This window comes from Pseudopodoces humilis, chromosome 2 (genome assembly GCF_049639895.1).
Source record: "Pseudopodoces humilis isolate 2021_Gansu_Grassland_sample_001 chromosome 2, ASM4963989v1, whole genome shotgun sequence".
NCBI classification, from domain to species: domain Eukaryota; kingdom Metazoa; phylum Chordata; class Aves; order Passeriformes; family Paridae; genus Pseudopodoces; species Pseudopodoces humilis.
In genome coordinates, this window is record NC_142201.1 from 67,672,887 (window position 1) to 67,740,942 (window position 68,056).

The 68,056-nt window shown below is 45.8% G+C and overlaps 1 protein-coding gene and 1 long non-coding RNA gene across 2 annotated transcripts; one reads left to right on the top strand and one right to left on the bottom strand.

Annotated features, from left to right (window-relative positions):
• Positions 1-452: 452 nt before the first annotated feature.
• Positions 453-1,527, bottom strand: LOC148184872 (uncharacterized). Its single transcript, XR_015771960.1, has 2 exons — positions 1,462-1,527; positions 453-1,210 (listed from the first exon to the last, which is right to left on the bottom strand). It is a non-coding gene; the product is annotated as an uncharacterized LOC148184872 (long non-coding RNA).
• Positions 1,528-1,770: 243 nt separating this feature from the next.
• HMGB1 (high mobility group box 1) lies at positions 1,771-10,443 on the top strand. Its single transcript, XM_005516297.2, has 5 exons — positions 1,771-1,935; positions 4,759-4,921; positions 5,206-5,351; positions 6,316-6,490; positions 8,476-10,443. The coding sequence occupies exons 2-5, from the start codon at positions 4,772-4,774 to the stop codon at positions 8,650-8,652; spliced, it is 648 nt and encodes a 215-aa protein (XP_005516354.1). The 5' UTR covers positions 1,771-1,935; positions 4,759-4,771; the 3' UTR covers positions 8,653-10,443.
• The last annotated feature ends 57,613 nt before the right edge of the window (positions 10,444-68,056 follow it).

Below are 68,056 nucleotides of genomic sequence, written 5' to 3' on the forward strand. Positions count from 1 at the left end.
TGAACTTCAATGAGGTTTGCAGAAGAAGGCATGGTTGTGAAGTATCAGAAGGGATGTGGCACAGTGTGAACGAGAGAAGAAACATATATTGCTTCCGTAAAAAATGCTACTGTCTGCAACTGATGAGTAAATTCTTTTGTATTTCTGTCATCAAGGACTGCAGAAGAAACCCACTGGAATATGCAAACCTGTACAGGCCTAAGCATCTAACAGAGATGAAGGAAAACCCTTAGCGGGATATGTCTTGTAACCAAATTCTTCTCACTTGCCTTTTACTGAAGGCTCAGCTCTAGACAAGAGCAAGAAATAAAAGCATTACTTTGCTTTCCTTTCAGGTCTGGTTTTCACAGAAGAAACCTTAAAGTTCAGTATGTGCAAAGCTATCAGCTTCTGCACACTACACCACATAAATACTAGTGATTTTTACCGTTTTCTTCTGTTGCATATTAAGGTTTAAACTTTAACTGCAAATCAGAAAAAACCCCACACACAATCTTTCATTGAGACAGAAACACTCATGTACCTTATTATTCATGTATTTTTGTATGATTTCAGGTAGCAGAATCACTGTTTTCATATGTCCACCAGCACTTCTTCACACACGAGGCCGTTTTAGAATTAGGGTCCTTATTTGGAAGGATCATGAAGCACCATGCCTTGCCAAACAATTGTTATCCCTTGTGTCAGACCACAGACCCTTCCAAAACTCCATCGATAGATTTTGAGAGAGCATGATAATTAATCAGTTATCTCAATCAGCCATTTACACTCGAATATTTGTGACCTCTCTTCACTCAAGACTGTGTTACTACAGCAAGTGTGCTGACACTGCCTTTCGGGGCAGAGCAGTGGTTTTGGATTTTTCACGGCAGCGCTCCTCCCAGTGTTGTTTGGGCCAATAAAGCAGTGTGAACAGCGAAGCCGATGTTAAGGGGTATTTCTCCTGTTCGCTAGTCCTGTACAGCAGCCTCGTGCGGTGCAAGTGACGGTAAAAAAAGCAGAGAGAGGAGCAGCAGCGAATGACAGGTGAGGTGTGGCTCAGCGCGCCCCTGCCCCGCGATGCCCGGGACGGCGCCGGGCCATCGCTGCACCACTGCTGACAACTCGGGAGGAGCTGCCTGACCACTGCGGACTATTTCTCGTCACCCAGGAGGTTACGGAGAAAACCGGTATCTTCCGACTGCTGTTCATACAGGTGATTAAACCATTTCTGGAAAAAGAAAGAAAAAAACCCAAAAAACCCCATGAATCAACAAAACAAAACAAACGTCTCCCAGCCTCGGTGAGGGGGCAGAGCCGCGCACGCAGCCGCGGCAGCGGAGGGGAGCCCCGTGCGCCGGCTGGAACGGGGCGAGAGGAGCCGAGACACGCGGGCTCGGTTCGGCTCCCCGCTGAGCTCCGGCTCCCGAGCCCGGGCGGCGCGGCCGCAGGGGCGGAGGGCGGCGGCGCCCTGCTCCTCACCGCGGGGCGGCCGCGGGGGTCCTCCCGGGACAGGGGAGGCGGCGGCGGGGGCGGCGGGGCCCGCGCCCCTCGCGGGCGGCAGCGCAGCCCCGGGCGGGCACCGCCGCTATGCGGGCCCCGGCGCCGCCCGGCTCCCTGCGCTCACTTTTATATTTGCGCGCCCTTTCCCTGCTCGGTGACGTGTCCCGCGGCGCGCCCAACCCGCGGCGCGCTCTGGTCAGGACAATGGGAGCGCCTGGGCCAATCGGCGCGGCGCTCGGCTTGGCGGCGGCCAATGGGCGCGGGGCTGTGCAGAGAGTAATGTTACCAGCGCCGCGAGTGTGAGGAGGCTGCGTATCGATCCCGCGCTCAGCCATTGCGGTGCACCGGGCTGCACAGCGACCCAGCCAGCGCTGGGGCCGGGCGGGCGGCCGCGGGAGCGTCTCTGGGGCTCGGGGCCGAGCGAGGGCTGCGTGCCGACTCTGTCTGACACGGGTGAGTACGCGCCGGGGGCCCCTGGGCCGGCCGGGCGCGCTCGCCCGCTCGCTCGCCCGCCCGCTCGCCCGCTCGCAGCCGGGCGGTGAGCCGGTGGTGGCCGTCGTGCCGCCGCCGCTGCATGACCGCGGAGCGCGGGGCAGCGCCGGCTCGGACGCCCGTACACAAAGGCGAGCGGGGCTGTGCCAGGGAGACCCTTTCCCGGGCGGCGAGCCCCCCGGCCGGGGCGGGGCGGGGGCGGCGGGCGACTTCGGGAGAGCGGGGCGGCGGGAGGCAAGGGAGCGAGGTCGGGAGAGAGAGGCGGACGAAGGGAGCCGGGCGAGCGGCCGGGGGTCGTCCGCCGCGGGGGGCGAGGGCCGCGCCGTGCCCCGCTGTAAGCCGCTTACACGGGACCTCGCCGTAGCCATCGCCGCGGCGGCGGGGCGGGCGATGGGGCGGCGGGGGCTCCGGGCGGGCCGCGCCGGGCCGCCGGGGCGGTGGGGAGCGCGGGGAAGCGGGGCGCGGGCCGGGGCGCCGCTGGCCCCGCGGCCGCCCGGCTGTAACATGGCTGACGGCAGCCGCGAGCGAGAAAACAAGGCGAGCGGCGCGGAGCAGCAGAGGGGGCGCTCGGGCGGGCGGGGGCGCAGTTCGGGGGAACTTTTTTTCTCCAGCAGCCGCCGCTCGCCCGTGCGCGGGGCCGGCAGCCCCGGGGCCGCACAGCTCGGGGGGGCGAGGGAGCGGGCGGGGGGGTCCCCGCCGGGGCTTTTACCGCGCCGCCGGGGCTTGGGCAGCCGCTGAAAGCGCGCTGGTCTCCCCCATCTTCTTCCCCCCCGCTCCCACCCACCTCCCCCCGTCTCCCGCCCGCCCTCCCCCGGCTGCAATGGCTGAGCGTGTGCGCCAGGGTAGCGGCGCGCTCACACAAAGGGAAGGGAAGGGAGGAAGGGGCCATGTTCTCTGCGCGGCGGCGGGAGCGGGGGACGCCACAGCGGCCATTCCGCGCCGCCCGGGTTGCGCTGCCGCCGCCGCCGCCCCCGGGGGCGGGGGTCGCGCCGCCCGGGCCCGCCGCGGCCCCTCTCGGCGGGGGCCCCGCCGCCCGGGCCCGCCGCCCCGCCCGGCCGCGGGGGGTGTGGTGGCGGCGGGGGGGGGGGGGGGGGCCGGCTCTGCCCCTCGGCGCACAAAATGGAAGGAGGCTCGGGGGCGGGTGACCTCCTCCGCCAGGAGCCTGCGCCATGGCGGCCGCTCCCGCCGACACCGCCGCTGCGGCGGCGCGGCCGGCAGGGAGGGAGGGAGCGCAGGCCGGGGCTGCCTCGCCTCATGGCGGCCGGGGCGGGGGAGGCCGGGCAGGGGGGGGGGCCCCCCCGCCGCGGCGGGACGGGGGCGGCGGCGGGAGAACGCTTTGTCCCGCCGGGGCCGGGGGTCGCCGCCTGCGGACAGCCGCACCCCGGTGGGTGTCCTGCTCCTGTGCATGTGCTCGCCGCTGCGAGCCCTCGCCTGAACGCGGAATAAAACTTACACGTTCTCCTTAATAACGGGACTAGTTTTTTCTTTCCTTGCTGGGTTTTTTTTTTTTCCTCCTTTTTTTTTTTTCTTTTCCTTTTTTTCCTTCCCTCCCACCCCCGGCAGCTCTCTTGAGGGACTTGAGAAGTTTCCCTCTGTCTGCCCCCCTCATAGGGGAAGCGTCCAAAATGGCGGGAAGGAGAAGGCTTTTAAAGGCCAGCGCCGGGGTCGCGGTGCACAGCCCTGGCCGCGGCCGCCCCGCGTCCCCAGAGCCGCCGGCCCCCGCGGGCACTGCCCCGGCCCGGCAGAGCCCCGCGCCCGCTGCGCTGGGAGCGTCTCCATGGCAGGCAGGAGCGGCTCCTGCTTCTTCAGCCCTCTTGTTTACTTGATAGAAACTTCGAACCGGACGTGTTTAGTCACAGAGCAGAAATCTGTTTCTGTCTATCCGCCAAACCGATAGGAAATACAGCTTCTGTGGCAATACGGGCAGGCACTGCCTGCCCTTTTTTTTTTCCCTTTCACTCTTTTTTTTTTTTTTTTTTTTTCCCTTCTTTTAATTCGAGCTGAAAAGCAGAGCTTGTCAGGGTGCGAGTGACTTTTTCCAGGGAGCTATGAAGAAATACTCTGAATGTCTGACTGGGGTGTGAAAGTTCCAGGAAGGTATTTTTCAGTCCCTGAAAGTGTCAGATTGTGCTCTTGCTGAGCACAGCTCTACTGGCTGTACATAAATGTTGTGCTTCTCCCTGTGTAGGTTGTAACGTATCTGTCCAAATGAGCTATTTCATTCCTGTGTTTTGAGGTATACTTGCAAAGGGTGGGCTTTTGCAGTACACATAAAGATGGCTGATAACACAAGGCACAGAAAATAATTAAAAAATGTACTTTTAAATAAGCACCGTGGGCCTACAGGGATGAGGTAGAAATCATGGTCTGTAAAAAGAAAATTAGTAATCCAGAAGGCCACTGAGACAGGATACTTGGATCCTTTCCCCATTCTTTCAATAGAGTTTATTCTTCCCAAGCATATGATTAATACACCAGTAGTAATTGGGGTGTACAGGTTGCACTGCAGCCCAGGCCTTCAGATTCCTTGGAAGGATAGTTCTTGTTTGCAGGAGACCATAACTGCACGTTTTAAAGGCCCTTTGAGATTTCAGGTTGCTTGCATCCAGGTCACCTCAGAAAGGGATGACAGAAGTCTTCAGTAAATTTTCCAGAAGGGAATCTTTTTCCCATTGCATTATTTCAGAATACTGCTCTAGCAGGTCTTGTTTGGTTGTGACTTACTTCCTGCCTTGGTTTGTGGAAAGTACAAGTTTTAAAGGTGTCTCATTTGCTTCATTACAGAAAATCAGCAAAAATGGGCAAAGGTGATCCTAAGAAACCGAGGGGTAAAATGTCTTCATACGCCTTCTTTGTGCAAACCTGTCGGGAGGAGCACAAGAAGAAACATCCAGATGCGTCAGTGAACTTCTCAGAGTTCTCAAAAAAATGCTCAGAACGATGGAAGGTAAGAAGAGCTGCTTACAAAAACCCCCACAAAACCTTAAGTGACTGCTTTTTGTGAAATCCCATTCAAGACGGTAAATAGTTTCTTTAGAAGCTCAGGTTTTGGGTAAGTATGAAGTGCAATTGTAAGATGAGTGGTAACTATCCATTGTCCTTGTCTTACATCTGGCTCCCCCAAGTGAAATTTTGGAATGGACTTCTTCGGTATGTTTTTGAATCTTAAAATACTGTTTTGATCCTTACGTGTCCCTTCTGAGGTATTCTGTGATTCTAATTGCCTTCCAGACTATGTCTTCTAAGGAGAAAGGGAAGTTTGAAGATATGGCAAAGGCTGACAAGCTTCGTTATGAAAAAGAAATGAAAAACTATGTACCACCTAAGGGGGAAACAAAAAAGAAGTTCAAGGATCCAAATGCACCGAAGAGGCCTCCGTAAGTAAATTCCTAGCGTTTTAGGTTGTCTTGTTTGGCACCATCACATTGGTGTGTATCTATAAAATGGTAGTTTTATCCAGGAGCTTCAGAAATACAAGATTATATGATCTTCCTCACCAGTGGTGTGAAGATAGGTTGAAATTTTGGTTATGAATGCTAAGCTTTTATTTTCAGGTTGGCTGTCCCACTATCAAAGTTGGAGGAACGGCAGCCTTTAAAAGTAGATGCAAAAATAGACTGTGTGATTTTGACTGATATTTCTAATTTTTGTTAAGAGGGTAATTCCAGTGTAGTATGGCAGTAAAGTACTGCAGGCCCTACTCTCATCACCACCTGTTGGCTTGAGGAGAATTTTTGAATGGCAGTCCGTTTAAAGTTGGAGGCTTTTGCACAGAACAGGTTGGAGGGGTGATCTTCCTCAAAACCAGCTTGGAAAGATTCAAGCTTTAGCCATGGCATAGTGACAACTGGCTTCAAATTCATCTTCTCCTAGACACCAGTACTTTATTGTGTGTGTATTTCTGTGTTTTAAGCTGAGCTAACGCTGAAAGGGGCAGGGAGGTTCCTTGACAAGCTAATATTCCTTTACAGCTGGTGCTGTGGTCTGGAAATCCTACTTTGCCAACAAATATTGCAGCCTCCCACCTCTAACAATTCCGATATAATGTTTGCTGCCCTAGTGTCATTCACTTACTCTTAATTTCTAAAGCTTTTCTCTGTGTTTGGTATATAAAATCTGCCTATCTGGGGATCCTGGCAAAATGGGACCAGATGTGCGGCATTATTTAAGAGACAAGAGTGCGTTGAGTTTGCGAAGTGACTCGTTCAGTTCTGATCCCTTCCATTGTAGTCAATGTCTGTCTCACTTTCAGGTGCTTTTTCCAAAATGCGAAGGTCCCAAAAGTTGCTCCTATAGCAAAGTCTAAAATTTCAGTAATCTTCTCTTATTTTTCCTCTGTAGTTCGGCTTTTTTCTTGTTTTGCTCTGAGTTTCGCCCAAAAATCAAAGGAGAACATCCCGGTCTGTCCATTGGAGATGTCGCAAAGAAACTGGGAGAGATGTGGAACAACACCGCTGCAGATGACAAACAGCCTTACGAAAAGAAGGCTGCTAAGCTGAAGGAGAAGTATGAAAAGGTAACACTGACTTTTAGGGAGATGCTTTGGTTTAGACAGATTTTCCCTTATTGTGTACCCTGATACCTGATGTTGCAAATTATAATATGCTCATGACATAATTCATTAGATTTGTTGAAAAAGGTTGTATACAGAGGCAAATGGTTCATTGGCATAACACTAAATTTGAGTCCTTTACATTTGTCTGTAATTTGAGCTGTCACTGGTGCTTTAATAAATACAGTGGGTTCTGTATCGTTAGTAAATCCATAGGTCACAGCAGAATTTGAGTTGAGTTGGTAGTAGTAAGTAATGCTGGTAAGGAATTAATTGGTTCTCCCTAATTTTGGACATACTGGTGAGCATCCTTGAATGTTAGGATAATTGATACATGTAGATGATTTTTAAAATTTATTCTTGGGAAAATGACAAAACACAAAGGAGATGCTAGTTTTAGGCATGTGTTTTTTTCCTGGACCTACTTTGTGTCCACGTCCTTTCTAGCAATGAATTTGGTTAATTATGCATATGAAGCAGCTTGTCATACAATTTTTTAAATTGGTAACACTAAACCCTGCCATCATAATTGGAGCTGTATGGTTCCGTTGTGCACACAGGATTGTGCAACACATGGTTTTATTTCTAGAGGCAGATTCCCAGCCCAATATGGAGGCCAAGAGAAGAGGAGGGGATGCACGTTGGCATCATCACCTGATGATGCTTCACAAGGGGTCAGCAACCACCTGTAGCTGCCATACAGCACCTGTGTCCATTGGGTGCTGTCACCTTCCTCTGGGTGCTTCAGCTGGCAAACAAATCCCAGTTCAAAATTTTTGCACTGTAGTGTGCAAGATGTAACCTTGCAGCCGTGTTGATGTGGCAGAGAGGAGTCGCAGGTCCAGGAGCTTTTCCACACGGTGCTTTCTGTACAGCTTCATGGTAATTGCTTGTACACACAGCCAGGGCAACTCAGACATTTATAAATTATAGAGTTATTAATCTTTATTCACAGATGTTATTTTAATTTTCAGTAGTAGTGTCTTTATTTCTTACACTTGCATGTGGAATTTAAGGTGTAGTAATCTTAGCTATTTCACTGCCTGGCCTTTGACTTAGTGGGTATCATCTCAAAATTTCCTGCTAAGCTTTAAGGGAGTCCAAGAGAACAGTAAGATTAGTGGTGTAGTGTTTATTAGGTGGGGAATATTGGAAGATTTGGACCATCTGTGTAAACGTGTTGATGTTTCTCTGTAGCTGGTTTGTGTAAGCTGTGTAGATCAATTCTTCTGCCTAATTGTTTGGCTGTTTTGGCACAAAGTTGGGAAGTCTTAACTGCTTTTATGACTGTGCCTTCCAGGTACGGTTTTGACTTCCCCGTAGCAGGAACTGAATTTTGTGCGTTTCAAACGATTAGAATAAATGTATTGCATGCAGAAGGTGGCACTGTCTACCCTTTAATCAAGTTCTTCTTTTACCTTTTATTTTGTAAACTTCTCTTAGGTGGAGTTTAGCCTAACAGCTCTTTGCTGAGGTGTAACACTGCAGCTGTTAGGCTGGGTCATTCTGATGTGTTCTGAGTGGCTAATCCCGGTTTGTGCCTCAAACAAGGGTTTTCCTGTGTGTTTCTTTAGGCCCTGTAGAAGGTGGGGCTAGAAAGGGACTTTAAGAGGTCTCCCTACTTCATTTCCTTGTGGGATAGTGGGCTCAGCTCTGCCTTTGCCATGAGAGGCAGCAGCTTTTCCAGCCTGTTCCCCGAAGCCCAGCAGTGGGGATCCCTTAGCAGCCATAAGCAGTGTGTAGCAGCATGCCAGTGTAATCTCTGTGCTAGAGAGTTCCCGTTTCTTTGGCTTTGGTTCCCCTCGGAGCTGAAGCCGCAGCTCCTGGTCCAATCCCAGTGGGAAGAGCAGGTGCCTGGGTGACTGCTTTCTCAAGTGCTCTATGGAGATTGCTCAGACCTCTTGGCTGGTTAAATCTTTGAGAGATTATTCCTGCTTTTCTTCTCCAAGGATATTGCTGCATACCGGGCCAAAGGGAAGGTTGATGGAGGCAAGAAAGTAGTTGCCAAGGCTGAGAAGAGCAAGAAGAAGAAGGAAGAGGAGGAGGATGAGGACGAAGATGAGGAGGATGAAGATGATGAAGAGGAGGAAGAAGAGGAGGATGAAGATGATGATGATGATGAATAAGTCTCTTTTAGAGCAATTTCTTTCTTGTCTATAAAGCATTTAACCCCCCTGTACACAACTCACTCCTTTTAAAGAAAAAAAAAATTGAAATGTAAGGCTGTGTAAGATTTGTTTTTAAACTGTACAGTGTCTCTTTTTTTGTATAGTTAACACACTACCGAATGTGTCTTTAGATAGCCCTGTCCTTAGTGGTATTTCAATGGCCACTAACCTTGCCTGGTACAGTGTGGGGGTTGTAAATTGGCATGGGAGTTATAAAGCAGGTTCTTGTTGGTGCACAGCACAAATTTAGTTATATTTGGGGATGTAGTTAATTTCTCATCTTCAGTTGTCTCTGATGCATCATAAAAATAATTGTTGTTCTGTTAACTGAATACCACTCTGTAATTGCAAAAAGGAAGAAAAAAAGTTGCAGCTGTTTTGTTGACATTCTGAATGCTTCTAAGTAAATACAATTTTTTTTATTAGTATTGTTGTCCTTTTAATAGGTGCCCTTGAGAATCATACTTTTTTTTTCTCTCTTTTTTTTTTTTTTTTTCTTTTTTTCTTTTGAGGGGAACTCATCTTTTGCTTTATTGAAAGCCCGTATGGGATCATGGGAATATTACAGTTTTCATCTTTCATATAACCAGCTGATAAACAAAGCTTTGATCTGCATACCCTGCATTATCATGATAGGGTAAGAAAAGAAATATATAGGCATATGATGAAAATATTCTTCCATAACTGGAAACAACAAAAAATTCAATCTCAGCAAATGGATACTTGTTCAGATTTTTGTGAAATGTAATATTCTATTGCGTTGCATGAGTTTACCAGTCTTGGAGAGTTGAGAAGTATAAAGTTCAATTTTACAGAAACTAAATACTTTGGGGGGTGGGGAGGGAGGGAATGTTAAATTTTGTCCTAGAAGGACCCATAGGAAGAGTGTATGTCCATCTGGTGTAGAGAAATTTACACGTGTGACTCTGTTACCATGTAATGGAAGTTATATTTGTAAATCTCTGAACACCTGGGAGTGATGAGCGTACCTAAAATGTGTAAAGTTAAAAGCATGAAATGACCATATTATTTTTTGGTGACAGGTCTGGTGATGGCCACGGGCTTTGTACCATGAGACTCCTGGTAGCAAAGGGCCCACAAGAAATGATTTTTCTTTCTAAGATTTCTATAAATGGTACCATTATTATTTGTTAAATCTATGTAAATTCATATTTGTATTCTTGAAATTCTAGTTTTAGCCCTTTAAACAAAGTTGTATATTGTCTCAAATTGAAAATGAGATAAGATGTATTTTTCCTGTTAGGTTTTATACCGCACTCTTGATGTTTGCCCATTTTTAAGTTAAATATAGTTGTATGGAAAAGTACATTTTATTAAATTTTGCATTAAAAAGTTAAATGTTTATGGTTATACCAACAATGTCTAATTTGGTCAAATACAGTTCTCTTCCAAAACCAAAGCTAAGGGGTTTTTTGCATATTTAGTAAAACTTCAAGTGCTGGCAGCTGTAACTATTTTCACATATACCTGCTTACCAGTTTGGGGGACAATTCGGCAATTTTGTGGTTTCAAAATTATGGTTCTCTTAAGTGCCAGTGTTTAAAAACAAACAAACAAAAAAGCATTCTTGTAATTTTACACGCTTTTGTGATGGAGTATTGTTTTGTTATACAATTTTGACTTTCAGATTCTTATTTCAATTTGCATTTATGTATAACTTCAGGAGAAATATTGAACATCTGAAATCCTGGATGATACTAATAAACTAATAATTGCAGAGGTTTTAAATACTTAGTTAAATGGCTCACTTAATACCATAAGGATTTGGGGGTTTTTGTGTGTGTTGGTGTTCTCAGATATGTACATCCCTGCTTTCTGTTTCAAGCAGAAGAATGATGCTTTCTGCAAGGTCTCGATATAGAAAAGGGTAGGACAGACAGATTCTTTTGTCTCCTTAAACTGGATATTACACATTCAGATGCTCGTAACTGATGACAAATAAATTTTCTGTGCTGAAGGGTTTTTTTGTTTCCCCAGGTCATCAGAGGAAAGTAGACCCATTTCTTGTTCTTGGAACAAGCATACTTAATGAGATCCCCATAATCTTGTGCCTTTGTTCTCGGTGCTTGATGTTGACAGAAGTAACCTAGAGGATTCAGCTGAACTTAAAAGATGAGTAGCGAGTGCTTCCCGGCAGCCAGGCATGGCCTTTGCTTTGCCTTTGACTTTAGCACATAGGTAACAAACAGAGTGTGCTTGAGGCTGAAGAGGGTAGGTAATGTAATTATCCATGCTGCTCACTGAGGAAAGGAACCTCCTGTATCTCAGTGCAGGGGCCGGTGCTGGGTGGGAGATGCTCCAAAGCTCCCCCAGCTCTCCAGAGTGGTGGTGGTTTTCTCAGGAGCGCTTGGTACGTTCCTGTAATTCAGCTGAGCTGGCACATGGATATCGAGACCAAAGCCTTCGCTTGCATCTGCTACAGAACTCCTGAAACAGTGGAAGTGTTCTTTGGTGAAGAGGAATGCCATAGGTAGATTAATTGCTCTTTTTAAAGAAGAGCTGCTGAGTGAGGGTTGTTGCTTGGAAAGGACCTCGCTGATCACAGCTGTGCTCCCTTGCAAGTGGTTAATTAATCCGCTTGGTCAAAACTGTCTGAGTCTCTTCACTGATGGATCAGACTTGCCCACCCCAAGATTACTTGATCTGAGGTCAGTTACTGCTGACACTTCAGCTTGAATCTGCCTCCCCTTGATCTTTGAAAGTGGGTGCTTGCTGTAGAAGAGGGCTCATGATCGGTGAAATTGTGACTCTTTAGATAGTGGTTCCCTACAGGGGAACTGACAGCATTGACATCACTATCGAAGAGCATCTCCTAGGGTTTTAACCTTCACAGAAATGCTTGTTGTAAAGAAAAGGCTTTTGCTGTTCTAAACAACAACAAAAAATCGATTGGTCTGGAGAGAACTTGAATGTTAATACATGGGAGTTATGATACCTTGAATGCCAAATGCAGCCAGACTGATTTTTATGGTGGCTTATCTAGAGTTGGTCCTGAAAGGAACTGCAGTTGCAGCCACCTAGATATGCTAGATGCAGTCTGTGGTTTTAAGCTGGTTTAACTGAATGTATGGACAATGTTCGTCCCTTCTGCCGAGCTTTCAGTGGTCACACCAGCTCTAGCAAAACAGCTGAGCTTATTTAACAAAACGTTTCTGTCCAGGCAAACTGGCCCCTGGAAACCTGAACTAAGGAGTGTGAAGTGGCTGATTTCTGGAGCTTAATTAGGGCACTGCTGACACTGAGCCTCTTTTTTCAGCTGCTTTTATCAGTGTAACCAGCCCATCCTGAAGGAGAAAAGGCTGAGTAACAGCTGGGGGTCTGGGTTTGCTTGAAAGTGGGATTTGAGTGACTTGTCCAGAAGAGGAGCCAGGCGGACTGCAGCCACAGCATTTGGTTCTCTGGATGCGGGACAAGCCAAGCCTGGAAAAAACCTCTCCTAATTCTTGCTAGCCTAAGGGTTAGACCTGCTGGTTAGAATAAACAGTCCCATTCTGCCTTCCCAGCTATGCCTGACAGGAGATTAAAGGAATAAAGGCAATGTGCTGTGTTGGGTTATAATGAGTTATTCAATACAGAGTCTGTAACGGAGACATGGCAAAATACAAAGATAGTGTTTAATGCAAGAGACGATTAATTTTCACCATTTCCAGGCGGAGCCAGTGGCAGCTGACCAGCTACAGGTTTTTAGGATTCAAATGTACCAATCATTTTATTAATAACAGTAAAATGCCAAATATTTTTAGGCATTCCTCCATTATATTCTTTAGCTTACGAATCTGTACTTGACTGCAGATCACATCTTTTTGGGGCGCTTTAGCAGAAAATAACTGTGTGACATTTTCGTTTGGCAGGCTGCAGCAGACATTTTAACACCCGAAATACATTCAGGGACGTTTTACAAACGTGCTAAGTCCAATGGAGTGCCTAAATGTGGGTGTGTATCGATAAACTTTTCCCCAGACATAGCTACTGGATTGCACTCTACATTTGAAAACTGCTTTGGTGAGGTGATCTTAATTTAGCCTAGTTTATCCACTTTAAATTAACACCAGCCTTTATTCCAAAACAATGTAGTTGTAGACAAGCTGTCAGACTCTATTCTAATGTTTGAATAAGAAAAAGCAGGAAATTCTGAGTTCTTTATAATTTTGCTGAAGTTGTCTTGTATTTTTATTTTGTATATGTTGTGTGTGCCCTGGCTTTTCTTTTGACAGTACTTCAAGCTGAAAAACAAAGATGGATTTTTTTTTTCCCCCCAGTGAATTTATTATGAAGAATGAAGGTCAGATTCCTCTTACAGCTGCTTTGTGCTGTTGAAAAATACAGTGTGGCTTCTGCTTCGAGAGCACCTAATTTTGAAATCCATCTTGCTGAAGCAATTGCTATTAGAGGTGACCCACAAGAGAGACGAGCCTTCCCTTTTGCCACTCTGTGATGGAATAAAAGACTTGAGCGATAAATTAGCTTAGTCTACCTGTTTGCCACATCAGAAGCTCAAGCCTTCCCTGCAGCAGGAGTGCTCGAGATCAAGCTAAGCAGCAAGAGGCAGAGCAGCACGGAGCAAGGAGGACAGACAGGCAAATGTGGGGGTTTTTTTAACTACACCTTTTAAAATTTTGCTTCTATTGTTAAAAAGCGTTTGACTTAAATGATGGTCATTTGGCACAGAGGAAGTTTATCCACGTGCTTCCAGCAGCCTTTCACCTATTAAGGCAGCAAAAGCTCAATTCATTTATTTCTGACCTCCCAAAAGTTCCTTAGTAAAAACAGGAAAGACCAAGCACGGCAGCTTGAATGCCTGGAAAGGACCCATCTCCCTGCACATCTTACAGCAGCAAGAGGTCAGCATGTAAATGCTTTTTCCCAAGAAGCCATTCAAAAAATCAGGCTTACGGAGGGGAAACCGAGGACGTGTGCTGCTGTGTTTGGCAGGGGCATTTGTTACCAAGGATAAAAACGGTTTGGAAGGAATGTCTGGGAAGACATGCCTGACCCCTCCTGCTCCTTCCCAAACTGGAATGTAAGAAAACAATGAAAATAATACCTTTCTGGGAAAAAGTTTCCCTTGCCAAAATGCTGGGGTTGACTACAGTCTTCTTCATCACATCTCGAGGAAAAATGCACATCCCCTAAACACTGGCCAGCGGCACTACCGATGGGGTGGGGGGCATTGATAGCAACTGGGGGGGGTCAGTCCCAGCAGCCCCCTCCTTGCTGCCAGTTCACTCCTGGTGTTGGGGAGACGCTGAGCTTGAAAACTGCTGGGAAGAGCATCAGGTCATGGAGCATGCCAGGGCTGGGTGCCTCATGCCTGGCTTTGAAACGCAGATTCAGAGGGAGCACGGAGCGGTGAGCTGCAAGCAGGGATAGGAGGAACCAGCCCTCTGAAAACTCAGCCACGCAGTTAGAAGTAAAACCAGGGTGCTCTTTAAAACAACTCAAATTTGTGTGGTGGTGACTCCTAGAAGAGAGAACATTCTTGCAAGACGTGAGCTGGTAAATGATTGAATAACAGTGACTCATGTTTTATTATCAGACTTGACTGTAGCGGCGCTTACGCTCGCTTCAGATTTGTTGACACACATTTCTCCTGACGCCTGCCAATAAGGAAGATGCTGTGAAGCAGCACTGTAATGTAAAACTGGTACTGGAAAATGCAGGTGAGGGCTGATCACAGCCTGAGCCCTTCGGCACAGGAGCAGCTTTTGGGAACAGAGGGGTTGGCTGTGCAATACCAGCCACCGATGGGAAGTGCTGGTGGGTTTCTGCTCCGGGGCGCTGAGGGGCTCAGCACCCACGTGGCTTGTCGGGGCGTTTTGCAGGACTAATCCCTTGGAACCTGCTGAGACCCATGTCTGGTCCCAGAGTCGCACCCTGGAATGTGTAAACGGCTCCCAGTGGGAGGCTGACAGTGAACGAGACCCCTCCTTGCACCAGCCTTGCTGTATCTGAGTCTCCTTCCAACACTGTTTCCTTTGAGGTGGAAGAAGGAAGTGATCTATTTTTGGGGAGCATTCACACCAGATGTTCGGTGCTGGCAACACTCTCCATCGCTGCGTGCTCTGCTGCCGCACAGGAGCGCCTGGGCTCTGCCTTCCTGCCGCTGATGACCCTGCCCCTTCCTCCTGCCCTGCCTGACCTCCACCGCTGGCAGCCCTGCTCCAGGAGGAAGGAGCGAGGTCACCTCCCCACAGCTGCTGGGGGCTGGATCTGCGTCGCCCAGGTAGGACAGGAGGGTTGTCCTACTGCCCCACGACCCCCAGGCAATCGGTGCCAGTCCCGTGGGGCCAGGGATGCCCAGGGACGCCCTCAATACCGGGAGCAGCACTTGGAAGTGCTGCTCTTGGAAGCACTTGGAAGCACTTGTCTTCCACAGACCCGCAGCACAGAGGGATAAACCATAATGCTGCTGCTGTCACGGGGTGCAACATTCTCAGGATTAGCTGATGCCTGGGATCGCTGTCCCTGGTCTTCTGGCCTCGACACTTGTCTTTGAGTCCCCTGTTCCTTCTGATGTGGGTTTTTCTTTTCATCTGAATCATTCAGTATGACTTTGGAGCACAATGGAGCTGTGATTTTTTTCGAAGCCACCAGTCTGCAGGAAACAGAAGGTCTCTGAATAAAAGGGAGGCTCTTGTTACAACTTCCCTCTTATTTACTGTTCCCAGTAGCAGAGAAGTAAAAAGACAATGAATGAAATGGAGGATTAATCACGCGTAGCACTGAAATATAAACAAGGAGACAGCGCGTCCCAGAGCTCTGCTCTGAGCAGTGGCTCGTGTCTGCAGCGTGCAGAAATCTCTCATCACTGAGACCTCCTGGATTTCATGAAAAAGGCCAAAAGGTAGAGGAGGCTCCACAGGTGGTTTTTCAAAGGTAAACTTGCAAACTGAGTAATTTCTATGGAGCTTTCTCTGTTCAATGCTCTCAAAACTTGAGTTCAAGTTGATATCCCCTGTGCTTAATCACTGGTCCATGACTTTTGCAAAGGAAACTCCCTATTTTCCTATTTTTCTGCATTAATTTTAAAATAATAAAAGTTCAGGACAACTCCTTTGTCCCACAGAAGACTTAAAAACGCTTCAGAGAGAACCTACTGTGCTGCTCAGTGTGTAGCTCTGCTCCTAAAAGGGGGGGTGTGGTCATTAGCCTTGCTCCCTTTTTCACTTGCTTTTGGGTTGGTATCCAAACACCGAAGGATTGCTAATCATGTTCCTTATTTATTTTTTTAGTCAGAGATTTACCTCTATTTGATTTCCAGCATTTACACCAGCCTTTGCAAAGGTGTTGAGCTCCTCAAGTTAATTGGTAATAAATTAACCTTGGGAGGTTGTTTGTGTGAGGCAGATTACATGCATTCAGCTTTGTGAAGGTTTTTAGTGAAGCAAAACATAGGAAAGAAAAGTGGAAACAGGGATGCATAACATAATTCAAATTGCCTGAAATGCCTGTAATAAATAGTTGTTTTGTGTATCTGAGTATCTGCATCTGTCAGGTAAAGTACTATTCATTTTTTGGCACTGGAATGATGCATTTAATGTCAGGGTTGAGGCGAAGTGGAGTGCATAATTGTAAAACTGATAGGGAAGCTGCTTCTCATCCTTATTCAAAAGGTCCAACAAACCTCTTAACAGTTCTCTTTAGAAAACATACACGGAAGACCTCGGAAAAGTTTATTTGGGCCACCTGCAGTAATAAAATTAAAGTGACCCAAATCTGAAAATAATACCATGCGTCTCCAAGTGAGTATAAAAAGCCAGAGCATGGGATATATTTAAGCTAAAAACCAAAACCAATCCATGTGTGTTAACACAAGACTTGGAGAATTATGTGAATACAAGTCCAGGTGACCAGAGAGGTGGTGCTGCTTAACTAATCCTTGCTGTAACCTGCCCAGACTTTGCCTGGGCCTGGGAGCCTGGGGCAGGCACTGGGCAGGCAGGAGCCCTGCCAAAGGCTCCTCCTGGCCTTGTCTCCCTGCCCTCCTGGGGGCTTTCCAGCTTGCTCTTTGTTTCACTTTCTGTTTCTGCTCAGCAGGGCTGTGCTGGAAGGGTTGCAACATGTTCTATCAATTATTTACACTATTTGCATGGAAATCATAACAAAATATATATTCTTTTTAATATTAGGATCAATTTTTTTTAAATACTACCAAAGCTCTGCTGTTGCTGCATTAAACTAGTTGGTAATACTCTTTTAAATGCCCTTTCTAAATGCTTTTTAAGAGGAGAATTGCATTAACCTCTTAGCTGCAACTTCCCTGTTTACATACAGCAAAAGGCACTGCCAGCCAGAAAGTGCCTGGTCAGGAGCAGAAGGGTGACCCCTGCAGGTCCCACCACCCTGATCCTCTGGCACCTGCAGCCCCCAGGTTGACTTGATTTGCCAGTGGTTCCCTGGAGAGGAAGAGGAGGTGGGGAAGAGCAGCCTGGGGTCTTTGGTCACGGTATGAATGCTTCCCAGACAGGTGCTTCTTTCTTTGCCTTTGCTTTTATCTATTTTAGAGTAAGTAATAATAGCAAGCTCCCAAACAGCCCAAATTTAGACAGTCTTTGGAAATCCAAATAAAAAATTCTGAGAAGAGTTTGTGCATTTTGTCCTACCCACTACAGTAGAGGTTGGAGGATCTCAAGTCAGGATGGAGATTTGCCACTGTGCCCTGCTTGATCCCCACCTCTGGTTGCAGCCTCTGGGTTTGGCAGATCTACCACTTCCCTGGGAAGCCTGTCCCAATGCTTGACAAAATGCTAATAAAAGTTTTGCTGCATTTTTTTTCTCTTTCCCCATTACTTTCAAGTTTCAGCTCACTACTAGCAGAAACTTGATGAATCTTCATGATAAGAAGATTCCTAAAATTTATAGGGCTTTGCTCGCTTTTGGTTTTGGTTTTGACTACTTCAGCAAGTCACCTGGAATTTTATAAAATTGTCATTCTACAACAGATTGAAAGAAATAGATTTTATATTGTTACAAGGTCTGAGGGTCTGTCCCTTCCAGGGTTCTCGCAGGCTTCAGTCTCTCTACCAAGGCTTCTGGGTGCCGGATGAGTGGCCAGGAGCCTTAAACCTCAACCCTCAGAATTAAAGGGGAATTTCTAAAAGAGAAGGTGTGTGCTCCATGTCTCACCCAGCCAGGGTGAGGAGCACAGGCAGAGGGGTGCAGGTCCTGCCCCCTGGCCCAGAACCCTGTGCCTCGCTCCTTCTGTGTCCCCCTGGGTGCTGCAAGTAATAAGAGCTGCACGAGGTGGTGACAAGTCCCCAGCGTTCTGGGTATTTCATCCAAGGAAATCACCAGTGAGCCAGGAAATGTCAAGATTACATCACATGCATAATCTTTTAAAGCCCTGAAAAGGAGCTTGTTAAAATCTGTGTCTCTGCAGTGTGATCCTAGTTCCTTTTGGTTTTGCTTTGCTCTTCCACTTAATGACAACAGGCAGGCAAATCCTCCTCCCAGATATCATTTTACTTTTCCCTCCTTTTGAATTATGGCACTTTTGTTTGCCATGGCCTTGCCACTCACTGGGGCTGGAGGAGCAAGTCCCCACTTTGCTGGGCCCCCAATGGAAAGATGTTGGGATGCCCAGGGTCTTACAGCCCAGCTTGTCTGCTCTGGGAAAGAAGGGAGAAGGATGTGGGAGTGGAGCTGTTGTCCCTTTCCCCTTGTGTTTGCTTGTATTCCGGGTGGGCGCCCTGGGCAGCCCAACAGCTCTGCAGGGAGGTGCCAAAACTTCATAGAGCAAAACTGCACCTCATTATTCCACTGATTCTGCAAAACTATTAAGGAGCATCCAGCAGAGTATGTGACCCACACATGTTTCATTTCTTTTACAGTTTCTGTTTTGATATATGCTGGATGTGTTTTTATAAAACAAAGATTTATTGGAACCTGGACTTTTATGACTTTAAGGTTTGCTTGAGTCCAGATTGTGAGTTTCTCTTTTTGGAAGAGGAGGAGAAGGTTTAAAAGAGCCCATCTGCCTGTGGCACTTATGAAACCCTAGGCCAAAGATGACACCTTTTCCCTTAGCTTCTACTATAATGTCAAACAAAAATTTACCATCAAATATTATGCCTTCCATATGCAATGCCCTGCTGTAGATATAGATCACAGCAATCGTGTCAGGCTTCTCTTTTTCAAGTTTTTATTTGTACCATAAGGAAGTCAGGACTTGGTGTATGGTCCAAGGAGGAGCAGCAAGGCAGAAAAAACGCAAACCATGCATAATTAATGCCGATGTGCCTTCACTTGTGCTCTTGATTTTTCTTGTAAAAGCACAGTGATGCCCTTGCTGCCTGCAAGGCTGAGGAAAGCAGCGTATTTTTAAAACACAGTGCCAATGTCAGACAGCTCCAAGTGCTCTGGTAGGAAACAAGCAGCATCCGAGGAAGCAGAGCCTGAGCCCAGCTCTCCGGTTACCACGACGTAAGTAAACAAACAAGTTTATCACAAGTAATGAGGGCTTTGTGCCAGTTTCAGTTAAAATAATGAAATAAATAAAAAAGAAATCAACTCCAAACCAACAAATCATTACAGCATGAGGAAAGTCCTGAATGAAATTGATTGTTCGTGCCAACACCAGAAATATATCTTGTCATAAACTCGGGCCTCCACATCTGCTTCAGCACCAGCAGATTCTTTATAAACAGCCTCTTTAATTTTATCTAACAGCCTGTTAGCAGACATGCAGTCCAAAAATACATCTCCTTTTCTTCCTCGCACTATCCTGAGCTTGGCAGGGCACCAAACATGAGGTTCAGCTCGTAGTTCAAAAAAGCCCTTCTTTAAGCATTGACTGAGCTTGATTTAATAAAAACCCTGTCCAGCTTCCTCCGGGCAGCTCTAATGGGATGCAGAGCCCAGCGCTTCTCAGGGGCTGCTCCAGACCTGCTGTGTGTTGGCCAGTGAGATTTTTTTGTGGTGAAACAATATTGCTCTGTGGTGGAGTTGGGGAACCGGCTGGTGTTCTCCAGAATGTCTCCCCTGAGGGGCGCGCAGCTTCCCTTTCAGCTGTGCCACCTTCTGAAAATGGAAGTAAGCAGGCAGCACCATAAAAACAAAACAGAGCCACAGCATGGGATGTCCTGGTGCCCCTGGTAGCCCTGGGGATGCTCCAGTGCCTCTGGTACCCAGCCCCACTCCCACTGGCCCTGCCTTCCCCAGGGGAAGGAGAGAAAAGCATCAAAGCCCCTAAAATGACTTCCAACCCCCAGGTTCTCCTTGGGGGAGATCTATCTGTCATGTCCCCAGAGTGGCACTGCCAAGTGCTTGTAGGTGCTCCTGAAGGAAAGACTGGGCATTCACTGAAATAGAGGGGGTGTTGCACTGGTGCTGATTGCCAGAGGGTAACCCCGACACCAGAGGCAGGACAACCACCTTCACGCTTCCTGCCACTGGTGTTCCCAAGCACAACACTGATTTTCTGGTTGCTGATTGCCTGGGAAAGCTGGAAGGGACATTGGCTGACTTTTAATGCCAGGACAAGAGTGGCTGACGTCACCTTAGAAGATGAAACACATTCCTGCTGTGAGGACTGCACCAAATTACAGGCCCAGATTTCCCGAGAAATTAGTGCGAGAAACACAGCACAACATCACATTCACTGCAATGCAGGAACTCATTAGCTGGATAGTTGAAAATGTTAATAATTATCACATTTGACAAACCAAGGTATGGATTTCAAGCCTCAAAGTTTGCTGTGCTAAAGAAATATTAATGGATTGGCATGTCATAATGTCCAGGGGAAAAGGACGTTTAGTAGTTTCTCCTCATGGCTCAGCTGTTTATTTAAATTACTTGGAAACTAAACCAGGAGCAAACATAACCACTGCTGTTGCGAGGTGTGGTTAACAATAGGTAGGTTTTATTTAGCATTACATCAAAGGATTAAATGGAGTTAAATAAAGTTAAATAAAGGGAAGTTTTTTGAGTGGCCAGTGAGCCAGATCTCAATGCCAAGCATGGAGGAGAATCAACAGAAATCCTGCAGATCCCATCCCATTACTTGGTCGTACTGACAGAGAGAGGCAAATGAGCAACACAGGTGTCAATGAAAGGGAACTACTGCACTTGGCAAAGGATGCTGCTGGTCTGAAGTGATGGAGGGACTCCTTTGACTGGTGTGGGTTTTTTCATCGCCTCCTGGGAGAGATTTTCTGACTGGTCCTTGTGGTTGTGCCAGGGAGGCTTGAGAGCCTTGTCCTGCTCGGCTGCCAGTTCTCAGCAGCACTTGACCCAACAATAGGGAACAGGGATTTGCTGGGGGGCTTGTGGTCCCTCCAGTCAGGTGCCAAATTTCACTTTACAAAGAGCACAAGCATTCATCCAATGGTACCTTACTGATATGAACATGGCTGATGCCTTTCAGCTGAATTTCTGCTGAATATTTAAGAGAAACAAATCAAAGCTAGATGATAGAACAGGAGAAGTGGGTTTAGCTGCCCAGCTGTGAGATGCAGTGCCCTAATCCTTCCCTTTATGTGCTACAAAGGGGTGTAATTCAATCCTAAATTGCTGAAAATCTTGATGTTTTGTAAATCACGTATCAGAAGGTATTTTATTTATATAAGCATCTACTCATTAGCAGTATCAAAATGCTGGCACTACTGCACACTCTCTGCAGGAGTTCCTGTCAGAACTACATTTCACATCTCACTAGCATGGGCTCAGATAACACCAGCTGAGGGGTACACACAGGTTTTCCTGGCATCTCTTTTTTTGTCCAGTCCTGTGATGGGTGAAGAGGCCTAGAGGGATATGGTGGGCAGGAGAGCAGGATGTGGGCAAGCACAGGCACCTCTGCTCAGGTGGTGGCTCTGCCATCTTTGGAGACATCCCAAACATGGCTCGATGCAGCTCTGGAAAACCCAATCCCTCTCCAAAGTCCTTTCAGCCTTGCTTGCTTCCCCTGGAGTTTGCACGCAGTGACAGTCTGACTCCAAGCATTCTGTGCAGGTTGCTCCTAAAAGCTCCTAAAACCTTTCTCCCAGTGAAGGCTGGAGGAGAAAGGTTTCATACTGATGCTGCAGTATGAAGGAGGGTAAGTAGGAGGCTTGAAAAGGTCACACCAAGGCTGCAATTTCCAAATGAGTGTGAAGGAACTGGATGCCTTAACACCCTCCAACTTAAATACTGAGTCTTGGCTGTTAATGGAGTGCACTGTAAAACTGTGTTTTCTTTACCTATTCAAGGAGAATTGGAGGGACAGATCTCTTAATGTTAAGCAGGAGAAAACTTTTTGGCTGTGAAGGCTGTTCTTCCACACAGGAAGGTTGCTGGCAGAAAATGACAGCTTGTGGACAAACCGAATCAGAGTGACTGCAACAACAAAAACATGGAGGAAGGGAAATGCAGCCTCAGATGAAAATGAGACAGTAAATAGAGAAATAACTAGTCTGAGGCATCCATACGTTTCCTGGACTCACATCCCTCCTTTTCCAGCATTTTGCTGAGCATCATAGCAATATTCAAGCCATTATTACATTAAGAAGTCTTTTGGCTTTTCTGCTTGCAAAAATAGTCATCACTTGTAAATTGAAGGCATCACTCTCTTATCTGGTATGCAGCCAGAAGGTCTGGAAGCAATAGAAGAAGTGTGAACTTTCTCCTTCATCTCAGAGAACATTAACTTCAAAGCCAAGCCATAAACTTTCAGATGTAATGACTATTTGTCCAAAAGAGAACCACATCAGCTTGATCAATGAGTGAAAGGTATAAAACACAGAGGTTACATTTGCTAAACACTTGGGAAAAATGTGTGGTTATGCTGGGGTGTGTGTGGAAGGGGGAGTGATTACTTAGTTATTTGGGCAGGCAGGCCCAAGAGGCAGTGTCAGGATTGTTGTGGGTGGTTATAGGCCCAGCACTGAGTGGTTTCTGTCTCAGAGGAGGCTGGGCTGCCATGTCAGAGTGTGCTCCAGCACGCCCATGGCTGCAGACCTTCATCACCGAGTGGGGGCCCTGTGGCTGTGCTGGCAGCCACACTACTCTGATTTTCCAATATACCATGGGAGAAAATATCTCTCCTTTCAGCTGCTCAGACAAAGCAAACAAAGCATTCAGGACCAGCAGCACTTCCTCCTGTCCTTGCTCCAGCTGTGCGAATGCTGACTGGAGAAAACCCCCTGTGGGTGCACTGCCTTGTCCCCTGAGCATCGCTGAGCTCCAAGACACAGGGTCCAGCAGTGCTAACACAGCCAGAGAGGTGTGCTCAGAGATTTCAGACACCTTTGGTAAGACTCCCCACATCCTTCTTCCTGTTTTTTAAACATGCTTTCCATTTTTCTGATGAAAGTTCCATGGAATTATTAGAATAACAGTGTCTTTTTGTTTCCATGGCTTGCATATGAGTAATTTAAAGGGACAAAAATTTATAAGATGTGACTTTTTTGCCAAGGAAAAACTGTTGCCCTTCCTGATAGCTCCCCTTCTCCACTCACCCATTAGGGCTTCCAGGAGGAATCTGGACCCCATCCTCTCGCTGGGCAGTGGGTGTGTGATCCTTGTGCATGACACACGGTGCTCAGAGAGGGCACTTTGTAGTGTTAATCAACTGATTAGTGAAAGTGTTTTTAGAAGGGGTAGTTGGGAAGACTTGCTGCTGGGCACTGGCTTCTGCTTGCCAGGGCTCCAGGGCTGGGGAATGAGGCCCAGACCTGTGTGATTCCTGTCTGACGATGGAGAGGAGGAAGTGACAGAGTATGAAGAGAGATTTTGAAAGGTCTGTAACATCTTCTGCCAACATCTTTTTTGGATCAGCCCTGTATGAACAAGTGAGATCCCGGAAGAGCCGTGTCATCCTTAAGGACAGCTAGGCTTGCTGGGGGGCAGCTCCATTTGGGATGGGAGGCAAAGGGTTGCTGCCACTGCAGGGGGATAAAGAAATATTGGTGGGGTTGCTGGCTCCACAGGCTTTGACAACATCCTGGTTTCCCCCTGTGTCATGCTTGTCTGTCCCCTAATTCCTCTGTGAAGTGCCAAAATGCCTCTATGGGGAACCAGGGAACAAACTTGAGCCCTTCTTGCTCACTACATGTTTTTGTGTCCCCAAATCTCTGCTGGAGTGAATGGAACTGGTGGGGTCTACTCAGGTAGTAGACCTGAGTACACCATACAGATGGTGTTGGGAGGAGATGGTGGCTCAGCTCCTTAAGTTTCTACCTGCCCCTAGATGTGCCCTGGCCTCCAGAAGCTGAATTATCTTCTCCAGGCTGTCCCCTCTACCCTCCTGAATTCCATACTGAGTTCCTCCCAGCATCCTGGGGAACAAGCCGTGGGGACAGCCATGAAATGCTGGAGCTGGGGGTATTTGTGGGGGTTGAGATGACATTCTGGAAATGTAAAGAACAACTGCATGCTGAATCCATCTGGTCACTCTTCTCCTCATGGCATATCATCTGCCCCACTTTTGTCCCAGTGGAGACACCAGGGACAAGGGCAGGTAATAGTGGGCAGAGGTGGGGCGAGAGGAGCAACAGGAGGGCAGTTAAATAATTTATTTCAAAGGGCAGATGGCTTTACCCAGGTAAAACCAGTGCAATGCTTCAAGGCTTCACATTCAGCAGATCCCCAAAGGTATTGGTGAAGCAGTACTCAGCCTCCCCTGCAACACCTCTGCTTGAGGAGGCAGCTGGATGCTGGGCTCCTTTTCCACTGTGGAGCTGTACCTGTGCTTTGTAGGTGTGTTGTGTATTTAGGTCCAGTCCCTTGCAAAGGGATCCACTGTAACAACCCCCTTTTATGTGCCTGGAGTCCCATTTTCTACCTCAGGATCATGTCCTGTGCTTCAAAGCACACGGGGAGCAGTGACCTGTTTTATTGCATGGTCATAAAGCAGTGGCCCTCCTCTGCTCCTGTGTGAATAATAAATAGTAGTTATATTGTTATATTTTTACATGGAGGCCTGCCAGAGGCTCTTTTTGAATATGAGTCTCAAGATTTACTCTGAGAAAAAGGAAGCAGAAAACAAGAATCCTGACAGTTTTCTACCTGGCTGTGCAGCTGTGCTGAGAGAGGTGCCCTGCAGATCAAAGGGAACCCGCTCCTGTTCTCCCCAGGTGCTGTGATGCTTCCCCTATTAGAGCAGGTATTGGTTATCAGGCAGCAGCGCTAAGAACAGCACAAATGTGCACTTTGCTCTCCAGAGGTTATGGCAGCCAGAAGGATGCCAGATTAGATTTAGGAAAGCACATATGGATGTATTGCCTTCTTCAGCCTTGCACTATTTCTTAAAATCCTCTGTTGCTCTGGAGGAAGACAGAAAGCACGGCTGTGGACAATCACAGCTGCAGAAGCATAATTGCAATTGCTGTCTCAGAGCTGCTTAGTGCTTCTGATAATCCTTGAGACCCACAGCGAGTCACTACAGGATGAAGGGAGAGCATTTTGGGGCAGGAATACAGCACAGGAACAGCTCTGCAGAAGAACTGAAAAAAAACCCCACCTCTAGTTTACATTTCACTGACGGCAAAGATGCTCTGAGGCAGCACCAGCACAAGTTCAGACTTAACCCCAGACTTCCTGCTCTGGGATTTCAGGTGTTTGGAAAGTGTCTCCAGCACCAAGTCCTATACCATGTCTTCCCCTGAGATGCCACCATAGCTCATCTCTCAACCCAGTCACTGGACAGAACTACAGCTCCAGTCCACTGACAGCAAATCCCACCAGTTCACTTCATATGTTCACAGCGGTGTTTAGCTTCTGGGGAGGTAAACAGGGAGGTGACAGGAGTGAAGTCTCGTTTCAGTATTGGCATCAACTGTGCTTCAGCAAAACCTCCTTCTAAGCCCCATACACTGCGTAACAGATGGCACATCTGTTTCTATTTCCAGGGTGATCTCACTAATCACTTTTTAAGAATCCAGCATCCAGGGTTAATCAGCACGAGCTGAATTATAGTAAAGGTTCCTACAGCAGTGGAAAAATCCTGTGTAACTTCCTTTCCTCAAGTTATCATCTTGGATAGTGGGGTTTATCCTCTGCCTGAATTCTCCCCAAATCCTCATGATCCCTGCATGATCTCTTTTCAAAGAGCTTCTGCCTTTTAGGGCCTTTGTCTATTTGACAAGACAGATCTTCCAATAGTTGATTTTCTGTTTGGCAGTCAAACTAAAGGCAAAAGAAGCATGATACAGGTCAACCCCAGAACCCTCATGGGAGTGGAAAGGGAGATTCCTACAGAAACTTTGCCCTCAGCCACAAGGCCTATGAAAAGAAGCTATCACCCACTACCATTCACTGCCTACAACACAGCCTCAGAGCACACAGGATGCAAGTTCAAACCCCTTCTGTTTCTCATATGGGAAATATTTTAAAAAAGCTTTCCTGGAAGCAGTATCACACCCAGTGTGCCAGGCAGCACCAGAGGAATGTTGAGGTGGAGCACAGAGAGGCAGGAGACTGGCTGTGCCTACACTGCTCAGCACAAAGACCAGGGTAGAGTGGTACCTCTGGGCTCACAGGCACTGTGCCTTAGAGCTTGCTTCCCAAGGAGAACATTTACCTTGGAAACAGCTGCTTGGAGTGATCCAAACCAGAGCCTCAGAGTTTGAGGAGAGCCCAGCAGACAATGAGCACAAATCCAGGGCTGGAGTCCACCTCTTCTTTGCTGGTGATGCAGCCATGCCTGTCAGATGTGCCTACAATGTCAGAAACAACTCCCCAGCTGACTGGGGAGCTTGACATCCTTGATTGTTCCCATAGTGTTGGTCAACACACACCTATGCTGTCCTCTGCACTGGGAAAAGCAGCTCCCTCTGGCTACCAAGCAGTGCTGCTCTAGGCACGGATACTCCTGGGATAACTTGCAAGAGCTACATCAACAAACTCTGTCTCATTTCCCTTGTGATGTTCCTCCAGCATGGTCTCACAATCCTTTTCATCCTCCAGCTCTCCTGAACACTCTCATGCCTCAGTCCAGGCCTTGCTACACATCTTATGGAATTCCAGCAGTGGTCAGCTACAGCATCATCTTCCTGACCATTTTATGCTGGGATAAAAAAAACCACCAAACTTACAAAAATACTGATGTGCTTTTAGGTCAATAGGCACAACACACAGGACCAAGCTAAGCTGGAGTCAAGTGCCATGGTATGCTGTGAAATCTGGTCTCTTTTTTGTTGGCTGGCCCTGAGCTCTGAAACAACTGGTCTTCTCTACTACCTACCAGATCCCAGGCTCGCTCTTTGGGGCTGGCAGTTTAGTCCTGCAGGTATTCCTGCTCTGTCTGGTCCAATAAACTGTAAATAATTATACCTCGAGCAAGAGCATAAGGAGAGCCCCATTGCAGGCTGTCCTGTGGTTTGGCCACACTCTGAAGATACAGCATATCAGGTAAATCCTTGCTCCAGCTGAGGTTTCCTTTTGAGATCAGCTTAAAAAAAAAAAAAAAAAGTTAAAAAAATCCCCAAACCAACAAAGCAAGCCTTTTTATGTTTCTAATTTTTGGGGCTAATTCTGATGAACAATTTGCACACCAATTGGCAGATAGCTTCAGTCAACCAGAAACTGCTTTTCAGTGAGTAAGCTGTACTTCAGACATCATTAGCTCTACTGTACTCCCTTACCACTGCCACTGGAGAGGGAAGGGATACTGCAGGTACTGCTTCATGTATGATCACTGCTGCCCTGGCTCTAACGTAGCCACCAGGTGGTCTTTCACCCTCTGCCTGCTCTTCTGCTTGCAGACATTAAGCACCTTCAGCAGTTACCATCTCTCACTCTGGGCAGCTTCCTCCTCAGTTGCACCTTTCCTACTGCTGTCAGAATGGCCATGGCAAGTCTGTCAAGACTCGCTCACTTAATTTCCTTATTGAGGATTGTTAGTTACTATTATTGATGATTCTATATGCTCCTTTCAGGACACAAATCTTTATGATCCCATCAGGTTATGCCATCTGCTCTCTGTTAGAATGTAAACACCTTTTTAGGGACAGGTACACACACAACAATGGGCAATGTTTGTTACCAGGACACAGCAGTGGGGCTCCACTGGTGGCATAGCTGAGAATGGTCACAAGTCACAGCATCACAGAATGGCTTGAGTTGGAAGGGACCTTAAAGATAATTTAGTTCCAACCTCCCATTGTGGGCATGGATGCCAGCCACTAGATCAGGCTGCTCATAGACCTGGGGTGTTCTCTGAGGACAAACCACTTGGCCCTGATTTTTTGCCACCTCCAACACCATATGCACCAGCATCTCCCAGAGCCCACTGGAGCCATTACAGGCTGATGAAAGGGTGGCTGGAGCACTGGTAGGGTGAGCACAGCCAGTGGGGGTAACAGCCATATGTTTGTGGGCATGCTTCTTTTAAAGATGATTTATTTTAGCAGGACTTTCACAGTGGGCAGCTGGCAGTGGCAGCCAGCAGACATGGCAGTGTCCAGGCTCTGCTTAGAGACTAACAAAGAAACTCAGGGGCTGGCAACAGGCTCCTGGAACCCTTTAGGGTAACCCTTTGGTTAACCCTGCTTTGGCTGACCTTGCTCAAGTAGAGGACTTGGCCTAGGTGATCTCCAGAGGTGCCTTCCAACCTCAGTCTTTCAGTGAGACTTATTTAAACCTCTGGCATAAAGCACAGATTGGATATTCAGGTGTATATATTCAAGTATTCTATAAATTCTCAACTCAGTACAAGAAATTTGGCTTTCAAGTCCAACAGCACATTGAAGCTTTACCAGGCTGTAAGGCCAGAGTTTCATGAGAGTTTTAACAACCTAACAAACCAGAGAAGTAAAAAACATGCCATGCAAGTCAGATGTTTCTATGCAATGACCATATGATCCCAAGTTTCTCAAACAAAACCATTTGCTGTCAGGACAGAGTGGAGCCAAATCAGTGTGATTCAAGTTTTTAGAGTAAATTTTGTAAAATATCAGGAGTTACTTAGTGCCACCCAGTGTTGGCAGCTAGAAAAAGGAAGGTTAAATATGGTTACAACTGGGTGTAGCCCAGTGAAACCGGTAAAAAATCCAGCTCTTGCTTTCTGTATCAGGGGTAAGTAATGTCACAGAAGCTGGGTAGCACCAGCATTCAGGGGTAGGTGTCCCAGAGCTGAAATGAAATTTAGCCATCTTGTTAAAAAAACCCCAAGCTTCTACTTTTTATATTCACTTTTCAAAGCAGGTAATCAGTTTGAGATGCAGATGGTCTCTGTTGTCACAAGACTCACTCTCCTAGTCTGAGTGAGAAAGTTGTGCTGACTTTTCTGGTCAGATGTTCAGGAATTTAGATGAGACACAACTATATAAACTGTGTCTCTTTCCTAGAATAAATAGAGTACAGTTAAACATGACTCTTTTCCCCCTTCCTGCTTTTGTCTCAGGTGCTGCACATGACTTGCCTTTTCCTTGAAGCCTTTAAAATTACACAGGATCTCGTGTATATCAGGCATGGAAGTACTCTCCCAGTTATGAACTTTGGATTGAATTGCAATGCTGAATCCAATTGAATTTGGATTGCAGTGCTGAAGAATTGCATGTCTGCTTTTGCCCTTCAAAGGACTGTAGAAATCACAGAATGGTTTGGTTTGGGAGGGGCCTTAAAGATCATCCAGTTCCAACTCTCCTGCCATGAGCAGGGACACCTTCAACTAGACCAGACTGCTCAAAGCCCCATTCAACCTGGCCTGGAACACTTCCATATAAAGCTAGTTGAGTGTCATGGTCCCATTTAACAGATGTGGAAAGTGAGATGCCAACAGGCATTCTCATCACAGCCCCATCACCAAGATGGGATGGAGGAGATCTGGAGCCAAGAACTCAAGTGGGAAAGAAAGGAAGGGGAAATCAAGGCCTGAAGATGCCTCAAAACCACCAGTTGTTGGCAGGATGAGGGCATCCCAGGGTTGTGGGGAAGAGAGGTGCCACTCCTCACCTGTAGTGGCAGAGAAACATTCCTTCTACCATTTTGGACTCTTTCACTCTGCCCTGAAGTACTCTCACTGCCCAGAGGAGAAAAAAGACAACAGAGGTTTGAGTGGTTCTCTGCTGGTTCTTTATTTCATCCCTAGAAGATGAGTCTCTCGACTGACACAGGAGTTTATCTCAGATTAATACAACAAAAAAGCAACAGTGAAGTGAAGGGTGGCTGCCCTCTGAAACAACCTCACTTCCATGAGCTGCCGCACTGGTGATCCATGCTTCTGGGTATAAGGACAGGCATTTTTACTTTTTTCTCCTTACTTATGGAGCCATCTATCTCCCAGTCACAGAACCTATCCCTGGGATTTGTGCTTGGTGACAAGTCTCCTTTCTCACTTACCTTTCACTGTTTACTGCACTGGGAAACAGGCCAGGCAGTATGGCCACAGGTCACAAGTCAAAAACTCCTCATCTGGGGCAAAACACATTTGGGGTGGGTTTTTTTCTATTCTCACCAGTCCTGTGAGGTTCCTGGAGGACCTGGGAGCTGGGCTAGCTCTGCTGGCTTCTGTTGGAAGACCTCCACTATCACTAATTGCATCTGCATTTCTCACTAGGGCCCTACATGTCCTAAGTGCTCTCCATGCTCTCCACAGCTATGCGAACCTCAGTCTCTCTCCCACAGAACTCACAGTTTAAAGCACAGGGTGGGAAATCACTAATTCCTGTGATGGCTGCTCAGCCTTTGCCTCAGGAATTAATGAAAAAGAGAATTTTCTCTAAGAGTGCCACAGGACACAGTGTGAACAGCGAAAGTTGGTAGAGGAAGGAGAGCAGACAAATACAGCAATCTTGGAAAAAAAAAAAACAAAACAACAAAAACAACAGTATCTGTGTGTATCCCTTCAGTTAGGAAGGTTTACAAAGTAGCTTCACAATGAGAAACAGTGCCTGCTCCGGAGGTTTTACAGACCCAGCAATCAGAAGCAAATAGCAGGAAGGGGAAAGGCAGAAGCAGGAGATCTATGAGTCCCTGCCTTACACGGAGCAACTGTGCTCAGTTTGCAGGTCCTAGGCATTTTTAAACCTATAAATAAACCGGGGACGTTAATGATGCCATTAATCTCCGCTGGCCGGCGTCCCAGCTATTTTCAGTGGCGGGGTTACCTTGCCTCTCCCAGCAGAAGTAGGTCTCGAGGGGAGGGTCGGGCGAGCAGCGCGGATGGATGCCGTGTGCCCGGGGCCGGGGCCACCGCCCTGGGCGGGAGGACACTGCCGCGGTCCTTGGCAGCCCACCAGGAGGAGGTGTCCCGAGCGCCAGCCCTCCTGGCTCCCAGCCTGCGGGGAAACACGAAAACAGACGTCAGATAATAAACAGCGACAAAAAGCAGAGTGTTGCCGGCTGCGGAGGGAGGCAGGTGACTGCTGCTGCCTGCAGCCCCTACGGCAGAGATGCCATCTTCATCTCCTACAAGGAGATACTCCCGATGGAGACCTTTTGCTCCTCTGGAGCTGCTGGGAGCCTGCTCCCCCACCTCCGTCTTTCCAAGGACAGAAAGTGGCAGAACTCGGAGCTACGGAATAGAGGAAGGGGCAAGCCAGGGCATCCCAGCATGCTGGTCCAGGGCAGGAAAGGGCTGGGTGCAGGTCCCTGCGGGGAACAAGGTCTGCCCTGAGACAGCTTCTTGCCTCTCACACCACTGCAGGCAGAGGGGGAGAAGAGCTCCCTTTCTTTTCCACTCAGGAGGAGAAGGAATGTCATGCACTTGGATGGTAAAGGCTGTTTTTTATCCTTCCTCCTGGAAGGAGAGAAGCTCCAGGACAGCATCTGCTTGGGAAAAGAGCAGCCCAGCATTTGCCCTCAGTACTTACATGGCACCTAGAGCTAGTTTGCCAGTGGGCAGTGTAGCCCTGAGGTTCATCTTACTAAAGCACCTCTTACAGATGCTTGCCTCATCTTACAAAGTATACCATGCTTTTGTTTATTTTACTATTTCTGTTATGATATGCCAGGAAAAAATTTATTCCTGACAGTAAATGAGGTTCACACTCACTGGAAATAGGCACCTTTGAAAACCACATCTACACATTGCTTTCCTTCCACCTGCCCCCTCAGGTATCCAAGATGGTCAGATACCACCACATAGGGTTAGAGAAATTACTGTTCCTGTACCACCAGAAAATAACACTGGCCAACTTTTTATTTTCTATTCTGCAATGAGCTCAAGTTGCTGAGACATTCACCAAATAATATTACAAAAGAATTGTTCACATGGTGGTACCAGGTGACATTTGGCTACTGTAGATATTAGGACTTATTCTTCCAAAGCATTCAGTGGCACAGGACTTTCCCCCCAATCTTCTCAGAAAATACACCCTGTTTTCTGTTCTTTGTGTTGCTTAGTATTGTTTCTTGAATTCTTAATATCTATAGTGGTCTGACTGCCAGTTGCTCATAATGTATCATCTAGAAAGAATTAAGAAAAATTTGGATGCTTTTCTTATCTTCTTACAATGATATTTTGGGGCCAGAGGCAGCAATTTCTCTGTGAAAGATCCACCCACTCTGTGAAAGATCCACTTGACATGGCTTGCATCTCACAAACAATACAACCTGTTTACTCTCAGGAACAGCTGAGAAATGCATTTCATTTACTTGAGTTTTGCTGTTGTGTCTCAACTACATCCAATGGACAATCTGAAAGCACTACTTATGGTACAGCTTCCCTGCTGCAGTTGCTGTCTGGCCTCTTTTAGGGATCATGCAGGATATGACCATTTGAAGGTCTCTGGAAGCCTGGGTTGTTTGTGCACAGAAAAATTTGGTTCTGCCTACAGCCACTTTGACAACCAGAGACACACCTGGATCCTTCCCTGTTCACTGGCTCTGATGTGAAGTGATGTGAAGTGTGGCTATGGCAATCTGAGTGACAATTGACAGGAAGTTTCTTTCCTGCTTTAATGAGTCTACACAGTGTTAAGCCATTTTTTGCAAAGCTGTCACAAAGGCTCCCAACTGATCCCTACTGCCTGTTACTGGTACTCTGAGGAGCCCATCAGCCCCATCACTCTCTTGAGATGCTGCTTTCCCACACCTGCTGATGAAGGGCAGCAAGGAGCAGGCGCTGCAGTGATTCTTTGGCTCCACAGAGTGTCTGCTGGTCACATGCCCAGCAGCTTTGGCAGACTTGGTGCAGTTGTTATTAACTCCTCATCTCTACTTGTGGACTTTTCTGGATAGTTGCTAGGATGAGAATCTTCTTTATCAATGGAATTTCATCAGTTGGGTTTGCTTGCCATACACTAGCTTGTCAAATTCAGAGATACAGCCATCTAAATCATACTGGTATAAACTGCAACAACATCACTCTCAGGAGGAAAGTGGGGGGAAAAATATCCCCTCAGAGGTATTCTGTGTCTGGAGAAACTGCATGTCCAAAAAGAACCAGCTTGCAGTTACAATTTTGCACAAGACACAGGGAGATACTCCAGATAGTCTTAACATTCACCTTGACAAAGTAATCAGCTTGTCAAGCAAAGGAGGTTATTGTGGCCAGAGTGGTAATGGAAGATAACTAATACTATTAATCTGCAGCATCAGTCAAATAGGGATTTAAAATATTACAGGAGAGGAGATCTGAAGTGTTAGAGAAGAAAACATATACACAGGAGTGAAGACAGCAGCATGTGACAGCCAAAAATGGAAAATAAATGCTAGAAATGTTTCATATTGACCCAAATAAATAACAACCTCAAATGAAGTGGTTTAGGCTTGTTTCATATGGTTAAGATATAGGCTAGCCTGGTCTCAGGCTAGTAATTTGCTCTCCCTAGAATGACATAAAAGGCATCCGTTTATCTTGGCCATGAAAATGTCATTGTCAGATGTCAGCTGAGCTCACTATGGACAGGTCACCTATCTCCTCCCAGCTTCAGAGGAGACCCATAAATCACTGTCCCCCAAACATCATACATCTGTACATCCTGAGTGGTTATACCTTCTCCTCCCTGAAGTGCTTGAGTTGTCTCAGAAGGCAAAGACCTTCCCTATTCCTGGAAAATTCTGCTAGAGAAAAATGTCACTGCTAGTAGTAGTGATAATCTCTGCATCCCCCTGAGCCCTCAGAGGGTTACATTCAAAGTGACTTTCATGGCAATTCCAGGTACAAGAATTCCTTCTTGCTGACCCTGCTGCTCACCCACCCCAGAGCATGGCTTCTGCTGGGACAGCTCTTCCTGGCACCAAGAGGGAAGTGCCAAGGTCCAGTGCCCAGAATGAACCAGTCAGAAATAAAATCCAGTGAAAAATTGCTGCTGCTTAGAAATAATCACCAAAGAAAAGAACCAACTCAGAGAATTCCCTGCTTGGCATGCCAATGATGAGGTAATACACTGAAACTCAGAGGTAGGAGGGAGCAGCTAGAGCAGGAGTGAGCACTGCTGCCAAAGATTTGCTTCAAACTAAAGCCAGTGTTTCCACATTTCCACAAAGATGGAGAGAAGGGTGACAGTGTCTCAGATGGGCAATAGCTGGATTGAGGTGGAGCTTAGCCGTGCACCAAGGCTTGAGTGAACCATACATGCAACCTCTGACTGACTACACTGGTGTTTCCAGGGAGGCCTGAGGCCTCACATCAATCTGCAGATTTAGGAGAGCAAGAAAAGTAGTGATTTATCAGATCAGTCACAGAAATGTGAAAATCTGTCTTGGTAATGTTAACAATTAACTCTAATATTTGCCTGAGGAAAAGGGTCCTGAAGCCTTTCTTCTGGGATGCTCAGGTATGTGGCAGTGGAAGCTATTGTTGCCTTTTGTAGGACCAGAACAATGCTGTGCTGGCAGGCAAGAAAATAATGTGGCTCCCCCAGACCTAAGTGAGTGCTGAGCAGGACACAAGAACACTGGAAATCCCCCAGCTACACAAACATGATATTCCATTGCACCGCTGAAGCAGCAGAGCCTCCTCCTGCTGCTGCTCTGAGCAGTCTGTGATCACTGGTTTGGGTTTCTCAGAGACCTGGAGGATATATTAGATGGTTGTGAGATTCAGTCTCTAATTAGGTCCCTGTAGTGGTGAGATTGCTTCCTTTATAATCACTCAGTGGGAACTGGTACTTTATCCTCTGTACTCAAATTTTTATATCTTTCACCCTCATTTTCCCTCCAATGCCCAGAGTCTCCAGTCCACTGGATGACAGCTGCAAAAGCCTCTGACATTCACTTTAAGGACGATTCTTTTCAGCTGCTTCACATTTCCTTTTGACAAGCTCTTCCAGTGATATTTACTGCAACTAATGAATTAACTCACAGCTGGACCACTTGCTAGCCTTTTCAGTCCAGAGCTGTTTTAAATCTTGATTAGCTGTTATGATTTGTAAATCTCATAGAACTGCTAAGACCAAGATTTCCTGTCTCACACTGTGATCAGGAGACTGTTCCCAGTCATGCAGAGCAGTAGTACACAGGCATTAGGCATTCAGGGGTACTCTACCTCTGCAGCAGGTTGCAAAACAGTGTATGATCCACAGGAAGTAGTTCAATTTACAAGGAAAGTTATTTGGATAACTTTGTTTGGATATTTTGGATAACGTAGTGTATTGGTTTTGCATGGCCTGCTTTTTGGTAGCAGGGGGGCCACAGAGGTGGCTTGTCTGAGAAGCTGCTGAAAGCTTCCACCATGTCTGGCAGACATGCTGCTGGCCAAAGCTGGGCCAACTAGAAAGGTTGCTAATGCCTCCATGATAACAGATTTAAGAAGAAAATCAAAACAAAGTGACACGCTCATGCAGTGTTAATTCCAGCCAGAGAAGAAGAGGAGGTGAGAACGTGTGAGGGAAATAACATGGAGACACCAGGGTCAGTGCAGAAGGAGGGGAAGGAGGTGCTCCAGGTGCTGGAGCTGAGATTCCTCTGAGGCTATGGTGAAGACATGGTGAGGCAGCTGTCCCTCTGCAGCCCATGGGGATCCATGGGGGATGCAGAGATTCATCCACAGCCCATGCTGGAGCAGGTGGATGGCTGGAGGAGGCTGTGATCCAGTGGGAGACCCAGTGGAGGCAGGGGGCCCTGCTTCCAGGCTGGAGCTGCCCATCCTTAGAGGACTGCACCCTGTGGAAGAGTGACCCACGCTGCAGCAGTTTTGGGAGAACTGGTGAGATTGGAAACACACTGGAGAAGTTTATGGAGAACTGTCTTCCGTGGGAGGGACCCCCACGGTGCGGCAGGGGAAGGACTCCTCTCCCTGAGCATTGGAAGAAAATCTCAGTGACAAACTGACCAAACCCCCATGCCCTGTCTCCCTGCACTGCCAGTGGGAAGGAGGGAGGGGGTTGGGGGAAGAACAGGTGTTTTAAGGGCTTATTTTACGTCTCATTATCCTCCTCTGACTTTGTTAGTAATAAATTCACTTTGTACTTCCAAGCTGAGTCTGTTTTTCCCTTGTAGTGTTTTCTCCTGGTCCTTATCTCAACTCATGAAGCCTTCATTAAAAATTTCTCTCTATTGCCCAGCTGTGGCAGGGGAGGATGGGTGAGCAGCTTTTGTGGGTGCCTGGTGTTTGGCCACTGTAAAACCACGATAGTTTTTGGTGTAGAATGCAGGCAGTCACAAGGACTTTGAGATAATGATATTAATTGGGAGAAATATTGGGCAAAATAAGTATTAAGCTGTGTTATCAAGCAGAAGGATAGCAGGGAATTTTCATTGTAATTGTAGTGAAGGGTATAGGAATGGATTTTGTGTAGCTTGTCCATTTTTGTTCTGTACTGTGATGATGTTATTTTAGGATCTGGTGTGGGGAATTTTCTTCTTTTTCTTTTCTTTTTCTTTTCTTTTTCTTTTCTTTTTCTTTTCTTTTCTTTTCTTTTCTTTTCTTTTCTTTTCTTTTCTTTTCTTTTCTTTTCTTTTCTTTTCTTTTCTTTTCTTTTCTTTTCTTTTCTTTTCTTTTCTTTTCTTTTCTTTTTTTTTCTTTTCTTTTCTTTTCTTTTCTTTTCTTTTCTTTTCTTTTCTTTTCTTTTCTTTTCTTTTCTTTCTCTTTAATTTAGTTGTTTTTGTTGTTCCAAGTAAAGATTGTATGTTGAATGTGGATGATTTTTTTACTGCAGACTTCCATGGCTGCTGCCAATCCTTATATAAGCTGTCTGATACTGTTAATATTATTAGCCAATACTGTTGTTATTCTATGGAATTCATGGAATTTGTCATCATCCTGGTGCAAGGGAAAAAAACTTTAGATGAGGAGCTATTAAAATCTGCCCTGAGGCACCCAGTTTCTGGGTTTAAGGGTGTGTGGAGGGATTTGGGCAGGTTCCTAGGGTGGTTATCATCTCCCGTTGCCTGGGACTTTACTCCTGAACAGGTAAACAACCCTAACAAACTGGCCCATGGGCTGATAGAAGGGATTCAGCATTATCCATGCTTAAGCCCTGCTCCCCAGAAGTGTCCGAATACAGCATCGCTTGCTGATGGGAAGTAGAGACTGACTTTTCCCTTTGCTTATGCGCACAGAGATTCTCATTTATTTATTTTCTTTCACTGTAATAAAACTGATTTATCTCACCCACTTGTTGTTCTCCTTCTTATTGTCTCCCCTGTCTCAGTGGCAAAGGGAGTGACAGAACAGCTTACTGGGCGCCTGGCACCCAGTCAGGGTCAACCCCCTACAGATAGCTGGAAAAGAAAAGGTCTCACTATTTTGAGCATGTGTGAAAAAATATGCAATGCAACACATACTACATTTCACAAGCATCTTGCTCAAGTGATATTACACAAATGCACCTTTCTCCACATTATTTTGCAGATCCTCTTTTCTGTTTCTAGCTTCTGAGCACATCCCGAGCAATGAACAACAGCCCAACTTTTCAAATTGGGATCCTTTTTTGAGTTCCTAAATTAAATTAGTTTGATTTGTATAGATTCTGCCCTCTCAAGTCCCAAGACACTTACATGGTCAAGTGTAGCTGTCAGGTCGTTTATATTTTGGCAACTAACTGTGCATTTAGGCATCTGAATTTTCAGTGATTTGAATTCCAACTCTAAGATTCTGTCCTGGAGGTAAGCATCAAACTGGAATTTGTAGCCCAGGGGCTGGGAATATGCTAGTCATGTAATTGCCTAAGTTCAGGATGAAAAGTCAATGTGCATGGAGGCTTTTCACTTATCAGAAGATTTACAGCAAAACAGGAAGTTATTAATATCAGAGCCTGAACTGACTTGAGAGTCAGACAATATCAAACAGGAGGTGTCTCCCCTTTTTCCTGTTTATCTCTTGCTAGCTCATAAGACAGGGGAGATGAAGAGGCAGAGTTTCATAATTTGGTGCTACAAGGCAGTGAAATTTAACCAGCAGGCTGTACATCAACACACAAAGTATATGGCATCACTTTCCTCAAGCCTTTAAAGCTTTTGCTGTACTTTTAAACAAACAGGGAAGCTATTTTGAAATGATGGGGTGGAACATGACAAAATAATGCAGTGAAATGGCATGCAGGAGTTCAGACAAAGTGAGCAATAAATGAAACTACAGGGGAGGGTAATAGGCTGCCTTGGTATAATTATCTTAGGAAAACACTGGAACTAAAGAACTTTCTCTTGAGAAAGTGTCATTTGATTTTTAAGTAACACAGGTCATTAGGACTACAGTTTCATGTAGTGTCTCCATGATGGTTTATCAAAGCGAGATCAAATTACTGGCAGGGTCCTGGGAGGAAGCTCCAGGGTAAAGGAAAAGTACTTTAAAAAGCAGCTTACCACCACACAGTGCAGAAATGAGCAAAACTTGCTGGATTCATGGCCCAGCCTCATCACATCAGCACAGTGCACACCAGACTGCATTCAGCTCTCTGTTTTCACTGCTGCCCAACACAGTAAAAAAACTGCCCTTTCTAAAAGGGAACTGGACAGAGTCCCTTCTTGAAAGACAAGATTGAGCAGGAAAACTTGCACTGAGAACAGCTAGCAAGGTCAAAAATGGAGTGCCAACCTGTTGGGATGTGGGGCCATTGGCTGTCTAAGCTCTTCTGTGTTTCATCAGCCACTGTGGAGGTAACAAGGCCTGGGGGCTGCCTCCCTGGTATTTGTGTTTGCAGAGAATTTATTAAAAGACTCATGCTGGGCACAAAAAAACTGGCACTGAGTAGGCAAAAATCAAACTCCAAGAATATTTATTTGTTTTGACTTATGATTGGGCAGGTCATACTTCCTAGTGTAACTTGGCTGTTCTCTGGAAAACAAAACATGAAACACTCTAAGTAGGTGTCAGCTCCCTGGGAAAGGTTTCCTTTCTTTTGGAAACAGGAGATTTCATGTGAGGATTTGTTCACTGGACGCTTTCACTCTTTCAGTTATCTAGAGGCTTGGGCCTCTTTCTTTTTTTCCCATTCTGTCTTGCTGAGCCACTCACAGACACATGAAATAAATTCCTAGAAGGAGATCACTCCCACAGAGCCTTACACTTCTCAATTTACACTTGAAAAACACTGTTTGTATATGCAGAAGATTAAAAAAATAGAGGTACATCTTCTTTTCTGGCCTTGATAAGGTTTCAGCTGCAAACAGAAGGCAAGAGTCACACTTTCTTTCCACTGAGATTGCAGACGTCAAACAAAAACATCACAAATTTCATTGCTGTTTAAAGGAGATCTGCTGTACATGACTTGCAGGGACCGCTACCTATGACAAGATTTGTTAACTACAGTACTGATGTACACAGTGTAACCCTCAGGGGAAGGCCCAGCAGTCAGCTGTCCCCCCAGAATGGCCTCTTTTCTCCACTCAGGCACTTCAGGCATGCTGATAAAGAGGGGTACAGCAAACAGCTTCCAGGCTCCCAGACAGGTGTGATCCCCTGAGCTCATGGATGAGGAGGAAGAGGAAAGGAGGAAGAACTGCATTAGGTAAAATGGAACCATGCAAGACAAAAGAGTAGTTACTAGCATATGAAAAAGAATTCTATAAATAAAGATATGAATAGTTCTCACGTTTAAGCAAGAAATGCAATAGGTATGAAATGAAGCAGAATTAAGAAAAAGAATTTTGTGGAGTGAAGAGAGAGATTTACAGCACAGTATCAATTCCCTGTGCAGCTCAGATCAAACATTGCTTTGCATTTGAAAGTCAGTTACACAGTGTGCTTTAAAGGATCCCCATTCCTGTCCATTGCCTATGGTAAAAAGGTAATGCAGACCAAACCACTTCAAGGCCTGATATGACTGTCTCTCATACTGCAGCTGAATTTCTCACAGGTATTAATCTCACACACCTCAGGGGTATGGAAACACATTCTTCCTTGGAGAATGAGGGGCAAAAGGCAGAAGGATGGGAGCACCTTCCACATGGGAGTCACTGGCAAGGCAGAAACCTGGATGTAGATCACCCAAGTTCCAAGCTAGCATCTGAACTTCCAGACACACCCTCTTCTCCCTCAAAATGTGAGAAAAGAAGAAATAAAACCAAAACCATACCACAGTGGTTTGAGTCATTTGAGAGTCCTGGCTGCAACCTCCCACACAGCAATCACCACACAATCTTGGCTGCTTTCACCATTGCCATCTTACCTTGCCCTCTCAGGCTTTCTGTTGTGTTCTGACATAAACTGGGAGCTGCCTGAGGCAGAAGCTGTTTAAGTTTCCCCATTATTTTGCATGTAGCAAAATAATTCAAAGTATCATGGGGTATCTCCCAGGTTTTGACTCTAAATTGATTTTTTGAGAGAGAGTCAAATTACTTAAAGTCACTTGAGTCTGCCTTCTGAAGCTTTTCCACACCTAGGAGCAGCTGGCAGAAGCAGTGGAAGTGAGCAAGAGCCATCTGTGCACATTGCTCAGGTTTTACTATTTCTGGTCACCCTGAGATTTTTGCTATCCAGAAAATTATTTAGGCTGCAGGAAATAGCTCTTGAGAGCAACAATGATATGGCTAGTGAGTCTGTCCTTAGGCTAGGCAAGCCTAAAAGATATGCATACAGCAGGACTTGCTTTGTAGGAATGAGGCCCTGCAAATTTTTTTTTTTTTATGCATACTGATGTCCGAAGCGTTGCTGTGAAGGATTTATGCAATAGATCTGTGACTATGTGTTCCTGTTCCACTGCTAACTATTCCTGTGTGTCTTCTCTCTCACTGCCCTTCAAGGCTTTGCTCTGAATATAGTGATGCATACTGTTCCTGAGGAGTCTTGGGAGAGAATGCAGAGGGCACAGATTTGCTTCAAAGCAGATCTTCAAACATCTGTTTGTACTTACAGCACGAAAATTCAGTACACTGCAGCACATAGCTGCCTGTAGCCTCAAGGCAAACGCAAATGCTATGAGGTATTAAACACTCATAAACATAAACAAGATAGCCAGGAGCAGCTTATCAGTTAGGTGGTAATGGGTGGGGAAAGGCTCATTATATATTTAAGGACCAGGAATTTTCCCACTGATTTTTGCTATGTTAGCAATGGGCCAGGGAGAGGAAAACTCTCATGTAATTTTGCCGGGAAATACTGCTCAGGTCAGTCAGTCCTGATTCTCTCTTGCTGTGGTTCCTTCTTGCTGCTGCACTGGGGTGTAAGGGCAGTCTCTGGCCAGACGCTCTCTGAATCAGGAGGGGAAAGAGACAACTGCTCATGCCAGCTCCATTCCTGACAGCCAGGCCACCACTATGGCAGGTCATCCCATAGCAGAACAGAGAATTACACCGAAGGATAAGGGACTTACCTGGCAGCAGAGCCTTGCTAGCTGGCCATACAGGAGCATCAGGGGAAGGCTCTGGCCCCAGATTATTGTTCGTGTGGAAAACAAATGAGCAGATGAAAACACTGTCACCCGCTGTTGCTTGACAACACTCTGCAACCACAGGGTAGAGTGGCACTGAGACACAGGGACATTTTTACTACTACCTGAGAGCTAGGTATCATGATTAATCTGATAGAAGTTGGTGTTTCAGTCCCTTCCACACCTTCTGGGTGAATGAGAAGGAAATTTGGCTGGCTTGAAGTCTCTATATAATTTTGTATTAGCATCAGATGACAGTTCTGGTGTAAAGGAGGGGACAGAAATGGGGCAGGATCTGTTAGGACTTGAGGCACAGAAGCAGAGCTGTTCTAGGTGGGCATAAACCATTATTGACAACATCTCAGTATCTCTAGTTCACAGTCTTCTGTTTAATCTAATCCCACCTTCTTGGAGATTGCAACTCAAATGCCATTTGGAGCTGCTCTGCCCTGGCCATATGTTGTCTTCTGCCAGCTCCACTGCAGGGACCATAATCTTTGCTGGGAGAACAGTAAAAGCAGCTGGGTGGGTCACCTCCTCAGTCACCTCACCATCACTTGTTAGAGCTCATTTATCAGAGCTCTAAATCACAACACAAACACTAGATATCAACCCAAAATGGATATGGTTAGACCACAAGACCTGAAAATTCTCTGAAAAGCGTGCAATCTAGTTCAATAAATGCTGCCTTCCCCAGTACAGATATTTTGCCTTCTCCAAGCAAAACAGTGTCAACAAGAAAAACATTTTACAGCAATATTTTTGGCAGTACAGAAACATCCCTGTATATTACACAGTACTTACTACAAGGGCAGAAGATTACAATGTAGATCCACATTCACTTTTGCGCTTCTGAAGGTGAAGAAGGGTTTTTAGTCATGTTGAGCTAATGCAACTGAGCCAACAGGAATTAAAGCTATGCCCTTTCCTGCCTGTTGAGACATGGTGAAAGAAAGCAGCTACCTTAAATCAAAGGGTCCAGATTCAGGGAGGTGCTCCAGCTAGAAATCAGAAGCCAGTTTACTTTGTTATACTTTGATAACTTGAGCTTTTATCATTCCACAGGCCCCCAAGATCAGTTGGTGAGGTCTGGGTAAGTTTCCTCATATGGTATTTGAAGGCAAAGACAATCTACATTTGCTTCCCACAGGCAAGCCCAGGCAGCTACAGCGTGTTATAAAAAGAGGAGATTAAATGCAAGTTTTGTAGCACTACTGTATGGAAAGATACAATCGGTCCTTCCATTAGGAGCTTAAGAGTTAGGATTCTAAATCTGATGTAGGCACCTTTGAAGCACCAGTTTTGTCAAGAATATCCCATGCTTTGTCTTGTCTTGGAAACTGAATTGTTTAGCTATTAAAAGAGATTAATGTAATCTCTGTGTCTATGAAATTGGATTTTGAAACAGTTTGCTTACTGTACTATCTCCAGTGCAGCGAATGAGACCTCTGCTGCTTTTCATGTTGCTATAATTACAGGTCACACCTTGTTTGAGCCCAGCATGTGCTGGCATCGCCAGCAGGACAAAGTGCCTGGCAGACTGCAGGAGGAGGCATGTAGCTGGCAGAGAGAGGGAAGCTTCTGTTCCATAGAGGCCATTGGTGATGTTCTGTGTTGCTTTGGACCCTTCAGTATGAGCAGACCCAGTTAGAGGGGTACTGAGACAGCTGGGGTAGAGTGTATGAGCTAGGAGCAGAGGCTGAGGGAGCTGGGTGGGTTTAGTCCAGAGACAGGGAGATGGAGGTGTGATCCAACAGGACCCTACTGCAAATCACACCTCCCTCAGGGGGAGACTGATGGACCCCAATCCATCCTGCAAGCAACAGATGGACAAATGAGGGGCAATAAACCTAGGCTGAAGCTTGGGAGAAGAGAATGGACATTAGAGGAAAACATGGAGAGAGGGAGATTCTGCATTCTCCATCCGTGGAGACTTTCAAGACTTGGCCAGACAATGCCAAAGCTGACTTGATGTAATGTGATAATCCTGTGCTAAGCAGGAGACTGGATGACCTTGTGTCTTCAAAGGACTCTTCCAACTAACATTTTTGAGTTTCTATTCTTTTCCGAGTGAAGGAAATGAACACTCTTTAGCTCCATGGATATGTGTCCTTTTATGCTAACTAAGGAGCTGGTCCTGCAGTCTCTTTCCAAAAAGCTAGAAGTAATGGTTAAGAAATCCTAGCCCCTCTCCACCCCTCCTTTTCCCACAGGCAGCAGTGTGTTGTGCCTACCTCCAGTCTCCACTTTGCTGCAGAAACATGGCTTGTGGTCCTGTGAGCATGGTCTACCCACGAGTGTTGACACTCCAATTGCTTCACTCAGAACTAAATGGTAGAAGAAAAGATATCCCAGGGCAGGAGGCAACTGCTGCTGGGAATTCTGCTTGTCATCAACTAACCCAGACCATGTCTCCTTGCAGAAGGTTCTGTTCACCTGAGGATCCTGGCATAATTACTTTACTGCTGCTTCCACTCATGCACCCTACAGACACTTCAACTCCTTTACTGCTAACAGAGGGATCATGAAGCATCCCTCTGGCCGCCTGAAGCAACTTCTCTCTCTAGCCAGAGATCTCCAACTCCATGCCCCAATCTTTGCAATGCTTGCTAGCCCTTTACATCCTCTGGATGTCCTCTGTCAAGTTTTCCCTCTCTTGGGAAAAGGGGATCTATTTGCTGAGGTTTTAATTACTCATAGTGGCAGACAAGTTTCTGACAAGCCATTTCTCTGCAGTGCTGCAGCCCTACACTGCTGTCCTGCTTGGGTATGGAGTAAAAATAAAAATACAGATAAATATTAAAATAAATAAATAAAAATCCTTTCCTTTTTGCAGCAGATGAAAATCTAACTTGCTTTCTCTTTACCAGAAGTAATCTTGACTGCAGTGGCTTGAGAAGCACCCTGGCAGTAGCGAGGTTCTTGTTAATGACTGATTGTTCCAGGGCAGGGGATGATTTGGTGCTCTGACACAGGGAGAAGGGCAGAAAGTCAAATGAGCAGGTGCCTGTAGTTGTTATGCTTCTCCAGATGTATCTGGCAGAGACTGCAGAAATGGCTGGGTGACCAATGGATGCATATGTGTAATATGGGGAGCCCCACACCCCAAAACACTACAGGCACAGACTGTGTCATCACCAGCAACAAGCTGTCCAGCACTGGTGGAAGGGACAAAGAACGAGCATGTCTCCTCTGCTCTCAGAGAGAAAAATAATCTTTTGTATTCCTCTTTCTTTTGGACTTTGTAAACAATTTGAGACTGTTTATATACAACTTGTTTTGTCCAGTTGGATACTTCTGGGTTACTTTTTCTGTCTGTTCTCTTCAGTTTTAGGCACCTCCTCAATAAATGCTGTTTCTTTGACCAAGCTTTTGCCCTCTGAATTCCATAATGCACACACATATACAGCCCCAATACCACCCTCAAAGCCTCTCAGGGCTCTGAGATGCCCTCAAGGCCAGATCCAAACCTCAAAGTGAACATATGGTACAAAAGTGCTGCCTCAGGGCTCTTCTCCACCCACAAGTGTTCTGGCAGCCTGTGCTAGCCTTTTCACCCCAAACTGTATTCAGCCCATGATGACTTGCTCCCAGCAGCTCCATCAGTCCTCCTCATCTGGCAGACAGCAGCCCTACAACCTCTGCTCTCTGTGCCAGGTACAGATAGGGCCAGACATTCTGGGGAGCTCTGCACAGCAGTATTGTGGTGGCTATGATGGACCTCACTAAAACTGACTGAACAGAGACAGAAGCAAAGATGGCATCACTGAAAGATGACACAGAGGAGCTACAGTTCCCTCAGAGCTGCACTAGCACCGAACACTGCACCTTGCTGAAATGTGCTGCCAGTAGAAAGTCCATCTGCATGTACCATATTTTCAAGTTTCAGGGAGACTGGCACAAGGTCTGGGGGGAGCTGCTACATGTATGGGACTGTGTGCATGCTCTGGAGCTGGAGGAGTACCCGGTTAGTGCTGGGAACTTTTTATATGACATTTTATATGCACACGCAGCTTTAAATGGTCTTTTTGGTTTCTGAACATTTGCTACTGCTTAAAAGACAGCCCTGTTCTGACCTGCCTACAGAGAGGATCTTGAGTACTGATTTTAAAGGCACGTGGATAGGTTGGAATGCAGTCATCGAATCACAGAATCATTTATGTTGGAATAGAGTTACAACAGCATTAAGTCCAGCTATTAACCCAGCAGTTCCAAGTGTACCACTAAGCCATGTCCCTCAGTGCCACAGCTACATGTCCCTTAAATACCTCCAGGAATGGTGACTCCACCACTTCCCTAGGCAGCCTGTTCTAGTGCTTGACAATCCCTTTGGCAAACAAACTTTTCCAAGTATCTTTTCCAAGTGAAAAGATCCTTTTCTCCCCTCTGAGACATGTGTGCCCCATCTGTCACTAGCAGTCCTGTTGTCATGTAAATTGATCCATGACCAAAATTCCCCAAATTTTGTGGGTGACACCAAGCTTAGAGACAGGTATTGATCTGTTGTCTCTTCCTGTTTCTTTCCTTATCATTCCCTGCAACTGGTATGATAAAGGAGAGCACTATTACCTGTGGTCCAGATCCCTTAACCAACTGTCCCAAAGCCCTGAAGTGTCTCCTGATTGCCCTTAGACTTCCTGGTGCAACTTCACTGCTGTCTACCTGAAAGTTAATAGCAGAGAATAATCTGAGGGCTGTGTGAGGGTAAGAAGCTTTCTCAGCTTTCACATCTTTAACCCATGTCCCAGAGAGGCAGCAGACCTCCCTCAGAAGTGATTCTGTGCAGCATATTGGGCCTTCTCCCTTCAGAAGGGAGTTTTCCATCTAAATGGACTGTCTCTTTTTCTTCACGGACAAAGTTTTGACACAGGTTGACTTAACGCTGGTGACAGCACCATGCAAGATGAGACACTGTCCCCACTGCTCAGTTCTACTAGCAGAGCCTTGTACCTATGCCTGCTCCTGGCCCTACATGATCCTACCTATATCCATCCATTTTTTCTTGCAGTCTACTGCTTTGGAGCATGTATGTCTTGTTCTTTGCGGAGTGTCCAGTGCAGCATGATCCTGGTTATAAGCATTTGCTCTCAGGGATTGTAACATTAACAAAATATCTGGTTATATTATTAATAAAATCCATCCACATGTCTATAGAATTATTAGTTAATGCTGATCTCTTTGGCTAGTGTAGCATAGCTAAGTCATACAGATTTGTATTGATAAGGCTTCCAGACCAAAAAGTTAGACCATATTTGCTATCAGCAAAAAACTCAGTAGTCACAAACCAACAACATTGCCTGAGCACCAGAAAACGTGGAAAAGTTCTTGACTCTGGCCCAGTAGGGCTGCCACTTAGATATTTTTTAAATTTAATTAAGCAAATGTCATCATTCCTAACACAAACCATCTTGCAGTGAGCATGCTTTTGAGTGCTCAAAGCAAAGCAGAAAGGAGCACTGGAACCCTGAGGAGTTAGGAATTATTCCCATATTAGGTACTATTTCCACAATGAAATGCACTTCTAGTTTATCCATTTTCATTATGCCAATTTATTGTATTTATGGACTAGGGATGCATGTTTAGATTAAAACCTCATTTTTGTAGGTGCAACATGAACAAGTGAAGAAACAGTTCCTGTTCCTGCAGACTTCAATGTAGTGCCATGGTCACCTGGAAGCAGAGGATAAAGAACATTGCCAATGGGGAGAACGTGCAAATGCATGTGCCCAGCAAAAAACCCACATTCTTCAGAGCAGGAAAAAATTTGCTTTTCAGGAGAAAACTGTACAGTGTGAAAGTGCATGTGGGCTATGCAGACATCTCATTTTTATTTAAGGGTGGGTACAGTCCTTATGAAATGAGAGAAATAAAAAGCCTGAGAAATTTCAGTTCTCTCCATCTAGAGAACAAATAAATCAGGTTGTTCCACAGTGACCTGCCAAGCCTGAATTTAAAAGGAGCTGGGAAGAAGAGGACAGTTCAGGCTCTGTACCCATTGCAGCTTGCTCTCTGTGTTCCCAGTTCCATCAACAGCAAGATCTTCATCACTGCCACCTCCCCATCCTGGGAAAAAGGGGCTAAGAGAACCACTACTTGCAGACTTCAGATGTGACAATAAATCCACCCACAGTCTGCAGTGATTTATAACAGCAACTTGCATTTTCCAAAGAGATTTTGGCATGGAGTAGCCTGAATTTAATTGTTAATGTGTGGAAGTCTGATGTAAATGAGTCTGTTTTGAAAACAGGGCTCAACCATGTAGCTAGAAAGCCAGGACGGACTTCAGGATATACCTCCCCTGCACCAAGTGAAGGTGGTCTGCAGAGCCCAAGGTGCCCCCAGGACTAGAATCAGCACAGCCTGGTTGGTTAAAGCCTGGCTGAATGAGCTTTGCTGTTTTGCTGCCATGTAACCCAGTGCCAGTGCAGCTATACCACACTCCCTACTCTCATAGCGCCCCTGCATGGCACTGCACAGCAGCACACGGTGGTACCAGCTGGAAACAGCTGCTGAGGCTGTGGTGAGGACACATCTGCAAGTGCTCACATATGCTGGGACCTCGGTCACTCCTCACTTCTCTGAGATGGCCTCAGGATCTGTTTCACAGGAGCTGGTAGGACCCAAGGGGCAGGTGGGACACCCAGAATAGCTTTAAATTCAGTGGGGGGGTGGACAGGCAGCTGAGAGAATGAGCAGCAGTGAGACCAGATGCTGGAATCTGAAGGTATAGGCAGCAGATTATTAATGAAAAGGCTTGTTTAAGTGTCTTGGTAATATGGCAATGAGAAACCTTGTTATTTCTGCTTTCAGCACAGAGTGCATATACAACATGGTATTGTGAAATCTTGAAATCTTTGTACACAAATACAGTTAGGAGAAGAAAAAAAGGAAAACTTGGCCGTATTTCTGAATATACTCTGAAGTATTTCTGAAAATAATATCACAGCCAGAACAGGCCTGCTGTATTCAACTCTCATGGACAAGTCCTCATACCTGGTTTAATAGTCATAATGAACTATGAGGGAAAGGTAAATAGTCTTCATTCCACATGTCTGAGGATAATAGTAAGAAGGAAGAGATTTCAAACATTGGTAATGACTTGTAGAGCAGCGTATTGCTTAAAACATTGACTATGAGCCAAGAAATACCCCTCAAGGCTGCAATCAAAAACAGTTTTTGGCTCTGTGCTATGAACAGAAACTTTATTTGATCAACAGAGTTATTGCAACAGACTTGCTGCTGAGAGTCTGGAAGCTCATCTCTAATGTGGCACCCCTCACTAAAGCTAAAGCTCCTGCATGGGAAAGTTCTGGGATCATGAAATGCAGCCCTGGATCACAACTTCAGGTTAATTATGATGACCACTGAGGACAGTTGATGCTTCTCCCTTGGCTGGCACAGAGGTCTGTGTAACTTTTCATGGGGAAATAAGAGAGATCTGAGACTGGCAAAAATACTCCTCTCTGTTTCTGCAAGTACCTGTTGATGTGGGAAAATGAAATTAGTTGAACTCTTTTTTGTGAAGAGCTTCAGCCTATTGCCCTCAGCAGCAGTACAAGCACAGGGGCAATCCCTGACCTATAGGCCTTGCCAGGCTAAGAAGAAAACAGATGTGGATTATCCCCTCTCCTGGCCAGAAAAAACATCCACCTGCCAGAGAATATTGGCAGGGAGAAAAGGAAGGAACTGAAAATTAGTTTTTAATCGAATTTCTCAGAAAATGGCAGACTTTCTTGACTTTTTTTTTTTTTTTAATGTGAAGTAGACATTTCAGTTGAAATCTGTAAAACTGAAGGTCTATTATTCCTATAAATATCTACCATAAGAAATGTGTTTCCTGCTGGCATCACAAAGGAAATAAAAGAGTTTTGAGAAGAGAGAGGGTTGTTAATATCAGAAAGTAATTTTCAACAAGAAACAACAACCTATATTGATCCGAAAAAACAAAAAATGATACTGACTGCTCCTGAATACCACACACTGAACCTTATCCAACTAATTGCACAGGACCTATAGACAATTGGCATCTCTATGCTGATGGTTTGATGACCTGGCAAAAGAGAACCTTCCACAACTATGGGAATAAAATTTTTAAAAAATTTAGAGGCTCCTGCTCAGCAAAAAGAAATTAACAATACACAGAGACCTCAGCCTGTGTCAGAGACACAAGAGGTCTGATGCAAACCATACATGAGCTGCCTGAGTTCCTTGGGAGAGAAGAAGGAATTTCAGACTAGCGTGCCACAGGAGACAGTCCTAGAGCCTAGAGAAACAACTAGGTCTTCACACAAGCTATGATCAAAAAGACCAGAATACAAAAAACAAACAAACAAACAACTAAACAAGCTAGAAATAAAACATATTTTGGGGATATGATGTATGCTGACGGACATCCAAACACTGGAACAGCTTGCCCACAGAAGTGGATGTTAACTGGAAATGTTAAAAGTCAGGTAGGATGATCCATTCAAAGATGTGCATGCCCACAGCAGTGGGGTGGACCAGATGTTCTTTGAAGGTCTCTTCCAACCCAAACAAAATAATCAATTTAATGATTTCTTACTTTGGCACAGAAAGCCTAAAATTTTCTGGTTCTGACAGTCTGAACTGCCATTAAAAGCAATGTGCCTCTTCCAAACAGAATTTTTTTTTCAAACGGAAGAGCAATAACATTACTGTTTTTTTCCCAAAGAATGGGGCAACTCAATGAGTTTTCAATGAGTTTTAGAGATTGTTATGTTCTTATTCAAATCCAGTCAATATGAAAAGAGGGGATGATAAATTCTTATGTTCAAAACTTTACTACCTTTCCAACAAGAGAGAAGATAGAGTGGCAAAGTACAGAAGAGGGGAAACACTGGGAAAGGGCAAAAGGAAGCATGTGTCCAGTGTTGCCTTCAGGCTTTATGTTTGACAGAAACAAAACAAGACACCCATAGGAAAAGAGAATGTTTTTCTGTATGGGGGAGATTATATGACTGTTACACCTGATTCCTGCTTCAAAAACCATGCAGTGTCTCCATTGCTTGGTGATGGCTGCAGGTAGAAGCATCCACAGCAATTTAACACCTGTGAGCCCTGCAGAAAGTGTAGAGGGGACAGCACAGCTGCAGGAACAACTTTGTGAGCAGTTAAAGCCCATAAGGAAAGTTAGTTCCTACTACTCTGAAGATAAAGCTCATTTGTAATTAAAGGTAAATCCCAAGAAGTCCGTATTGAATCAGTTGGAAGCACACATGGATTTGGGGCAGATCTCTAAGGCTGACATTTGTGTCTTCTGCCTCAATATGCCCAGAGAAGTGTTTAAACACAATCCTGTGCCATGTGCTCTAGGATGGCCCAACGTGGTCCCTTCCAGCCTGACACATCCCTTGATTCTGTGGTACTCAGGTATTACCACTGAGCTAAGACACAGGCATTTCACACCCCCAGTGCTCCCCTGACAGGGTGCTGAGGACCAACAGTGCAGCACTGGCTTCTACTCGTTCCTCTGTGTAACCACGGACTTGTGGCTGGGCTCCAGGTTTGTAAATACAACACCTGAGAGCAGGTGCTGCCCTGGTCTCCGGCCAACTCCGGCAGCAGAGCCCTGTGTAGGTATCTCAGAGGCTTGCTCAAAGGCAGTCACTGATGCAGAGGCTTCCCTCATTATTCCCAGGAGCTACTGAGACCTGAGAAGCAGCTGGGATGTGGCCCAGTGCATTGCACACTGGTTACAGGGAAACACCACAAGCCTTTCCATGGTTATTTCTACCCCCTCAGGAGAAGTGTCCCCATGCTTTCCTTATACAGGCTCTGCAAGGCCCCCTTGATCCCCCAGAGTTCCTGCCTGCCCAGGAGGGAAAGGGGTCTGATGACAACACTGTGGCTCCCTAGCATGGGTGACATCTGATGGCTCAGGAGAACTGGGAACAAAAAGCAGGCTTGAAGCAAACAGCCCCATCCTATCCAGCCATGCAACATGACTCAACAGATGCACACAGGCAGGGTTGTGCAGGCTGTGAGAGGAAACCAAACACAGATCATGCAGCGGGCTGGCAAGATGGGCCTTTTTTTGTTTTGTTTTGTTTTTTTTGGTTTTGTTTTTTTTTTTTTTTTGGTGGAGTCTTATCCACTTATTTAAGTCTTATGCGCTTATTTAAGCAACACTTCCAAGAGGAAGAAAGGCTGGGAGAAAATACTGACTTACCATGGGGTGGGGGCCTCACCAAGATCTGCAGTGCAACTAAGAGGGATTTTGCCTGTTTTCCGAAAAATGTATACAGCTGGTGGCTTTGCAAAGGGATGGAGAGAAGGAGCCACAGGTGCAGGGAGAAAGCTGAGATAGGCAGGATAGACTGTGGCAGAGAGAAGCTCCTCAGCTTGTGTAACTTGCCAGGGTAGAGAATTGCTCTGACAAGTTACACAGGCTTCTACAGCAGCGATGAATTTGATCCTATAAAAAACAAGTATCAACAACTTAATCACATGCCTGGGTCACATGGAAGCAAGGACAACACACAGTAGCAAATGTTGACTTTTTTCTTTTTTCTTTTTTTTTTTTTTTTTTCTTGAGTGCGTTTGTTTTTTAACATAAAGTGGGAGTGAAGAGTGAAATTTGGGTGGAGCTTTCTGCTATTCACTGTGAGGAAATAGAACGTGTTTGCAGCAGTTCCTGCCTTGTTTTGCTCTCCCTCAAGAGCGCGGGGCTCTCTGCAGGCTCTGCCGGGCTGGTAGCAGTTTTCCCAGGACTCCCAGGCCCCAAGTTGTTCTGCAGCGCAGAGGAGCCCTCACGCTGTCTCACTGGGACTCACCGACTGAGCCGAGCTGGCGTGGGCTGAGGGCAGGAGCTTTGGCTGAGTGCCTGGCACAGCCGTGAGCGGCTGGCAGCAGTGCTTGGCAGCGCTGTCTTTGGAAAAAGATGACGGTATCCAGAGTGGGCGATGTCAGGATCGCGGCCCGGGGCGGGCCGCGGGGAGGAAGGCCGTGCAGGGCAGCTGCGCGCCCGGGAACCTGAGTCATGGCGATGCGGGGCGCCTGTGCAGGGCTGCAGCCCTCGGAGCCTGTCGAGGCTGCACGCAGCTGACAGGTCTCCCATCAACACCTGCCTCTTCCCAGCAGCGCTGTGACAGGAATGCTGCTGGCAGGCGTGTGCCGCAGGCAGGCAGGGCGGGCTCCCTGGGGACAGGCCTCTCACCCACGGCTCTGCCAGAGCCAGCCGCTCGCCCCCGGCCAGCTTTGACTGGGCACCGGGGGTGCATTTTTGCCAAAGACACACGTCCAAATCATCTCGTCTGCAAGCACCTCAAAGTGAAACAGTTCGTTTTAACTCACGGAAACCTCTGAGTTTCATGCTGTTCTGTCTTCACCTCTCTTCAGAGACCCCAGAGACTCAAATCAACCAACAAACCACTTTTTTTTTTTTTTTTTTTTTTTCCTTTTTCTTTCTGTATTACAGCTTTCAAATGAAAACCCTATCTTTACCTACTTCTGCCGTGCAGTATCCACTTACAGATCTACAGGTCTCCCACTTGTGGTCCATTTCCAACAATCCTGTTCACATCGGGTGTAGATTTTTTGCAGTGGGCAAAGTCCCAGCAGGCCGGCCAATGCTCTGCCTGCCCCATCCATCACAGGGAGCACATCAAACCAGCCTTCCCAAAGCTTTGCTGTCTTACACCGTGAGGGCTTTATAATGGTGCAGCTATTTCAGCAAAGCTTTACCAATGGATCTCATGTGCACACGTGTAAAACAGCCCAAGTGTGCATACCTGAAGCTGGGAGAGCTGCATGGAGCCAGGCTTCTGCCTCCTCACACTTCGACGCACACAGCTCAGCCAGCAACCAGCTGTGGGGCACGCTTGGCTCAGTTCTTTCCTTTTAACTCCTCTGGTACAATTAAAGCAGCACAGACTCAAATGTGGCTGCAGTAATGCGGCTATAAAAATACGGGAAGGGAAACTAGATTTAACAGAGCATGACCCTTCATACTTGCATAACTGCTCACACTAGTACTTCTACAAGCATCAATCTCCTTGTGAAAATGTAAATTATATCCCCAGCTGAAAGTCCTGCACAGGCACAGACACTGTGGGCAGATAAGACCCATGTGCTACTCAGTGGGAACAGTTTGTGTCTTGCAAAGTATCCTTCTGGTTTTGAGGAGCCAGAAATATAAAAGAGAATATTTGCTTTTCTTTTAAAAATAGCTTGTTCTAAGGAATGTCTTTTTCAGCCATGAGAGAATACAACATGGAAGGGATACAGGACCTAATAACCCACCTGGAAATACTTTGTATGGAAAAGCAGTTCAGTCAGTTTGGGGATTGAGCCAAAAAATTATCAGACAGGCCTTGCTTGATATGATTTGGGTTTGTGGCAGCTTTTACAGCCCAGCAGGATTTCCCAAAGCTGAGGTGCTTTTAAGCTGCCTGTGTATGTGCCTGGCCCTTATTGCAGTCCTGGGTTTTGGCCAAAATGATTTCTGATTGTGAGGGAGTGAACAAGTGAGGACCATTACAACTTGGAAGGAGCTGAGTTCTTGCTTGATGAGAGCTCTGGAGACATAGAATGGGACAAAACAATATAGAAATGTACCACCGTGTGGGAGCTGGTAGGGAGATGGCATGGTCCTGCAAATTTCAGCTATTTAAGACACGTTTTTCAGGCTGTGGGACAACTCTAATGCAGAAGTAGGGGAACCTGGACGCAGGAGAATAAGAGCTTTCCAGTAATATCTGTGTGTATCTCCCATTCTGAGGCAATTGCACATCAGCAGGTCTGTATTCTGACCATGGAGGGGTCGCCTCTCCACAGCTGTGATTCTGCTCCTCATCCTTCACAGTGATGAGTGACCATACAGCCTTAGGAGCAGCAGCACAGTGTTAAAAATTGTGAATTTTCAGAAGTTAACAGCAGAGCCTCTGCTGCACTCTCTTCAAGAGGAGGGAAAAGCAGTTCAATGAAAAGGTAAAGGTGGGATGCTCCATAACCTTTCTTGGCCCCCCAAGTATTTTTCTATGTACAAAAGGACTTCTAATGAAACTATCCCACTGCCTGAAAGACAGAACAAATTAACTCTGGCATCCATGAGGCACCCTAGGTAGCATTTCTAAATTAAAATTTATGAGTCTTTTAGGAATCTTATTTTGGGGTGAGGGGAAAGAGAGGAGGAAATAAGAAAGGTAAGTTCTATAGAAATCTGCCATTCTTCATTGAATCTAAAATAGAACTTGGAAGTTTACCAACCAGGCATTTTTGTGTGGAAAACACTAACTGTGCAGTTTGGGCACTGTCCAAGTTAAAATACACACCAGTACTGGGTGGGAATAGTGTGAGGGGTCTAGATGTGTTCACTCTGAAATACCTGCCAAAGAGTCCCTGCTATGACAAGACTTGGGACCTCACGGCAGCTGTTATTTTTCTACAGCACGTTACAGGTCTGGCTTTGGGTCTTCAACTGTGCATCCTCAGGGTTCCAGGGAGGTGTGAGTGAGTTCTGGAGTGTCGCTTGCCCTTTCCAGTCAGTGCAGATTCAGTCAGTTCACTAACTGGAGTCCCGGGAGTTTGTTTTGTTTTCTTATTCTGAGTTTGGCACCTGCATTTGGAAAGATTACTTATGCCCAGCTCTGCACTTGCAGCAAGGGAGTGGGAGGGAAGCGATGTCAGAGTGTGGTTTTTCAGGTGTGGTTACAGGACTGTTTTGTTCAGTCCAAGTGTCTTTTTTTAGAGAATATATCCATGTCTAGCATGAATCAGGGCACAGAAGGAGCAGAAAACAAGATGGGAAACTGGACATTCCATGGACTGTGATGGAATTTGTAATTTGCTAGAATTTAAGGGTTTTTACATTGATATGTACCAGGGTTGGTATTTCACATAATTTTTATGCTTGCATAAATAAAGTCTTTGGGCATTGGATGAGGACAGGGAATGGGAGCACAGTTTTCATCTTGCGAGTTTTCCTTCTTCCATTGAAAAGAGCCGGGCTTAACCTTGCTGTAAAACTGATCACATGCATGGTAAGGAGAATTTTGAGGTTTTTTCCTAGCACTCTTCAAACTCTTCCTCTTTCTTCCATGCTTGCCATGATAGTGTTGGAGCACCCACCTTTTCCATCTGCTTCTCTGCAAACACCTGCCCATGCAATTCCTATGTGCTTCACCTTTTGCTGAACATGATGCTGTTCTTGGTGAGTCAAATCCAATGCAGCATCAAGATTATTTGACTTGTGCCTAGGGAAAGCATGCTGCTGAAACTCTCCTTTGGTTCTGCACCATGGGGAAACCCTTTATCCAAATGGGTTTGTGTTTCTCTGCTCCAGCTCCCCAGTCTTGCATCATCGCCCTTAGAGGTACATACTTCGTGTGCCTCAGCAAGCAAGGCTTTGCCACCCAGGGCTGCTCTGAGAATACCTGATTGTTTCACTGTAATTTGGAGGGAGAAGCCTGTGTTCATATTCTTGCCTGGGGCACGGCATAGCTCTTGAGCAGGACTTGTATTTCTGGTTTCTTCACAATCCCAACTTTATCAGCCAGAACTCCAGTTTTTCCAAAGAGGGTCACAACAAGCTTAGCTAGAGCTTTGTGCCAGTTAGCTTAGACTACACAGAACACAACCACTGGTTCAAACAGCTCGCTCTCTCATAAACACAGTATCCTCAGTATCCTCTTGCTTCTCTTTCATGCTCCAGTTGCTCAGAAATGGGACAGGATGCAGTAGAGTAGTGTATATATGTCTGCATATGTAGCTGTGTGTGAAAAGTGGGATAAGCATGGTTCTTGCTTTTGGATAGTGTAAAGCTAGCATCCTTGCTGGTGGTAACTTCCAAAGGGTAAGGAAAAGGCACAGCAGAGCTGATCCCACATGGCGTCATCACTGATAGGGCAGGAGAACTGGCCTCACTTATACTCTGAGCAGATCAAAGCTGTATTCCCTTGTGGAAGCCAAGTGCAAGGTTATGTGCCTGTTTGGCAGCCTATCCTTTAGACAGAGATAAGCTCCAGACTAACCCAGAAGCTAATGAGAGGGAGGAGACTGGAAATGTATTGAAAAATGCCCTGAGAAGAGAGGCAGATGACACAGAGGAGTCAAGCCTGTCTCTCTGTCCAAGTACTGAAGTACTCAAGCTTGCAAGGACAGGGAGTCATGTGATCTGTGCTGGAGCACAGGCACCTCTCCTGCAGAGAGGGCAGATGCTCCACTGGGTCAGGATGTCTCATGGAGAGAAGCTTGAGTGCTGGGAGAAGGATGGGAGGTTTTCAAGTACAACTTGTAGTTCTGAGAGGCAGGGTCTGGCCTGAAAGTGTGAGCAGACTGGGGTTTTAGTTTCTCTGGAAGAGCTAGAACATAGCAGCTGAGCAGAAAAGTTAAACTAAGTGGTTTTTATCCACTGAGAAAGTACTGGAAGGTAATGGCTGATCCTTCGGAATAGGTTAAGTGAGCCAGAGTGCAGCAGTGGGTGGAGGTGTTATTGATGCACTCCCTCAAGGCTGGGCATGTGCTCCCTTGTGTCTGTGTGTCTAAACTTGGGAGCTGCTTCTCCTTTTTTTTTTAAGGCTGGCAACTTATGGTAGTGTAAGCAGATCTGTCTCAACGTTGTGGGGATGGCAAAGGAGTTTTTTGAGAAATGGGGAGTAGAAAATGTTTGTAAAGTGGCCTGTACGTTTTCGAGGTGTGAGGATAAGTAAAAGGCAGTTGGGAACTGGGTGTTATGATTTTGGGATCCCTGGGTGGGTAAAAGGTTAGCAGGACATCAGTAGGGTCTTGAAAGATTCTTGGTGGGTAGCTCTGGGTGAAGGAGGCATCTGTACAAGGTGGTCTCTGCAGGGGCAGAGATAACCATACAACCTGAGCTTGGTGTGAGGTGATGCCATAACAGGATAGTGGGGAGATGGTCTGGTCTACACAACCCCCAAACCAGCCAACTCTATACTCCTCAAGGGACTGACTGTAACTCAAAGGAGGATTATTTACTAAGACCACCTTTTTTTTTTCCTTTTTAAAAGAAAAATCAGTGCTTCATCAAAAGACAATGTAAAGCAAATGAAAAGAAAAAAAGTCACTGTGCCAGGAAGTACAGACCAAACCCACATCCCATGAGAATTAACCTGCTTGCAGCTTTGCATCAAAAAATATTAGTCCATTTATTGCCCATTAAAAATTCCCTTTGTCTCTTCTCAGTTGTGGAGCATGCTTGAGATCTTAAAGATGGCACTGCCAGTCCTTAAAGCAATATTTGACATCAATTTACTCATTAACTTTCAAATGCAGGACACTGAAAACCTTTTCCTAAGGGCATTTTTTGTGTTCTGTTTGAGAGAGTTACTGTTGTTTTCCCACCTCCCCTGAAGGGTTGTTTACAATACCATCTCTCCCTTTTAATCCTCTGTTCCTTTCATGTCTAACAAGCAGTGTTAAACAGAACATGGGGGAAAACGCAGATCTCACACATTATAATTATCTATAGTTAACTGAAGAAATGCTTCACAATTAGAGGTCTCATTTTGTAAATTAATCCTCAAGAAGCTTTTTCCTATGTTTTTCCAGATAAAACCTCTGTTCTTTCAAGCTCCCGGTTTGTATGTGTAGTAAGTCAGATAAAGGGCTTCTGAGTTGATGTGTGCTCTGTGCAGAGACTGAGCTGCCACAAACAGGATTTTCCTTATGAAATCCTGTGCAGAGGGATGTCCTGAGATGTACACACAAGAATGTGGGCAGTACCAAAATGTTGAGCCATGACAGAAAACATTACATTTCAAAACTGGCTGCTGTTTCTGCTGGTTATTTTTACAGTCTCCCTTAATTTCCCTAGCTCTTTTTGCCCTGTATCTGAGCACTTTAGGACTATGAATATATTTAGAGTCACAATTTTTCTGTGGGGAGGTGTGGGACTCCGCATTTTACAGATCTGGGAGGCTATCGTTTGATGAGCATTTCTTTCAGCAGCAGCACCAACATAAGCATCCCCTGATTTCCCCTTCCCCTCTCCCACCACTCACTCACCCCTCAGCTGTGCCAGTTTCTGTGCTGTGTGGGAAACAAATCACAGAACACATCCAGGTTAAAAATAGCTGGAAAAGAGAGAGAGAGAGAGAGAGAGAGAAATGAATTCCAGAACCTGGACTAATATCCTATATGTACATCCAAAGCCAATACAGCAGAACCCTTTTAGCTCAGATTCCATCTGTCTGTCCAGCTCCATCAATAATTTGTACATGATTTCACATAGGACTGGAAGGTAAAAATTTCAGCAGCTACTGATTTCCTCTCTAAATTTTGTGCAAACTGATTACTGTGTGAGGGGTAGGGACCTCATAAAGAAATGCAGCCAGCAGTCACCTGGCTAGTGAGTATGCTGCTGATCAGCCAACATATATAGACCTGACTACAGCCCAGGTAAGGGTCTTAGAGCATATAATGAGGGAAGAGTGGGGCTCATTGCAGCCATTTTATTTTAGGAGGAAGGGGGAGAAGGGAGGTGAGTATAAAGCAGTGGTCAGAGACCCTCAGGAAACCAAGAACCATTAGTTCCACTGCCCACAAAGCAATTTGTTTCAAAAAGGCCTGAAATTCTATAAAATAAGACCTCTTTTGCACGTGAGCCTGTAAATCAAGTGAGCCTGTAAATCATACAGTTTGGGAGGAAGCTGAGAGCTCAGCCTCACGTTCCTGTTTAGACTTCAGCAACCACTTCTGCTTTTAGCACTCTGAACACCAGTGGAAACCACGGATACTGATTTCTTTCCCGTACTCAAATGTCACTTAAAGCCCTCATTTCTCCTGAATAACTCTTTTAAGCACTTGCTTCATCTCTGTTCCTATCTGCCTCCTTTCCAATCTACAACAGCTTGTCAAGAGCTTTCCTCCATTCTCTTCTTTTGTATCCTTCATGCCTCCCCTCTGACCAATGAATGGCCTCAAATTTGGTACAGGGCAGTACACAAAATAGTCAGTGAGTTGTATCTGAAAATGATGATATTTTGGTGCAAATAAAAGCTGGCTCTGGGAAAAGAGACCTTGGGTCTTCTCACCGCGTTTGCTGATCTGCAGAGGGGATTGGGTGGGATGGGAGCCAAAGGGTGGAACAGTAGCCTTGAGACACCCTATGAACCATGGCTGTGGTCTGTGGTCAGAAAATGGTCTTTACGTTCCTTTTCTGAGGTGTTTTTTCAGAGTCTGGTTGCACGTGCAGGATGCAAGCAGAGCTGTGTGGCTGCTCATAGTGGACTGTGTTGGAAGCACACACTGTCTTTGGCAGGGGAGCTTTCATCTGATAGAAGCTGGGTGTATTCCTACCATTTGTGGTCTTCCCCAGTCAGAGAAATTATCAGCGCCATGGGCAGGTCCTGGGTTTCTCCAGATAGGAAACCGGAGGTTTTGGGCAGTTGGGGATTTTCCCAGTGTGGGAAATCCCTGGGTGGCAATAATCTAGTGTATTGGGCTGTGTGCCATCCCTGCTGCAGACACCCAGGAACATTACTGGGAGTTGCACCCAGTGTGATCTGTTTGCAGATACTCCAGTCTCACCACAAGTATGGAGTGAGGTGTGATGGGAAAGGCTTGAGAAGGCTCCCAGGTAATCTGCCTGCGTGAATTCCCCTGTCATTGCATACCTCTGGGTCTGCTCCAGTCTGCACACTGGGGGAGCTGCTAGAGCTCAGCTCAACTCCTGCAAGAGAAGCATCTTCATAGGCTTTCCTAGCACTGATTCCACTTCCAGAACTAGTTCCTGTAGGGAATTTTCTTTCCCCAAATTGAAGAATGTAGCCATTTTGCAAGGTGCCACAGGGCACTTGTCAAGGAGATCTAAAGCAGAAGCCAGGGCTGCCTTGCTGGAAGAAAGTGCCAGAAGGTTCCATCTTCTCTCCTCACCAGACACAGGAGCAGGGGAAGTGCTGGTGACTCTTTACCAACATGGAGCAGCCTCATGCAGAGCAGAGTGACCCTTACGTTACCGTGAGTGATGTTAGGATTTTGCTTTATTCTTGGGTAACTACAGAATTTGGAGAAGTGGTGGCAGGGGAGAATGATTGGAAAGCTGGTAGAAATGGTGTAATTGGTATATCAAAAGTCTTTTTACTCTCCTCCAGTCACATTTTAACAGTACCCATTTTATTCTATATGTGTCAGTAAACAACAAAACTGTTACTGATAAAACTTGCCTTAAGCAACAAGACACATGTGAACAATAAAGCACTAAGAGCCATATTTTCAAAAGTGTGTGTGCAGAAATGTCTATTGTACAATGTATAAGCAGCATGTGGTCTGGATGTGGCAAGAAGCAACGGGAGAGGAAAAGGGGAACAGATGGAACCTGTACATGAGTGACAAGAGCGGACGTAGGCTCAGATCAAGTTTTGTACTGCGCAGAGGCTGAGCTTTTGAAAAGCCTTAAATAACAACCACATTTTAAGGAGGACTGCACTAATGGGGCATGCAGATAAGCACACCAAATGGTGCAACTGCAAAGCACACAGCACTGCAGACAGTGATATATACAGAGCGTATGAAAAGTTCGGTCTGACACGCCAGCCATGCGTACAATCAAAGGTGTGCACATTTTAGAAACATCAGCCTCCCTGAAACCTCAATGACTTAGCAATAAAACATCAGGAAATGATAAGTCAGGGTCAGAAAGGTCTGAGAATTCCACACAGCTGAAATAAAGATTGAGCAAGAGGAATTAGCATCAAGAAATCAGATTCAGATGTTTAAAGCTGATTGTCTGAACCAAGTTAATATAATGCACCATGTGTCACTTCAAAACGTTTGGATCGTGCAGCTGGGAAGCTCTTCCCATGACTGTGAAATGCAGCAGTTTGCTGTATCTGAGAAGGCTGGGATGGACATGTCTTCCTGGACACAAGTAAGCTTTAAATGATGAATCTGTATTACAGGCTTTAATGTCCCAGTCCAGTTTACCAGTTCCCCAGACCACTAGCACTGAAAACAAGCCCTGCAGCAAGGCCACATGAAGATTCTACCATCACATATTCTGGACTTGCTTTCTCTCTCCCTTCATCTCCCCATGGACTGAAAATACTCACTTACTTCCATCCTATTTATAAGAACCCAGTCTTTTCAAGGAAAATTATCCTCTCTCTGTCCATTCTACAAAGTCTAGAGTTCACAGCTCTAGAAAATTATGTTTTTAACCTGTCAATGCTATGGGATAATCACATTTTCACTCATCCTCACACATGCATAGATAGAAGCCCTTACCTATATAAGTGCAGACTAGCACAACAACCGCTTATGTGGGACACTGTAAGTCTGCAAAACTTGAACAATTTCACCACTAATTTTTTTTAGTATCAGTTGGATTCATATCAACTTACAGATACACATGTATTGTATATGTTCCTTCAGTCTAGCAAAGTAATCCAAGAATCCAGCACTGCTCACCTGAAATCCACACCTCACAGGAAATGCGAATTCCATAGGTATGAGGGTTTTGCAGAATGGCAACTTGTTTGTTTTGTGGATTTGTCAAATTATATAGCTGGTGGAAGTAGCTCTTTCCTAGAAAAAGGTCACATACTCATCAGTCCTTGGGTGAGAAACTGTTTCACTGGAGATCATCAGCAAAAATTCTGTACTCTTCCATGCACTATTTGTGGTGACCAGTTCTGGGTTGGGGTGATGGTGTACAGACAGAAATATTTGACAATACAGATATTAAGCTCTCACATTACAGATCTTTTCTCCTGTTCTATTCAAATGCATTTTCATGGCAGCTGGACATGCATTATATGGCTATAGCTAAAACTCTATCTGGTACATTTCTAGTGAAGCCAAAGACAAATGTGATTTATGTTTTGAACAAAACACACCAGGGTGTGTTCTCTCCCCCATCAACAAGTGGCACAGCAGAGCTTTTATACATGGCAAGCTCCTTTCCCACAGCCACCTCCAAAATAGGGTGGCCAGCCTAAGGAACAGCATCTCAGGAGTGCTTAGAGGCAACAGGCAGAGCTGTGCCAAGGGATGCTAGAACCTGGGGTAGTTACAACCAAGACAAAGCCATTTCTTTCATCTCCAGCACTTGCTGATTTCAGAAGACTCTCTGTAAAACCCAGCATCTTCTGCCACTTGAAGCTAAAGTGCACAGCCTAGGTTTTACGCTCAGGCTGTGGGAAGTTGGTTGGGGTTTGCTCTGTTGCTGACAGCTTGAAATTTCCATTTGCAGCTCCTTCCTGTTTTCTTTTCAGACATGCATCATACAAACCCAGAGAAGCTGCACAAATGTACCAAAACGGTGAGAAGAGAGGACATTCCTTACCACAATGAAGTTTGTAGTGTGCCTAGTCAACACTGAAACAGCAGAAGCAGACCTGGGCAGGCACTTCCCATACCCACATCCTGAAGATACATACCTTGGTGCTGATAGCTACCTGAAGTCCATGTCCACAGCTCCCATTCCACCTGGGATGCTGCCTGGCATACTCATACATCAGAACTTAGGGACTGGGAAGTATGCTTAGACATTTTTTTTAGTTTAAAACTTGCAGCACTGCTGCTGCCTTGTAGAGAGTTGGGTCATTCACTGCTAGTTGTGAAAGGGACAGTGTGCATGCTGAGGTGGCATATATCCCACATGTCTCCAGCATGGGATGGGACCTCTAGGAGGGATGACTTGGATATATATATATATACCAGACACCTCCCTGATTTCATGAGTAGGCCACATGGGAAGGCAGGACTTGCTGTCTGGAGCCCATACCTGGTCACAAGTTCTCCAGTCCTGACATCCCCATGCCACATGGCACCTTGCCTGTGCCAGGGGATCTAGCCATACAGCACCTCACCATGCCTGGCAGGGAGAGCTGGTGGAGTCCATGGCACTGTCCTACCTTGCTGCAGCTATGCACAAGAGCTTTAGTTTCTCCAGTGTCTCTTTGCCTTGCCCCATCAGCATAGAGAGTGAGTGGCGCCAGCCACATTGTGAGGAGCAGGAGATGACATATCGAAAACAAGGGAGGAATTTTAACCCCCTTTGCTATCCCTTTGTCCCACCCATATTGCACCTGCCATTAGAATGACTAAAATTATCCAGTGACATCATTCATCACTCATAGAAAAGCACAAACTACACAAATTCCCTATGGAAATTTCCTGAGGAAACAGGCTTTCTAGGTTCTCAATGCCTAGAAAAACTCCCTGATCAGTCACTTCTCTCGCAGACATTTTATCAGGAACTGAAGCTCATTCAATCAGTGATTCACTCCCCACTCAGCACTGACTGTCTGCATTTTGTGTGCCTTGGGATAAGAATCATGTTATTCTTTTCTTGGGTCCAGGAGACCTCTGATATGTGCTAGAATATCTCTGGCTTGTTACAATTAAGACTATTCCAGATTTCATGGGAGAGGCATTTTCATGCTCTGCCTTTTTTATAGGGGACTTTAGCTGGGTCCACCGAAACCACCAGATCAACAACACAAAGGAATCAAAAAACACCTTAGTATGGTGCTCTCTATGCCTGTGTTTGTATAAAGCCTGTTTACAACCAGCAGACCAAGAAAAAAAGGTCATTTATAGTATGTGCTGTGGCACATAGTCGCCTGAATTTTAGCAGTCAGCAACTTTGATAAACTCTTGAAGCAGCTTGCAGACACAGTTATGAATGTCTCTTCCATCTGCTGCAGGAAGCTGGTCAGTGTATCGAAGATCGAAGTTGCTCACACCAAAGCAAGAAGGTTACATACAAGCAAAAAGTAACTACAAATGCTTGAGTTTGGAAGCAGGATTTGCATGTCTTTGTCTCTAAATTTGATCATAAACCACTTGAAGCAATTGAAAAAACCCAAAACACTTGCTGCAGCACCACCCAGATTACTCACAGGCTAATCCTCCTGTTGCAGGGATAACAAGATGTTATCAAGATGTTTGATATGACTTTGAGAAGATGAGTTTATTGAAAACCATATTAGAGACTTATTTAGGGAATGTAATGACCTTAAGTGGCTGTGTTTTAAAAGGGCTAACAAAAGAGGATGTGACCTGAAATGGATATATATTGCAGCAAAGTCACTTCCCTCTGCTACACATACAGCATCTGCAGAACAGGCAAATATTTATCAGGAACTGAAGCTCATTGAATCAGTTAATTGTTTCAACAAACAAAAAAACAAAACCCAAAAACCCCAAAATACCCTAGGGACGTTGTTTTAATATATCTCAAAAAATCAGAAAGGTAGTCAGGACCTTTTCAGAAGTTGTTCCTGAAATAAGTGTCCCTGGGATAAAACACAACTAGGAATGACTTTTGAGAAACTTTTGGTCGGCTCTGGCAGTTTTGATGTGAACCTGTCTGCTGCTGGAGTCACTGCTGCAGGACTGCACTGGGAGGAAAGACTGGCAGGGGAATTCAAACTAGCATGTCTGCCCTTTCCTCTTCTCTCTTCTCCACTCCACTACGGAATAAAAAATCAGAGAAAAGACAAGCCTGATTTTTAAATTTTTTTAGTGGCTCTAGTGGGCTCTTGCACTCAAGCAGGATTCAGGATCATTTTGTGTTGATTTCCTTTCAATTCTGCATCCCTGCTCTGTTCTGGTTTACTATTCTCCAGCTCCCTGTACAAACAGGATCTTTCCTCAACAATGTTCTGCCACATCATCTTCCTTCCTTTGTATACAGGCTGCTCCTGCCTGTTACATACCATGTGGCTTCCTAAGTCACCTCATTTCTCAATGCTAGCAAAAACAGGAACCAAAAGCAAAGCAGCAATAAAACGCTAAATTCTCACCACAATTAAAAATGAAATCTTGAAAGGTTTCGATTCAAGATGACTTTTCTCTTAACGGATTATTTTTCTAGTTTAGTGCCCTGCAGTATATGTGCAAATGAGGTGCTTGTAGTACTTATCAGATTCAAATGCCTCTCCAGCAAGGTTTGCAGCACTGACCCATGCTTTTCCTCCTTTTTTATTGGTGTTGAAAAGTGAACCCAGCTGAGCAGAGTACACATTGCTTCACTGTTCACCTCTTTTTTCCCATCTTGTAAGGCTTTGCTGTCTGATTTTTGCTCCGGGAAGGTTCAATAGCATGTGTACAGGGACAAGAGAAAACCACAGGCCGCAGTGCTTATTGCACAAATGCTGTTATTATTCTGAGGCCTGAAGAAACAAGGAAGGAAGCTTGAGGCTGGTGGTTTGGCAGGTGTGAGGCCTTTTTCACACAGACATCTGTTTCAAGTGGTAGTTCTGGGCTCAGGGATGAGCAGGGAATGCCTGTCACTCCCACCCCTTCTGTGTGTCACAAAACAAGGGGGTTTGGGCTCTTGATGAAGCGATGTCAGCTCCTTGCTCAATCTGTGCTTTGAGACTCTGCTCTCTTGTATTTGTGGGGCAGGGCTGCAAAGTGAGGCAATTCTTCCCTGCATACTGCCTGAGACAGAGATGCTGGTGCTGCCGCCACGCCAGCATGCACAAAATGGATGAGGTTAGAGTATAAAATGGGTGAACAGCAACATGTGCACAAGCTCAACAAGCCCAACAAGCTCCATGCAAGGACCTGATGAAAACCGTTTGCATGCTACCACGTACCCCACATCAAAGTGAACTTCGTTAATCCCACTAGATTATTTCTAGTGTTTTGGGCAACCCTACTAGTGATCCCATTACAGTTTTGAAAAGACTGCTTCATTTGGCAGGATGTTACAGCACACTCTCTGTGAAGCCTTGTACCATATTTGAAGGAACTCATTAGTGTTTGATGGTTAATTATCTATGCAATAACATATCTGTGACTCCATCTTAGAAATAATCTAGAAAGGAACTGTTAGGGCTGGATCCTGCTCTACTAAACACATGTGTGGGGAGGAAAAAAATGGCTTGCATAATATCCTCCCCGGCAGGGATTCTTTGGGACAAGTTAGTGTTGAGCCACATTGTTATTTTAAATGACAGTAAGTTCTTTCTCCTGTAGTTCAAGGCCAACTTTAATGAACATTTAGCAACTTAATTATCTTTAAGACTGCTACTCCTGTGTTACAGATTGCTGGCATTGGTCAGTGGATTCAGAAGTTAGGGGAGGGGGGAAGGGCAGATATGCAGAAAAGCGGAGACTGAGATATATGTGTGTACAGCTGCCCTCATTTCCATAAGAAATCAAGCTGAAGCCATTTCAAGGTGAGGGACTGTGGTTAATCCCTCCCAACACACTCATTGATACATATCATAACAAGTCTCCTTGTCCACCGACAAGGAGAGTCAATCAAGCACCACTTTAGTCTGGGCAGGAGAAAGGCTACGGTTTCATAGAGGCTGCTGGGTTTTATGGCTTCCTCAGAGGTTTTAATCTCTGCTGTGCTGTGCTGATGTGCCTTCATTCAGAAGTGAGCAAGGGGTAGGTGATGTGATGGAAGAACCCAGCTCCTGTCTTTGCTTCATGTCGTAAATGACAGAGTAAAATCTGCTGATGTCAACACCAGAATGGGCAAAATTCTGGCAAAATGAAAGGCTATGTAACATTTTGACATTCTTGAAAAGGAGGGCAGAATTCCTGACATGAAGTGTCCTTCTGCCATGCTTAACACGATCTCTAGAACCACCATGTTGTCTGTGGTAGTCACGTGTGAGGAGCACCACTGAAGCACTCATAGAAGTCTAATAAACTTCAAGAGTTGGACTGCAAGAAAAAAAAATTATTTTGTCCTGAGGATTAAAAGAAAAATAAGAGAAGCAAGCCACACACAAGGAAGCCTGATGTTCCAGCTTTGGTATTATATTTGTTTTTCTTTTTCCTATCTGACAAATATCAGCATGACAGCAAACAGAACCCTCCTAGTTCACACGGAGGCACAGCTTAACTGTGCTGGTAAGTGGTGAATTGGCTCTTAGCTCTAGCATGCCCCTAAACAGTACCATTAACATGTGGTTATAGTCAGAGAGTGCATTTGGTAGGAAATGACACCTTGTTACTTCCCAGATTATCTGCTCTCCATGGGGTAAATATTTTAAACATCGTGCCGGGTTTTAGCAGCAACATCCCTATTAAAGTAAATGGGATCTGAGTGAGGGTAAATCCAAGCACGCAGTGCTGGGACAGTACACCTATAAATCTTCTGTGTCTTACACTCTGTGCTTTATTCGCTGACAAAGGACAAGTGTTTGCTGCCTTTGTAAGGTTCCTAAAGCACAAAGGGAGGGTGTGTGCTCGGCATATTTCCTGTAGCTCTGCCTGCTGCTACAGCACGACAGCCCGAAGCAGGAAGGACCCAGGGATTCCTCAGCTCCGCAGTGCAGGCTGCAGCCACGCCAGTGGGAGGAATGTGGCTTTCAAGGGCCAAGGAGCTCAATTCACTCTGGGCCGCAGTTACACGGTGAAAAAAGTTAGTTTTGAAACGGCATCTACCTTTAAGCCAGGAAGTATTTTAGGCAACAGATACCTTACGGGCCTCTTCAAGCTTACTGAGTATGTATTAAGCAATTTTTGTGTAAATTTTGTCTTCTGCTCATATCAATCCCATCACAGTAGTGGTTGATAAGTGCCCCAGTTTATGTAACAGCAAAGGCTGAGAAAGGTCCTTACCTTAAAACAAATAACTGGAGTTTGAAAAAAAGAGCCTGCTCTCTCCAGTAGGCATCATTTCATGGTTTAATATGATAAATGTAGCCTGCATGTACACGATACGTCTGGCAGCGTTCTTTGTTACTTCACTAGATGGCGTGTGGTGGTGCCTGGCAGTGGGGAGAGAACGGGAGAATTAAATCAGTGTGTAACTGGCTGCACTGCACTCCTACCTC

Coding starts and splice junctions, on each gene's coding strand:
- HMGB1 (XM_005516297.2), top strand. CDS start 4,772: ATGGGCAAAGGTGATCCTAAGAAACCGAGGGGTAAAATGTCTTCATAC. Junction 5,352..6,315: donor AATGCACCGAAGAGGCCTCC/GTAAGTAAATTC, acceptor TTTCCTCTGTAG/TTCGGCTTTTTTCTTGTTTT. Junction 6,491..8,475: donor TGAAGGAGAAGTATGAAAAG/GTAACACTGACT, acceptor TTCTTCTCCAAG/GATATTGCTGCATACCGGGC.